Source organism: Elephas maximus, chromosome 4 (genome assembly GCF_024166365.1).
Source record: "Elephas maximus indicus isolate mEleMax1 chromosome 4, mEleMax1 primary haplotype, whole genome shotgun sequence".
NCBI classification, from domain to species: Eukaryota; Metazoa; Chordata; class Mammalia; order Proboscidea; family Elephantidae; genus Elephas; species Elephas maximus.
Genome location: NC_064822.1, coordinates 65,059,033 through 65,126,340, shown reverse-complemented (window position 1 = coordinate 65,126,340; position 67,308 = coordinate 65,059,033). Strand labels below are relative to the sequence as shown.

Below are 67,308 nucleotides of genomic sequence, written 5' to 3'. Positions count from 1 at the left end.
CACAGCCTTTCAAGAAGAAGCAAAGATGGCACACAGAGCCAGGTGTTCAAGAGAAAGGAGGGGGAGGAAATGGAAATGGAAAGAAGCAACTGCAGCTCAGGGGGCTGGGTAGTATGGATGGGGCGAATCCAAGCAGCCTGAGGCCAAAGCAGTTGCCTACTGGCCAAGAGACTGTGGTTGGCGGGAAGCAGAGGAGGCTGAAGGAGGAGGGGAAGAAGGGTGGGAGTTAGGAAAGCATACATGGCTCGTTACAGGGCGCTCTGTCTCCTGCTGGGAACTTTATGAAGCTGCTTTCCCATACTCCCTGTCTGCTGATGTCCTGTGCGGGTGGGGTGAATCCAAGTGGCATGGACACTGCACTTCCTGGCCAGCTGAACCACCGCAGCCAGCCAGGAAGCTCGGAGGTAGAGCAGAGGGGAGAGGATGGGGGTGGGGTGGGAAAGCGTATATTGCTGGTTACCAGGTGCTCTGTACCCTGCTGGGAACTCCGTGAAGCTGTTTTCCTGTGCTCCCTGTTTACCATTCCTAGACAGGAGTCCAAGATGGCTGATCCGTGCTCTGTTAGCTGATAGGGCCCTCCTCACATATCTCTCCTCACTGTCGATCCTCTGTCAGTTTCTTATTCCATTCATCGTTTGGCTGAGTTCTTTATCTCTTCATTTGACACTTCAGGTTCAAGGAATGATGTTTTGTCTCTCTTTTACTTAGTTTTTCAGGTCTTTGCTGTGGAGTGACAGCGTGGTGCTTCTGTCCATGGTGCCATATTGGCTGGAATTCCAGGGGCATATATCTAGAAGTGAATTTGCTGGGTCCTAGAGTGTGTATATTCAACTCTACTACAAACTGCCCAACTATTTTTCAAGTATAGCTATACTAGTCTATACTCTATCAGCAGTTTATAAAAGATTTTATTGTTCCACATCCTCACCATAGTTGGAATTGTCAAGCTTTAAATGATATTGCCTATCTGCTCGTATCTCACTGTGGTTTCAATGTGCATTTTTCTTTTTACTAATAAAACTTTAATTTTTAAGTTTACTGGTCTTTTGTAAAGTGTATATTCAAGCCTCTTACCCATTTTTCTATTGGATTTTCTACTCTTAGTTTACTGTTGGAGTTTAAAAAAATTATACATTCTGGCTATGAGTCCTTTGTTCATTAAAAAAAAAATTTATGTGAGAGTAAACAGTTCTGCCACCCATAACATATTCTTCTATGCTATCTTCGAAAAGTTTTATACTTTTTCCTTTCACATGTAGGTGTATAATGAACTTGAAATTGATTTTTGGATATACTGTGAAGTGTGAGTCTAATTTAATTGTTTTGTTTTTTTCTATATGGAAAATCATTTTTTTCCCAGCACATTTATTGAAAAGACCTTCCTTTTCCTAATGATATGTAGTGCCATCTATGTCAAAATTCAAGCACCTTTATTTGTCTGGGTCTCTTTCTGGATTTTCTATTCCATTCCATTGATCTATTTACCTATCACTACACCAATACCAGTGTGCCTAAATATAGGTTTAAAAAAATCTTGGTTTTTGATAATGCATATTCTTGGCCATTGTACCTCTGTATGACTTCATTTTTAAATTTTTATCTTCTATTATTGTACTTCAGATGAAGGTTTACAAAACAAACTAGCTTCTCATTAAATAATTAATACACATACTGTTTTCTGACACTGGTTACCAACCCCCTGACATGTCAACACTCTCCCCTTCTTGACGTTGGGTTCCCTATTACTAGCTTTCCTGTCCCCTCCTGCCTTTTAGTCCTTGTCCCTGGGCTGGTGTGCCCCTTTAGTCTCGTTTTGTTTTATGGGCCTGTCTAATCCTTGGGTGAAGGGTGAACATCAGGATTGACTTCATTACTGAGCTTAAAGTGTGTCCAGGGCCAAACTCTCGGGTTTTCTTCAGTCTCTATCAGGCCAGTAAACCTGGTCTTTTTTTTTTAATTAGAATTTTGTTCTACATTTTTCTCCAGCTCTGTCTGGAACCCTTTATTGTGGTCCCTGTCAGAGCAATCAGTGGTGGTAGCCAGGCACCATCTAGTTGTGCTGGACTCAGTCTGGTGAAGGCTGTGGTAGTTATGGTCCATTAGTCCTTTGGACTAATCTTTCCCTGTGTCTTTGGTTTTCTTCATTCCCTCTTGCTCCAGATGGGGTAGGACCAGTGGAGTATCTTAGATGGCTGCTCACAAACTTTTAAGACCTCGGACACTGCTCACCAAAGTAGAATATAGAACATTTTCTTTTTAAACTATGTTATGCCAATTGAACTAGTTGTCTGCCGAGACCATAGTCCTCAGCCCTCAGCCCAGTAAATCAGTCCCTCAGTGAGTATGGATGTGTCTATGAAGCGTCCATGGCCTTGCCTTGGTCACATTGTGCTGAATTCTCCAGTATTGTGTACTCTCTTACCCTTCACCAAAGTTACTACTTATCTATTGTCTAGTTAGTGGTTTTCCCTCCCTACCCCTTCCCTACCTCGTAACCATCAAAGATTGTTTCTTTCTGTGAGTCAATCTTTTCATGAATTTTTATAATAGTGGTGTCATACAGTATTTGTCTTTTTGTGATTGACCTATTACACTCAGGATAATGCCCTCCAGAATCATCCATGTTGTAAGATATTTTGCAGATTCATCATTGTTCTTTATTGTTGCATAGTATTCCATTGTGTATGTGTACCATAGTTTGTTTATCCATTCATCTGTTGTTGGCCACTTAGGTTGTTTCTTTTTGCTATTGTGCATAATGCTGCAATGAACATGGGTGTGCATATGTCTATTCGTGTAATGGCTCTTATTTCTCTAGGATATATTCCTAGGAGTGAGATTGCTGGATCTTGTGGTATTTCTATTTCTAGCTTTTTAAGGTAGTGATGTATTGTTTTCCAAAATGATTGTACCATTTTGCATTCCACCAGCAGTGCAGAAGATTCCAATCCCCCCACAGCCTCTCCAGTATTTGTTATTTTCTTTTTAATATTTGTCAGTTATGTGTGGGTGAGATGGCATCTCATTTTAGTTTTTTTTTTTATTGTACTTTAGATGGAGGTTTACAGAACAAACTAGTTTCTCATTAAACAGTTAGCACACATATTGTTTTATGACACTGGTTAACAACCACACAACATGTCAACACTCTCTCTTCTTGACCTTATGTTCCCTATTACCAGCTTTCCTGTACCCATCTGCCTTCTAGTCCTTTACCCTGGGCTGTTGTGTTCCTTTAGTCTCATTTTGTTTTATGGGGCTGTCTAACCTTTGGCTGAAGGGTGAACCTCAGGAATGACTTCATTACTGAGTTTAAAGGGTGTCTGGGGGCCATACTTTCAGGGTTCCTCCAGCCTCTGTCGAGCCAGTAAGTCCAGTCTGTTTTTTGTGAGTTAGAATTTTGTTCTATATTTTTCTCCAGCTCTGTCCGAGACGCTCTATTGTGATCCCTGTCAGAGCAGTCGGTGGTGGTAGCTGGGCACTGTCTAGTTACTAGACTCAGTTTGGTGGTGGCCGTGGTAGATGTGGTCCATTAGTCCTTTGGACTAATCTTTCCCTTGTATGTTTAGTTTTGTTCATTCTTCCTTACTCCCAAAAGGGTGAGACCAGTGGAGCATATTAGATAGCTGATTACAGACTTTTAAGACCCCAGACACTATTCACCAAAGTAGAATGTAGAACATTTCTTTATAAAGTATATTATGCCATTTGAGCTGGATGTTCCCCAAGACCACGGTCCCCACAGCCATCAGCCCAGCAATTCGTTCCTTCAGGGAGTTTGAATGTGTCTATGAAGCTTCCATGGCTTTGCCTTGTATAAGTTGTGCTGGATTCCCCAGTATTGTGTACTGTCTTACCCTTTATCAAAATTACCACTTACATATTGTCTTTTTTAGTATTTTTCTATCCCCACCCCTCCCCTCCCTCAAAACCACCAAAGATTGTTTCTTTTTGTGTATATACCTTTTCATGAGTTTTTACAGTAGTGGTTTCGTATAATATTTGTCCTTTTGTGATTGTCTTATTTCACTCAGCATAATGCCCTCCAGATTCATCTGTGTTATGAGAAGATTTTCAGATTCATCATTGTTCTTTATTGTTGTGTAGTACTCCATTGTGTGTATGTATCATAGTTTATCCATTCATATGTTGATGATCATCTAGGTTGTTTCCATCTTTTTGCTATTGTGAATAATGCTGCAATGAACATGGGTATGCATATGTCTATTTATGTGGCGGCTCTTCTTTCTCTCAGATATATTCTAGGAGTGGGATTGCTGGATCATGTGGCAATTCTATTTCTAGCTTTCTAAGGCAGCACCATATCGTTTTCCAAAATGGTTATATCATTTTGCATTCCCACCAGCAGTGCATAAGAGTTCCAGTCTCCCTGCAGCCTCTCCAACAATTGTTATTTCCTGTCTTATTGATTTGTGCCAGTAATGCCGGGGTGAGATGGTATCTCATTGTGGTTTTGATTTGTATTTCTCTAATAGCTAGTGATCATGAGCATTTCCACAGTGTATCTGTTAGCCGCTTGAATGTCTTCTTTGGTGAAGTGTCTGTTCATTTCTTTTGCCCATTTTTTAAATGGATTATTTGTCTTTTTGTTGAAGAAGTGTTGGATTTTCTTGTAGATTTTAGAGATTAGACCTTTGTCTGATTTCTAATAGCCATTTTTTTTCCCCCAGTCTGTAGGTTGTCTTCTTACTCTTTTGGTGAAGTCTTTTGATGAGCGTGTTTAATTTTTAGAAAATCCCAGTTATCCATCTTATCTTCCAGAGCTTGTGTGTTGTTGGTTGTGGTTTGTATCCTGTTAATGCTGTGTATTAGGGCCTCTACCATTGATCCTATTTTTTCTTCTATGAACTTCATAGTTTTTGGCTTTGTATTTAGGTCTTTGAAACATTTTGAATTAATTTTTGTATGTGGTGTGAGGTATGGGTCCTGTTTCATTTTTTTGCAGATGGACACCCAGTTTTGCCAGTACCATTTGTTAAAAAGACTGTCTTTTCCCCATTTGATGGACTTTGGGCCGTTGTCAAAGATCAGGTGACCATAGGGGGATGGATTTACATCTGGGTTCTCGATTTTGTTCCATTGGTCAATGTATGTGTTGTTGTACCAGTATCAGGTTGTTTTGACTACTGTAGCTGTATAGTAGGTTCTGAGGTCAGGTAGTGCGAGTCCTCCTACTTTATTCTTCTTCTTCAGTAGTGCTTTACTTATCTGGGGCTTCTTCCCTTTTCATATAAAGTTAATGATAAGTTTTCCATCTCTTTAAAGAATGTTGTTGGTATTTGGATCAGGATTGCATTGTATTTGTAAAGCTCTTTGGGTAGAAGTGTCATTTTGACAATGTTAAGTGTACCTATCCATGAGCATGATATGTTTTTTTCATTTATGTAGATCTGTTTTGGTTTCTTGCAGTAGTGCTTTGTAGTTTTCTTTGTATAGGTCTTTTACATCTCTGGTTAAATTTGTTCCCAAGTATTTTATTTTTTTAGGGGCTATTATAAATAGTATTGTTTTCCTGATTTCCTAGTCATCATTTTCATTACTGGTGTATAGGAATCCAACTGATTTTTGTATATTTGTCTTGTACCCTGCTCCTTCACTGAATCTTTCTGTTATCCTTACTAATTTGGATGCCCTTTATTTCTTTTTCTTGCCTTATTGCTTTAGCTAGGACTTCTGGAACAATGTTAAATAGTAACTGTGGTAAAGGGCATCCTTGTCTTGTTCCTGTTCTCAGGGGGATTATTTTCAGTCTCTCTCTCCTTTAAGAATAATGTTGGCTGTTGGTTTTGTATAGGTACCCTTCTATACCTATTTTATTGAGAGTTTTTCTCAGGAATGGATGTTGCAATTCATTGAATGTCTTTTTTGCATCGATTGAGATAATTATGTGATTCTTTTGTTTTATGTGGTGGATTACATTAATTGATTTTCTAATGTTGAACCATCTTTGCATATCTGGTATGAATCCCACTTGTTCGTGGTATATTATTTGTTTGATCTAATGCTAAATTCTGTTGGCTAGAATTTTGTTGAGAATTTTTACATCTATATTCATGAGAGATATTGGTCTGTATTTCTAGTGGCGTCTTTGCCTGGTTTTGGTGTCAGAGTTATGCTGACTTCATACGATGAATTTGTAAGTATCCCTTCCTTTTCTATGTTCTGAAATATTTTGAGTAGTACTGGTACAAACTCTTTTCTGAATGTTTGGTAGAATTCTTGAAGTCATTTGGTCTAGGTCTAGGATCTTTTTTTTTTTCCTTACCTTTTCAGTCTCTTCTCTTGTTATAGGTCTGTTCAGATTTTTAACCTCAGTTTGTGTTAGTTTAGGAAGGTAGTGTGTTTCTAGAAATAATGTCTGTTTCCTCTGAGTTTTCAAACTTGTCAGAATATAGTTTTTCATAGTACTCTGTTATGATCATTTTTATTTCAGTTAGGTCTGTTGTAATGTCCCCATTTGGAATGTCAAGAAAAATGGGTTTATTTTTTTATTTTTTTAATTTTTTTTACTTTTTATTCTACTTGATGATTTTGGATAGATTCCAGGAGGGAAGGGAATACTTTACTGGCAGTTTGTCTTTTCTTATTACTTATGATACAAACTACTGATTACTTTACTAATTTTCATTTAAAAGTGTCCTAGTCATCTAGTGCTGCTATAACAGAAATACCACAAGTGGATGCCTTTAACAAAGAAATTTATTCTCTCACACTCTAGTGAGTTACAAGTCCAAATTCAGGGTGTCAGCTCCAGGGGAAGGCTTTCTCTCTCTGTCGGCTCTGGAGGAAGATTCCTTGTCATCAATCTTCCCCTGGTCTAGGAATTTATCAGGTGCAAGGACCCCAGGTCCAAAAGATGTGCTCTACTCCTGGTGCTGCTTTCTTGTTGGTATGAATTTCCCAACTCTTTGCTTGCTTCCCTTTTCTTTTATCTCTTAGAGATAAAAGGTGGTGCAGGCCAAACCCCAGGGAAACTCCCTTTATCTTGGATCAGGGAGGTGACCTGAGTAAGGGTGGTTTTAAACCCCACCCTAATTCTCTCAACATAAAATTAGGATCACAAAATGGAGGACAAGCACACAATACTGGGAATCAAGGCCTAACCAAGTTGATACACACATTTTTGGGGGGACATAATTCAATCTGTGACATTCCAAGATCATTATGTAAGTGATACTTGATTTTATTTCTTGAAAAAAATCATGATTCAGTTATACCGGGGATTACTGCATATACTTATTATACAGTGTTAATATAGTGCACTAAGTCCTCATTTGCTTTGTTTTCTCTGATCTCATATCTCTTCATTGCTTATTCTGGGGCCAGACATTCTGACAATATCTCTTTCTCACTCATCTTCATCCTGTTGGCACTCTCAAACTTATTTCTTTCAAGGTTTCTTATTTTCCGCCTTAGGTTGGCTGGCACCATACTGCCTCTGTTCTCTTTTCAGTTTGTTACTTTGAGTTGCTCCATAGGAGCAAAATCATCCTGACAATACCTGAGGGCAAGGAAAGAATTTTTCCTTCTCAAAACCGAATAACCAGTCTGTTTACTGCATCCTCTTTCTCTGAAATTGCTGGTTGTCAAAGAACTCTCACCTCTCTTGTGACAACTTAGTGTCACTTATGAAACTCAAGAATCATCCTCACTCCCCCCAGGTCATTTCAGTCTCTGTGTGAAGTAACCCAATGACGGAGGTCTCCATGAGATTTTCTGTGTCCTTTGAGAGTTTGGCTGGTTGGTTAAGAGATTTTCTTCCCACCAGACTGACCATCCTTTGGTACTTAATTCTCTCTTGGGGTGGATGATCTCACGGTAATGAGGAAACATAATAATAACAGTTATGATAACAATGCCTCGCAGCTTATACCCCATCAGTTTTCAAAGTGGTTCTATGCGTTTTATCACTTTTGGTCCTCAGGAAGCAGATAGAGCAGATACTTTTGCTGGGTATAAAATCCTGGGTTGACTTCTTTTCTTTCAGCACTTTGAAAATGTTGTGCCACTTTGTTTTGGTCTCCACGGTTTCTGATGGAAAATCTTCTATCAGTCTAATTGTTTTTCCCCTATAGATAAGGTGTTTTTCTCTAGCTGCATTCAAGGTTTTTTCTTTGTAGTTTGTGGAAGTTTAATTATATTGCATCTTGGCATGGATTTCCTTGAGCTTATTCTGTTCAGAGTTCTCTCAGCTTCTTGAATCTATGGGTTTACATTGATTTCCAAATTTAGGACATTTCAGCCATTATTTCTCCGAGTATTTTTTCATCCCCCATCTTTCATGTCTCCTTTTGAGACTCAGATAACATAAATGTTAGATCTTTTGTTGTAGTCCCACAGGTTCCTGAGGTTCTGTTCTTCTTCTTCTTCTACTTTTCATTCTATTTTCTCTGTTGTTCAGAGAGGGCAATTTCTATTATTTTCTCTTCCATTTCACTGATTCTTTACTAAGTTGCCACCATTTTGCTGTTGAGTCCATCCATTGAATGTTTTTTATTTAGTCATTGTAGTTTTCCATTGTAAAATTTTGTTTGGTCTTTTTATTTTTTTTAATATACATATCTTCTATGTCCTTATTTCTTTGCCAAGTCTTTCTATTTCTTTGGCAAAACTTCCTAATTTTCATTTGTTTCTAGAGTGTTCATACTCTCATTGAAATATTTTTTATCATGACTGCTTATAAATCTTTGTCGCATAATTCTAACATTTTTGTCATCTTGGTGTTGGCACGTGGTATGGATTGAATTCTGTCTACCAAACATATGTGTTGCAAATTGTAACTTCTATGTCTGTGGTAATAATCCTATTTGAGAATGTGTTGTCTCTGTTATGTTAATGAGGCAGGATTAGTATAGAGTGTCCTTTAGTCAATCTCTTTTGAGATAAAAAAGAGATTAAATAAGCAAGAGAAATGAAGAAAGATCAATGCCAAGTTACATGGATAGCTGTAAGGAACCTGGAACAGAAGCTGAAGAGACAAAGACCCACCCCAAGAGCTGACAGAGAGAGAAAGGTTTCCCCTAGAGACAGTGCCCTGAATTCAAACTTCTAGCCTCCTAAACTGTGAGAAACTAAATTTATCTTTGTTAAAGCTATCCACTTATGGTATTTCTCTTAAAGTAGTACGAGATAACGAAGACAGTGTCTATTAATGGCCTTTTTTCATTGAGCTTGAGGAGGTTCTTTGTATGATGAGTACATTTCTATTGAAATCTGGATATTCTAAATTTATATTACGAGACTTTAAATCTTATTTAAACCATCTTCTGTAGCTGGCTTTTTCTGACACCAATCTGACACAGATAAAGAGGCTCTATTTTGTTGCTGCAAGATGGAAGTAGAATTTCAGGTTCTCCACTCAGCCTATGTTGACATCGGAGGAATGGGGGTTCCTTGTTACTGCTGAGTGGGAGTAGGAATTGTGCTCTCCATGTGGTCTCCACAGATAATGTATGGAGGGTGTTATCTTTACTGCTGGGCATGGAAAAAGTTCTGACTCACCAGTAGGATTTCTTTGACACTAACCCAGTGAAAAGCTGGAGGGGTGCCTCATTACTGCCGGGTTGGAATGGAAGTCCAGGCTCTCCACATGATCTCTTACTAATGCTGCAGGGTGGGGAAGTATCCTAACTGACTATGGAATTAAAATTACCATTCCCTACTTGACCTTCTCTGACACCACCCTGTGGAGGTGTGGGGGCACCTTATTACAACCTTGCAAGAGTGGAAGCCTATGTACACATTCATCCTTTGATTGAATGGAGGCCACAGATTCCTCCCCCTCTCCACCCGTTTTCTTTGGTGTTAGTAAAGTGATTTGTGTCCAAAAGTTTTATGTCTTGTTATGCTGCCCGTTTCCTCGTTCTTTGGATAGAGTAAAAAGGTTCTTGTTGGGCCCTCATTTTTTGGTCTGCCACCGTTGATGTTCCTGGGTCACTACATGTCGAATTTCAAGCCTGGGATTATAGGGCAAAGAGAAACCCTGGGAACTCAGCACTGTGTTATTCCTTGGGTCCAACATCCCTAGCAAGTCTGCTACCTTTTAGAGTCTTCTTATGTTTCTTTTATATTTAATGTCAAGAATGTTTAATTGTACTTAGTGAGAGAAATAGGGGAAAGTATGTCTACTCCATCTTCCCATAAGCAGAAGTCTCCTTTGGTGCTTTATTTTAATACTGTGAACACTTTAAAAATTACTTTGCTTTTTTTCCTATGTTGCCCTTATATGTCCCTCTTCCTAACACAGGGAAAGTTTGGGGCTGCTGCCCGGAGAATTGGACAGTATCTAATACCAGCTGCTACTTAATTTCTTCCAAAGCAAAAACTTAGACTGAGAGTAAGAAGACCTGCGCTGGGATGGGAGCTCATCTGTTGGTGATCAACACCGAGGAGGAGCAGGTACTTTCTAATGGACCATGGAGCAGAAGCCCTGCCTGGGGTTTGTTCACTTCCGTTGGCTGAGAGGAGGTTTTATTGTTCTGGGATGTTGGTGCTGTGGCAGAAGGCTTTTAGGAAAGCAAATAGGAGAGTCTCCTAAGGCTTTACATTCTACACCTTCCTTCTGCATTAATAAAACCTCCGCCCTCAAAAAAAAAAAATGGAGCATTTAAAATATAAAGTGGGACTTGAGTGGAAGGATGAGAAAATTTCAGTCTGAAATATCAGTTTGTTCATTCAACATGTAAATGTTTTATACATCATTCACTGTGTAACAAAGAAGGGCTATTAAGTGTAATAGACAAATAAAGTTGAATCTTGAGAATCACAGTTGACAATCAGAAATGAAGTTAAAGTATCTCTGAAGTTATGAAAGCAAAAGTTATGAAATCCGAGAACATTGTCTCATGTACAACTTTGAAGAATACCATTTTTTTAGAGAAGAAAGAGGGAAAGTGAGTATGAGATTAGAATTCAGTCTGATCATATGTTCCCATGTGTTCATAAGTGATCCTGCCCTGCTTAGCCGCGGAAGTCCTGTGATCGTGGTCATGGCCCGTGTGGCTTTCCCTGGTTCCTGTTCTTTTCTTCTCTTTTCTCTAAGACCTTAAGAGGCTCAGTACAACCTAAGTACTCTACAATCTGTGAGTTCTTTCTTTTCTTCTCTCAGCTATTAATATAACTCAGAAGCTGGATAGACAGTCTACTTGCTATGCGAGGCTGTCAGACCCAGAAGGGACACGCCAGTGGCAATGGGTAGATAGATCAGTCACCATACAACAAAAGTGTCACATAAGTATAGAATTTAGTAAAAGAATCCTGGATCCTGCACCATACTGAGCCATTCTAGCTATCAGCTACTAAACAAGAAGAAGAAAAACTACTTTTCTCTTTTTAAGCCCAGGTCCATTTGACACTGAAGTTTGTAATTTTAACATTTATATCTCTAAATAAAAGAAAAATTCATGTCATTCAAGATCATAAGTAATTACTAAGGTTGAGTATTTGTCCTAAAGCAAAAACACTAAATTCTTATAATCTTATTATAACTTCTATTTATATAGTTTTTAAAGGACTTTAAAATACTTTAGAATACATTACCACCTTTGATCCTCATACCAACTGTGTGACATATATGTGGACAGTACTCAATCCCCATTTTTTAGATAGGAAACCTGAGATTCAGGGATATTATGTTACTTGCCCAAGATAACAAGGCATGAGTAGCAGATCCAGAGATCTTAACTAGTTCTGTAGACTTCAAAATCAGTGTGTAAAAAACAAACTGTATTGATGCTTTTGACTAGGGAAAATTCTTTTCATCACATAATCCCTTTCATCACTATGGAATTGGCAGAGCCCTCGCAGCATAGTGGTTAAGAGCTTAGCTTGTAATCAAAAAGTTGGCAGTTTGAAACCACCAGCTGCTCTTGAAAGCACTAAGGGGCAGTTCTACTCAGCCCTACAGGGTCGCTATGAGCCAGAATTGACTCTATGGCAGTGGGTTTGGTTTTATGGAACTGGCAATCCCATGGGAACAGGGAGAAGAATGAACAAGTAGATGAGAGCCTCTGAGATAGCTGATGAGAGGATGTTTAATGTGTCCTGAGTTGCTTGGTAGCAGACTACCAGGTGACATGGGCACAGTTTTCAAGGGAAATGTCAGTGACAGAGATGGAGGAGAAGCTGCTTAAACTTAAGGGTTTTACAAAAGGAGGCAGCATCTTCTATTAAACCCATTGTCTTACAAGGAGTATCTATGTGCCCAAATTTAATGTTTGTCTGTAATTTTAAAACCATTTCTCCAAGATTCTACATATGTGTATAATTATTTAATACTATGCATTAAGTTGACTTTTCCTACATCCTATATCATGTCAGTACATAATGTAGAAAAGAGACATGAATATTTTAGCTAAGCTTGACAGATTGAAAGACAAATGCCATCGTTTTCCAGTAGAAAACAAAAGTTACCACGTTAAGTAAATAAAGGCATTTTAAACATAGAATTGGATGTATCTGACCTGGGCTCCACTCTCTTCGACTCCAGTGCCCCCAGTCTCTAAGCCGTTCAAAGCATAGTTTGATGAAATAGCCTCATCTTTTTTGTTTCTTCTTTCAGATTCTGGCATTCTGGTGAACCCATATAAAGAGTGTTGTTTTTCACAAATTTTTGTAATGGAAATTGGGGCTGGAATGACACACTTTGTGATGTAATTCAAAAGTCAATTTGGGAGATGATGATCTATTTATGAATGGAACATTCTGCATGGACATGTGGTTGATGGCATTCACCGTGAAAGGACTACTTTGCTCTTTTTGTTTCTGTGGAAGTGTTGTGTAAGGGATAACCATAGAATTTTTCAATAGGCCGTCACCTATTCCACTTACGATACCATCAGTTCACACATTCATTCATCCATAAAATGTACATTTGTTGAGCATTTTCCGTGTTTCAGAGGCTGTACTAGAGAGCCCTTTTGTAGACACGTGGAGGGAGCCTGAGCTTCCTTTCCTAATTTCTGCCTGACTGCTAACAGATTAGTTACTGCCATAATTAGGTAGTGTTATAATTTGATGTGATTCCTTCTCCTGTCTTTCTCTTTTTAGGGAATGGTCAAAAGCAAAAAATCTCAATCATTACTTTTAATTTCTCTCAGACAGATTTATTGCTTTTAACTGAAAGCATATTATGCAACAGCAGGCATACAATACACATCAATTTAAGGTAAGTTCCAGCTTTGGCCCAGTAGACTCTTTGGGCTTCTTAACATTTTCCATGCAGTCTTGGCGTTGAACAAAAGGTTCAGACGAAGGGAAATTAGAGATTGAACATTAAGAGATTTAGAATTAGAGAACTAGAGTTCACTCCTGATGAGTTGACCTATAGAATTACATTCTTCTGGTATTTTTATAATTCTTTTCCTTGGTTCAGTTTTGCAGTTTCTTTGCGTGGATTGCCACTAAAAATGGTCCTTGGTTTTTTTTGTTCCCCTTCTTACTAAAGTTCTTACCCATCATTTTCTTTCTACTACAATATAAAATATACTTACAACAAAGCCTCTAATTCTTTGCCTTGTTGTTGTTGTTTTTAGGTGACGTTGAGCTGGTTCTGACTCATAGTGACACTACGTACAACAGAATGAAACACTGCCCAGTCCTGCACTGTCTTCACAATTGTTTTTATGCTTCAGCCTATTGTTGTAGCCACTGTGTCAATCCATCTTATTGAGTGTCTTACTTCTGTTTTGCTGACCCGCTACTTTACCAAGTATGATGTCCTTCTCCAGGGACTGATCCCTCCTGACAACATGTCCAAAGTAGGTGAGATGAAGTCTTGCCTTCCTTGCTTCTAAGGAGCATTGTGGCTGTACTTCCTCCAAGACAGATTTGTTTGTTCTTCTGACAGCCCAGGGCATATTCGATATTCTTTGCCAATACCATAATTCAAAGGCATCAATTCTTTTTCGCCCTTCCTTATTCATTGTCTGGCTTTCACACACTGTCTTAGTTATCTAGTGCTGTTATAACAGAAATACCATAAGTAGATGGTCTAACAAAGAGAAATTTATATTCTCACAGTAAAGTAGGCTAGAAGTCCAAATTCAGGGCATTAGCTCCAGGGGAAGGCTTTCTGTCTCTGTCAGCTCTGGAGACAGGTCCTTCTCATCAGTCTTCCCCTGGATTAGAAGCTTCTCTACACATATTTTTGGGGGACACAATTCAATCCATGACACATGCATATGAGGGGAGTGAAAACGCCATGATTTGGGTCAGGCACACCTTAGTCTTCAAGGTGGCCTCTTTGCTTTTTAACACATTTAAGGGGTCTTTTGCAGCAGATTTGCCCAATGCAATCCATCATTTGATGTCTTGACTGCTACTTCCATGGGTGTTGATTGTGGATCCAAGCAAAATGGAATCCTTGACAACTTCAATCTTTTCTCCATTTATCATGTTGTTGCTTATTGATCCACTTGTGATGATTTGTATTTTCTTTATGTTGAGGTGTAACCATACTGAAGGCTGTGGTCTTTGATCTTCCCCAGGAAGTGCTTCAAGTCCTCTTCACTTTCAGCAAACAAGGTTGTGTTATCTGCATAATGCAGGTTGTTAATGAGTCTCCTTCCAATCTTTATGCTGTGTTCTTCTTATAGTCCAGTGTTTCAGATTATTTGCTCAGCGTACACATTGAATGAATACAGTGAAATGACACAACTCTGACTCACACCTTTCCTGACTTTAAACCATATAGCATCCCCTGGTTCTGTTCGAACAACTGCCTCTTGATCTATGTACAGGTTCCTCATGAGCACAATTAAGTGTTCTGGAATTCCCATTCTTCCCAATGTTATTCATACTTTGTTATAATCCACACAGTCAGTAAAACACAGGTAAACATCTTTCTGGTATTCTCTGCTTTCAGCTATGATCCATGTGATGTCAGCAAAGATATCCCGTGTTCCGTGTCCTCTTCTGAATCTGGGTTTAATTTCTGGCAGTTCCGTATCAATGTATTGCTGCAACTGTTTTTGAATGACTTTCAGCAAAATTTTACCTGTATGTGATATTAACGACATTGTTCAACAATTTTTACATTCTGTTGGATCACGTTTCTTTGGAATGGGTGCAAATATGGATTTTGTCCAGTCATTTGACCAGGTAGTTGTCTTCCAAATTTCTTGGCATAGACAAGTGAGCACCTCCAGCATTTCATCTGTTTGTTGGGACATCTCAATTGGTATCCCGTCATTCTTGTAGCCTTGTTTTCGCCAATGCTTTCTGTGCAGCTTGGACTTCTTCCTTGAATACCATCGATTCTTGATTATTTGCTACCTCCTGTAACATTTGAAGGTTGACTAGTGCTTTTTGGTGCAGTGATTCTTTGTATTCCTTCCATCTGCTTTTGATATTTCCTGCGTCATTCAATATTTTACCCATAGAAGCCTTCAAAATTGCAACTCAAGGCTTGAATTCTTTCTTCAGTTCTTTCAGCTTGAGAAATGTTGAGTATTTTCTTCACTTTTGGTTTTCTAACTCCAGGTCTTTGCACATTTCATTATAATACTCTATTTTGACTTTTTGTGCTGCCTTTTGAAACTTTCTGTTCAGCAATTTTATTACATTATTTCTTCAGTTTGCTTTAGCTACTCTATGTTTAAGAGCAAGTTTCAGAATCTCTTCTGACATCCATTTTGGTCTTTTGTTTCCCAACTTTTTAATGACCTTTTGATTTCTCCATGTATAATATTCTTGTTGTCTTCCCACAACTTGTCTGGTCTTTGGTCATTAGTGTTCAATGTGTCAAATTCATTCTTGAGGTGGTCTCCAAATTCAGGTGGAATATACTCAAGGTCATATTTTGTCTTTTGTGGACTTGTTTTAATTTTCTTCACATTCAACTTGAACTTGCATATGAGCAATTGATTGTCTGTTCCACAGTTGGTTCCTGGCCTTGTTCTGACTGATGATACTGAGGTCCTCCATCATCTCTTTCTATAGATGTAGTCAATTTAATTCCTATGTATTACATCTGATGAGGTCACCATTTATGTTGTTGAAAAAAGGTATTTGTAGTGAAAAGTCACTGGTCTTGCAAAATTCTTTCATGTGATCTCTGGCATTGTTTCTATCACCAAGGCCATATTTTCCAACTACTGATCCTTCTTCTTTGGTTCCAGCTTTCCCATTCCAATCACTATAAACTACCAATGCATCTTGATTGCATGTTTGATGAATTTCAAGCTGCAGAAGTTGGCAAAAATCTTCAATTTTTTCATCTTTAGCATTAGTGGTTGGTGCAAAAATTTGAATAATAGTCATATTAACCGATCTTCCCTGTAGGCATATGTATATTATTCTGTTGCTGACAGTATTATACTTTAAGATATATCTTGAAATTTTCTTTTGATGATGAATGGGATGCCATTGCTCTTCAATTTGTCATTCCCAGCATGGTAGACCATATGATTGTCTGATTCAGAATACCAATATCAGTTCATTCAGCTCATTGATACCTAGGATATTGATCTTTATGAATTCCATTTTGTTTTTGATGACTTCCGATTTTCCTAGATTCATAATTTGTACATTCCATGTTGTGATTATTGATGGATACTTAAAACTGTTTCTTCTCATTTTGAGTCATGCCGCATCAGCAAATGAAGGTCTTGAAAGCTTGACTCCATCCACATCATTAAGGTCGACTCTATTTTGAGGAGGCAGCTCTTCCCCAGTCATATTTTGAGTGCCTTCCAACCTGAGTGGCTCATCTTCCAGCCCTATATCAGATAATGTCCTGCTGCTATTGATAAGGTTTTCAATGGTCAGTTTTCTCAGAAGTAGACAGCCATATCCTTCTTCCTAGACTGTTAGTCTGGAAGCTCTGCTGAAACTTGTCTACCATGGGTGACCCTGCCAGAATTTGACAGACCTGTAGCATAGCTTCCAGCATCACAACACAGCGGCATGCAAGCTACCACAGTACAGCAAACTGACAAAGTGATGGAGGTTACATATGGAACTATATATAAAAAAAATGCTTATTGTTTTATTTGGCAGATACATTTGACCCTATGAATGAGATGTATCTTGGAATTTTAGGCTCTATATTTGTCTTCATATTTGCTATTAAAAGCAAATAACACCCATTAGGATGGCTATTCTCAGAACAATGCGAAGTACCAAGTCTTTGGATACGGAAAATTAGAACCTTCATCCACCACTGGTGGGACTTTAAAATAATGCAAACTTTGTGGAACATAGTTTGTTGATTCCTCAAAAAGTTACATACAGAATTACCGTATAACCCAGAAATCCCCCTCCTAGGTATATACCCAAAAAATTGAAAGAAGGGACTTAAATGGGTATTTGTACACCAGTGTTCATTGTATCATTATTCATAATAGCCAGAAGGTAGAAACATCCATTCATCAACAGCTATATGGTTAAATGAAAATTAAAAAAAAAATATATTTTATCACAATAAAATAATAAACCCCACAAATAAAAATACAAACAAACCTACCAACACTTCAGACACTTTCTGGCCAAGCTACTGCATAGTAAATGGAGAAGGAAGTGACAACTCCATGGAATGTCCAGTACTAGGGGAAATACTTTGCTCATTGGGATTAAAATGATCAATCCGGATGATTTCCTGGAAGGTGGAAATCTGTTGATACCTGACAACCTTTCAGGGCTCTTTTGATATTGATTTTGTTTAGACAATCTTAATATTGAAGCATGGATTAATGGTTCTATCTCTGTCAACACAGAAATCATTAATGAAGCAAAAAAACCCAAAAACAAACAAAAAAACCCGCCAAATCTAAAGCCATTGCCATCAAGTTGATTCTGAATCATAGTGGCCCTATAGGGCAGGGCAGAACTGCCCATGAAGTTTCCAAGGCTATAAATCTTTAGGGAAGCAGCTGCCACATCTTTCTCCCTTTGAGCAGCTAGTAGGTTGGAATTGCTGACCTCTTGGATAGCAGCCCATCACTTAACCACTGCGCCACCAGGGCTTTCTGACAATGGTGCACACCTTGTGAAAGATGAACTCAGAGGAACAATTCAGAAAGGGAGGGTGAGAATGGCTTCACAACTCGAAGAAAGTAATCAATGTCACTGAATAGTACTTATAAAAATTGTTGAATTGGTGTATGTTTTGCTGTGTATATTCTCAACAACAAGAAAAAAATTTGAAAAAAAGACGAACTCAATGACTCAAGGACAGATGAGATAATGTGACACAATTTCAACGGTATTCAATCAAATGTTTAGTATAGGGGTTTGGTTAAATCAATCATAGTATGTCCACATGAATGGTAAAATTGTTGCAAATGTAATTTTATAATGAAGAACCACTGTTTAGGACTGTGGTGTATATTGTTGGTTTATTCAGCCCTTCTTCCTTAGAAACAAAACTTCAGTGTTAGAGTCATTTTTCTTCAGTTAGCTGAGTTGACTTGGAATGCTGACCTCACATTAAGCTCTGTGTGTTGTTATTGTTAGTTGTCCTCAAGTCAGCTCAATTCTGACTCATGTCAACTCCAAGTGTGCAGAGTAGAACTTCTAAATAGGGTTTTCAAGCTGTGCTTTTCAGAAGCAGAGCACCAGACCTGTCTTCCAGGCGCTTGTGTGTGGGTTTGAACTGCCAACCCTTCCCTGTAGTCAAATGCTTAACCATTTGAGTCATCCAGGGGCCCTGATTAATCCAAGGCAATCAAAACAGTCACCTCTCCTATGGATTTGTTTAGGAATAGGCATTAATTGCAATTCATCCAATGAATTTCTTCCTTTTACTAGTTCTCAACCAGAAGGATGTTTACCTGTGTTTTATTGACTATGCACAGGCTTTCGACTGTGTGGATCATAACAAATTATGGATAACATTGTGAAGAATGGGAATTCCAGAACACTTAATTGTGCTCATGAGGAACCTTTACATAGATCAAGAGGCAGTTGTTTGGACAGAAAAAGGGGATACTGATTGGTTTAAAGTCAGGAAAGTTGTGTGCCTGGGGTGTATTCTTTCACCATACCTATTCAATCTGTATGCTGAGCAAATAATCTGAGAAGCTGGACTATATGAAGAAGAATGGGGCATCAGGATTGGAGGAAGACTCATTAACAACCTGCGTTATGCAGATGACACAATCTTGCTGGCTGAAAGCTAAGAGGACTTGAAGCTCTTACTAATGAAGATCAAAGACCACAGCCTTCAGTATGGATTGCACCTCAATATAAAACAAAAATCCTCACAACTGGACCAATGAGCAACATCATGATAAACCGAGAAAAGATTGAAGTTGTCAAGGATTTCATTTTACTTGGATCCACAATTAACAGCCATGCAAGCAGCAGTCAAGAAAGCAAAAGACGCATTGCATTGGGCAAATCTGCTTCAAAGGACCTCTTTAAAGTGTTGAAGAGCAAAGATGTCACCTTGAAGACTAAGGTGCACCTGACCCAAGCCATGGTATCTTCAATCGCATTATATGCATGTGAAAGCTGGACAATGAATAAGGAAGACCGAAGAAGAATTGACGCCTTTGAATTGTGGTATTGGTGAAGAATATTGAATATACCATGGACTGCCAAAAGAACAAACAAATCTGTCTTAGAAGTACAACCAGAATGCTCCTTAGAAGCAAGGATGGTGAGACTGCATCTTACATACTTTGGACATGTTGTCAGGAGGGATCAGTCCCTGGAGAAGGACATCATGCTTGGCAGAGTACAGGGTCAGTGGAAAAGAGGAAGACCCTCAACGAGGTGGATTGACACAGTGGCTGCAACATTGAGCTCAAGCATAACAACGATTGTAAGGATGGCGCAGAACCGGGCAGTGTTTCATTCTGTTGTGCATAGGGCCACTAAGAGTCGGAACCTACTTGACGGCACCTAACAACAACAACAACAACAATAACAACAACAACTCGTTCTCCTTGGAATCTGTGAATGAATCTCTTCCAATGAACATGAACAAAGAAACCTTTAGTCCTGCTTGCTGCTGATAGTCATTCTATGATCATGAGGGGAACCAACTTTAGGATGACATGAGCACCGGCAAACCAGAGTGGAACCCTGGAAAGAGCTGGGTGTTTAAGGGTATCGTTGAGCCACTGGTTCAATTATCTCTGAAGCCTCCTCTACTCTGAATTTTTAATTGTAAGAACTAATACATTTTCTAATTATTTAAGTGTATTTGAATTCTGACTGATACAAGAAAGCATATTATTTTTATTGCACAAACTTTGTTAGGATATCACATATATAGTAAAATTCTCACATTTTTATAGTATAGTTCAATGATTTTAACAAATGTATACAACTCTATAACCACTACACCAGTTAGTATAAAGAACATTGCCATCACTGAAGAATGTTCCCTTGTGCCCCTACCTTTGACAAGCAGTAATCTGATTTCTACCAACATATATTTATTTTGTGAGCTCTAATGTTTCACATAAATGGAGTCATGAAGCATGCTCTTTTGCTTCTACCTTCTTTTACTCAACACGGCTGTGAGACTCATCTTTCTTTTTGCATTATTTCAGCAATACATTTAATTTCATTATGAGCTATATTTTATTGTATGAATGTAATTTGTTTATCTACTCTCCTATTGTTAACCTTTGGATTCTTTCCAATCTGCAAATGGTTAAACGGTTGGCTGTTAACTGAAAGGCTGATATTTATGAACCCTCCCAGTGGCTTTACCTCCTTAGGGAAAAAGACCTGGCAACCTGCTTCTGCAAAGATTACAGCCAAGAAAATCATATGGGGCAGTTCTACACTTTCCCGTGGGGTCACTATGTGTCAAAAATGATTTATCTGCACTTAACAACAACAACGGCATCACAAAATCCATGAAAATTAGAAACCTGGAATTTAGATGAGATTGTGTTCAAGTTGCTTTTGTATGGAATGTTTTGAAGAGCAAAGGTTTTAAATTTTTGGTGATGTGTAGCTTATCATTTTTTCTTTTATGGCGTTTTCTAACAAACCTGCACCTACACCAAGTTCATAAAGATTTTCTATGTTTTCTTCTAGAAGTTTTATATTTTTGCCTTTTGTGTTTGAGTCTACAATGTACTTAATAATTAAATATATAGTTTCCAAATATTTTCTCTTAGTCCCTAGGTTGTCTCTTCACTTTGTTGATAAAGTCCTTTGATGCATAAAAGCTTTTCTCATTGTGGTTTTAATTTACATTTCTCAAATGAGTAATGACATTGAAAGTCTTTTTATATGATTATTAGCCATTTATGTCTTCTTTGGTAAAATGTCAACTCAAATATTTTGCCCATTCTCAAATTATTTCTGAGTCGTATTTTTTTACATATTCTGGATTCAAATCATTTATAATATAAATGATTTGTAAATATTTTCTCACAGTGTGTAGTGTGTTTTTCGCTTTGTGAATTATATATTTTGAAGGGTGAAATTTTGAATTTTAAGGAAATTCAATTTATCAATTTTTTTCTTTTCTGAGTTGTGTTTCTGGTGTCATATCTAAGAAATCTTTGCCTAGCCAAAAGTCTCAACTATTGCTTTTAGAAATAATAATGTGACAAGAACCTGGACTTAGATTTCTAAGTTTTTGAAACATATTAGTTCCGAACTAGTCAGGGATATTTAACCAGTGAGGGAAAGAACTAATGAGGATGACTTATTTAAAGTGATAAAATTAATTAGTACTGTTAATGTTACTCATTTCAAGGCTGCATTTTATTAAAGGCTCTGTAGTTAGATTAAGTATAGAATTCTTTCATTTTTTTCTTAGTCATCTGCACTGACTTATAAGCCTTCTCATGCTACTGGTGTTTACTGACTCCTCAACCAGAGGACATGAGTAATTTCTGAAGTGTAAAGTTATAACTTAAAGGTGGCATCAAAAATATCAAGTACAAATAAAGGTGAATGATTATGCTAATCCATGCTCAGGATCTTACATACATTTTGGTGAAAATTAGTCAGATCTTTATATAACTAGTATCTTCTAGGTGCTCTGGTACTCCAGTGATTAAGAGCTCAGGCAGCAAACCAAAAGGTCAGCCATTCAAATCCACCAGCCTCTCCTTGGAAACCCTATGGCGTAGTTCTACTCTGTCCTATAGGGTCGCTATGAGTTGGAATTGACTTGACATCAATGGGTTTTTAGTATCGTCTAAGGAAAATATAATGTATATATATGTAAAAGTAATGTTTGGACTGGCCTGTGTCTCTAGTGAAAAGATTAACACATTCTTAAAAATGTATTTAAAAAGTTGTTCTCAAAACATTTTGTCTTTACATTTAGTGGTAACCAAATATTTAATTGTGAGTTCAGTTCCCAAAATGTAAGCTATAGCCTACTTAGCTTGCTGTTTGCCAAGGATGTGCTTTACCTCAAGTTACAATACTGAGGGATTCTATGGGGAATATATTAAATGATGTAGGATGCATCAGAAGAAGATGAAAGGAATACACAGAGTCACAATACCAAAAAGAATTGGTAGACATTCAACTATTTCAGGAGGTAGCATATGATCAGGAACCAGTAGTACTGCATTGAAGGCATTGGCAAAAAATAAGGCTTCAGGAATTGATTGAATACCAATTGAGATATTTCAACCAATGAATGTAGCACTGGAAGTGATCGCTTGTCTATGCTAAGAAATTTGGCAAACAGCAACTTGGTCAACCAACTGGAAGAGATCCATATTTATGCCTATTCCCAAGAAAAGTGATCCAACTGAATGTCGAAATTTTCCAATAATATCACTAATATCACATGCGAGTAAAATTTTGCTGAAGATCATTCAAAAGGGAGTGGAGCAGTATATCGACAGATAACTGCCAGAAATTCAAGCCAGATTCAGAGGAGGACATAGAACCAGGGATATCATTGCTGATGTCAAATGGATCCTGGGTAAAAGCAGAGAAATCCGGAAAGATGTTTATCTGTATTTTATTGACTATACAAAGGCATTTGACTATGTGGATTATAACAAATTATGGATAACATTGGGAAGAATGGGAATTCCAGAACACTTAACTGTGCTCATGAGGAACCTGTACGTAGATCAAGAGGCAGTGGTTCCAACTTTCCCATTCCAACTACCAGTAATTATCAATGCATCCTGATTGCATGTTCCATCAATTTCAGACTGCAGAAGTTGGTAAAAATCTTCGATTTCTTCATCTTTGGCTTTACTGGTTGGTGTGTAAATTGAATAATAGTTGTATTAACTGGTCTTCCTTGTAAACGTTTGGCTATTACCCTATCGCTGACAGCATTGTACTTCAGGATAGATCTCGAGATGTTCTTTTTCATGATAAATGCAGCGCCATTTCTTTTCAAGTTGTCATTCTCAGCATAGTAGACCATATGATTGTCTGTTTCAAAATGGCCAATACCAGTCTATTTCAGCTCATCAATGCCTAGGATATTGATGTTTATGCATTTCATATCTGACGATTTCCAATTTTTCTAGAGTCATACTTCGTACATTCCGTGTCCTGATTATTAGTGGATGTTTGCAGCTGTTTCTTCTCATTTTGAGTTGTGCCACGTCAGCAAATGAAGGTCTCGAAAGCTTGATGTCATTAAGATCAACTCTACTTTGAGGAGGCAACTCTTCCCCAGTAGTATTTTGAGTGTCTTCCAACCAGAGGGCTCATCTTGTACTATATCAGACAATGTTTTGCTGCTATTCATAAGGTTTCCACTGGCTAATTCTTTTCAGAAGTAGCCTGCTGGGTCCTTCTTCCTAGTCTGTCTTAGTCTGAAACCTCAGCTGAAACCTGTCCACCACAAATGACCCTGCTGGTGTTTGGATACTTGTGGCATAGCTTCCAGTATCACAGCAACACTCAAGCCATCGCAGTACGACAAACTGACAGACAAGTGGGTTAATTGTATGAGACTCGTGTAAAAAGAATAATCAGTAGTAGTGGGGCTGGGCACCCTCATACGTTTTCATTTGTCACCAGCCACTGCATGAATTCGATTCATTTTTTTGGTAAAAAACCTTTAATATTCTTATAGTTCTAAGGAACCACAGAGTCTTGAATTTGAAAGAGATCTTAATGACAATTTTGCAAAAAATCATCTTTTTTTAGTAACATCCCTAAATGACAATTATATGATATCCTTGAAAATAGACCTTTTATAATATAAAGTTGGGTTTTGGAATCATTAACCCTGAGTTAAAACATAAAAATCTATTTTTACTAGATATGTGACTTTGGCCAAATGAAGAATAACTATACATATTTTTCAGGTTCTCACTGGCCAAATATAAGGCAATTAGAGCATGAAAAATAAATAATGATGGTGGGGGTGGTCTTATACCATTCAATAAAATAGATAACAATCATCCCATAAACTCAAAACCAAACCCATTGCCATCGAGTCAATCCTGACTCATAGTGACCCTATAGGACAGAGTTGAAGTGTCCCATTGGGTTTCCAAGGAGGAGCTAGTGGACTCAAACTGCCAACTTTTGGTTAGCAGCCAAATGCTTAACCACTGGGCCACCAAAGCCCATACTTTATTACAAAATAATGTAAGCCGATGAGGAGTGAGATACATACATAGTTTTAAAGACCCTTCCCACAAAATAGTTTTGATGACAAAAGGGGAAAAATGTAACTTTATAGTGGAGAAGTTTGGCGGATATCACCTTAATTAGCTGATTAAAGGGAAACATCAATAAAGGGAGAAGTTGAAATTGTCTACCATCTGATAGGATGTAATGATAAGAAAATAACATCATTTTGGGGGTATTCCTGCCTATGAAAAACACCAGACAAAACCAATTTCCATGAATTCTGCAAAATAATTGGACTTCACAAGTGTCAGTCATGAAAGTTCAGGGAAGACAGGTATAGTTGCAGTCTGAAGAAGACTAATGGGACATATTATTGAGACAATTGGGAAAACTGGAATAGGGTCTGAGGATTAAATGATAGTAACGTGTCAGCATAGGAACCTTAGTTGCGCAGTGGTTAAGTACTTGGCTGCTAACCAAAAGATGGGCAGTTAAAACCCACCAGCCGCTCCATGAGAGAAAGATGTTGTAATCTGTTTCTGGGAAGATTACAGCATTGTAATCTTTAGTACTGCCCCTGTGGGACAGTTGTACTGTGTCCAATATGGTTGCTATGAGTTGGAATTGACTTGATGGCAATGGGTAATGTATCAATAAGGCGACTGGGTGGTAAAAACTGTTAAATGCTCAACTACTAACCCAAAGATTGGCAGTTCAAACCCATCCAGAGGTGCCCTGGAAGAAAAGCCTGGCAATTTGCTTTCCCAAAATGGTCCATTGAAACCCACATGGAGCACAGTTCTTTGACACACATGCGGTATGCATGAGTTGGAATCAACTCTACAGCAACTGGCTTAATGTATCAGTGTTAATTTCTTGATTTTGAAGATTATATTTTGCTTAAGCAGGAGAAGTTCCTCGAATGAAGAAAATACACGTTAAGTATTTGGAGGTGATGGGGTATCAGATCAGCAACTTATTCTCAAATGGCTCATGAAAAAAGTTTGGTACTTGTAACTTTTCTAAGTTTATGGTTGTTCCAAATAAAGAAACAAACAAACAAAAATTGTGTGAGGTTAAATAGGTGTGCTTGTAACTCACATTGGAAGGAGATCATGAAGGAGTTTCAACCTGGAGTGCTCATGTCCACTGTGGCCCATGCTGGATATCTCAGGCTGGTTTCTCTAGAGAAACAAAATTAGTAAAGTGTATATATATACACAGAGAGAGAGAGAGAGAGAGAGAGAGAGAGAAAGATTTAGATCAAGGAAACGGCACACAAGCTTGTAGAGGCTGGAATGTCCCAAGTCAATGGGTCAGGATAGAGGATTCTTCTGATTCACTTAGCCGCAGAGGCTGGCAAACCAAGATCAGTAGGTCTTGCTCACAGGCTGATAAGTTTGATGAATCCCAAGATCAGTAGGCAAGACCACAGATAAGCTGTTAGCTCACATTCTAAGAACTGGAGGTCAGATGAACAGCAACCACCTGCAGGATCCAGTAGCAGCAGAAAACCCCCATGCCTTGCTAGGCTATCTCCTTATAATCAGTGCAGACCACACACCCAGGGAAACTCCCTTTCAACTCATTGGCTGCTCACCACAGATCCCATCATGGAGGTGATCACATAATATCAAATCTCAACATGGAAGTGGTCACAATATCATAGGACTGCCAAACCACTGAGAATCATGGCCCAGCCAAGTTGACACACAACATTAGCCATCCAACCAGGATATTTTGAATGTCCAGTTTCCCTTGCAACCATGTCCACTATCCAAGGTTTTCTGCTGACTTGGAAAGTCAGCTGCTATCATTGATCTTCTTGTTGAAGTTCCCTCTGCCTTGGGATATTACTTCAGACTGCAAGAGTCAGACTTGGGGAAGTGTATTGGGTGATATTGATGGTGGTGAATTTTCTGACTCTTAACTCATATTGTTGTTGCGTGCTGTTGAGTTTATTTTGACTCATAGCAACCCTATATGACAGAGCAGAGTTGTTCTATAGGGTTTCCTAGGCTGCGGTCTTTAAGGGAGCAGACCATAAGATCTTTTGTCCCACCAAACAGCTGAGTGAGTTCAACCTGCCAAACTTTGGGTTAGCAGCTGAGAGCTTAACCATTGTGCCACCAGTGGGCTATTTGAACCCATATGCACCCACATGCAAACATAATTATTTGAATTTCATTCTTCCTGGTGAATTCAGAGAACGTAGTTCTCAGGGAAGATTCTCTAACCACTTGGTTCCTCTTTTTTTTTTTTCTTCCTATTTCAATTGGGTCGCTGTGGGTCGGAATCGACTCCATGGCAACTGTTTTTATTTTTTTCCCCACCCTATGATTTCCCACTTTTTACATTTGCTAGAGTATGTGTAAAGACTGTGGTTCTCAGGGTACTGCTCCTGGGGATTGGGCCTCTGTGGACTGTCTTCATATTGATGTTTTTAGTTTTCACGGGATACTTCTCAGGGGTACTTGCCCATTTGGGACCTCTTCCCTCATGTAGTTGAGTGATAGAAAGTATCGCAATTTAGCATCATGTTTGTTCTCATTTTTAAGATATTTTAAGGAAGGGATGAAACAAATTTTCTGAAGAAAGCAAAAGACTTCTTCTCAATATGGCTTCGGAGAGCACTTTTACTAACATCACTTATGCTGAAGTGAAGTTCAAAAATGAATCCAACACCTCAGGTGCCAACACAGAGCGTCCTGCAGGTAAGAAATGTTTTCTGGTGGTCAGAGTTGGTGATGAGATGAAGAATGAAGAGAAGGTATTATAAATGAGACATAGACGATTGTTATGGTTTGAATTGTGTCCCAAAATGTGTGTTAAATTGGCTGTGCCATGATTCCCAATACATGTGATTGTCCAACATTTTGTCATCTGATGCGATTTTCCTATGTGTTGTTAATGATACCTCTATGATGTTAATGAGGCAGGATTAGAGGTAGTTATGTTAATGAGGCAGAACTTAATCTACAAGATTAGATTGTATTTTAAGTCAATCTCTTTTAAGATATAAAAGAGAGAAGCAAACAGAGAGCCCTCCTACCACCAAGAAAGCAGAGCTGGCAGCAGGGCATGTCTTTTGGACCTGGGGTCCCTGCACTGAGAAGCTCCTAGAGCATTGGAAGATTGATGACAAGGATCTTTACCCAGAGCCAACAGAGAAAGCCTACACCTGGAGCTGTCAACTTGAATTCAGTCTTGTAACTGCCGGGACTGTGAAAGAATAAATTATTCTTCATTAAAGCCATCCACTTGTGGTATTTCTATTATAGCAGCACTAGGTAGGTAACTAAGACAGTGATGTTAATTGCTGGTTCTGTGACTGGCCATGACTGGAAACACTGAGGATTCCTATAAGACTGAATTGCCTCTAGGTAAGTCGTTAAGGAGTTGTGCAGTAAAATGATGGGGGAAAAAAGATAAGATGACCCTGTCTTTAGCCTTAACTCTGGTAACTATGAGAAAACTAAGGTGTCAGAAATCAACTACAGTCCCATGCTAATGAAAGCACTAATGATTCTGAGGAATTGTGCTTCTGTGCCTTCCAAGGCTCAGTGGCGCTGGGGTCCAATCACTGGGTCCAGCTCATGAACCGTGTCCGGCCTACACAGGAGTTATTGATGTATTAGTGCACTTTGGGTGAAGAATGTTGAGGGTGTGCTTTTTAATTCTGGACTGAAGGGAAACAAAGAACATTGTAGATGAACGACTAGAAAGCCTAACAAAGAAATCAAGTGCGTTAAATCTGCAGGGAAAATTTTCTTAAATCAGAAAATCCATTGCATATTGTATCTCCAAGACAGACTCAATTAATTAGACTTGGGAGTTGATAAAATGTAATTTGAGTGGCAAGTATATTTTTTTAGATACAGAGCAAAAGAGATTTAAAAAAAATGCATAGATACTACAAGAAATTATGGGAGAGGGTCAGGATTGCTCAGGCTTTTCAAAAACATTTCCCTGGAGATATGAGCAAGTGTGAAGGGATACTCTTTTTCCCTCTTTAAAGACTTTTTATCATTTTTTTATTTTGTTATTATTGTTATTGTTAGGTGCCATGGAGTCAGTTCCAACTCATACCAACCCTATGCACAACAGAAAGAAAAATTTCCAGGTTGCACCATCTTTACAATTATTCCTATGTTTGAGCCCATTGTTACAGCCACTGTGTCAATACATCTTGAGAGTCTTCTTTTTTTTGGCTGACCTTCTATTTTAGCAATGTGATGTCCTTCTCTAGGGACTGGTCCCTCCTGATAACATGTCCGAAGAATACGAAGATGAAGTCTCGCCATACTTCTTCCAGTGCACATTCTGGCTGTACTTCTTCCAAGACAGATTTGTTCTTCTGTTGGTCCATTCTGTATTATACATTTAATAATGTTCACTATAGAAAAAATTATCAGCTAGAGGTACACAAAAATTTAAATTATACTTAATCTTACCATCCAGAAATAAACATTTACATTTTCGTGTATATCCTTTCAGGCATAAATATACATAAATACGTATATGTATTTTTTTCTAAATATGAGATCACATTATACAATACTGAGGTCCTCCTCTCCCAACTTGACAATATAACTTTCAGAAAGTAATTCTTAACTATGAAGTGAGACCTAAAACAAACTGACCTTATCGTAAGGAAATGATCAGGAATGATTATAAAGATTTATCTCCTGTAGCATTACTCAGAGTCCCTGGGTGGTGTAAATAGTTAAGTGATTGACTATTAGGCAAGAGGTTTTCAGTTTGAGTCCACCCAGTGGCACCTTGGAAGACAGGCCTGGCAATCTGTTTCTGAAAGGTCACAGCCATGACAACCCTATGGAGCAGTTCTGCTCTGCATGCATGGGGTCCTCAGGAGTTGGAATCTACTCAACAGCAACTAACAACAACAACAGCATTATTTAAGGTGGTTAAAAATGTAAACAGTTTAGAGCGTTATTTAAATATATAACAAAATATCATGTGACCATAATAGTGTTAAAGAAGAAAATGTGGTGGTAAAAATGTTCATGGTATAGTGTAAAGGAAAACAGTGGACTTGATATCAGTATTTATGGTGTGTCAATTATGTGGGAAAATGTGCATATAGGTACATATGCTTTAAAAATTGCTGGAAGGATGGAGAGCAAAGTATAATAGTTATCTGTCAATAATAGGAATTTGGGCTTTTATGTATTTTCTAAAGTTTCTACAGTGAAGATTATTATTTCCTTCACATTCCTTTTTATATTATTATTATTTCAAATGTCATATTGTTAGTAACTGTGTGTCATCCAAGAAAAGGAAGAAAAGGGAGCAGGAACAGAATTTATAACTGATGGATCTAATTTGATTTTTCCTGCAGCTCCCAAAGAGAAAACCAGCCCTCAGCAAAGTAATCCTGGTTTTCCCAAGCAGCTTCTTGCCTCATTGTTGATACTTCTGCTGCTATTGGCAATCTCATCCTTTACTGCTTTTATCAGTAAGTGTGCCGCCTGAATCAGTAAGGAATGTCTGCCTTACACGAACAGAGGGTGTCGATTAGATACTGACATTTAACAATGGGTTTATCCAAAACTGTGGAGAAGTTTTCTCTGGGGGATACATAATTAGTGGGAGTTTACTGGGAATTTTAAGGAGCCCTGGTGGTGCAGTGGTTACAATGGAAAGGTGCTAACTGAAAGGTCAGTGGTTTGAATCCCCATTGCATTTTCAGCCTATTTATTTTTTTGTGAGTTCTAAAAGATAATTTAGCAAATAGGTGAATTTCTGCATATCTTTGGCTATAAGAGTTTATCTAATTTTTTAAAAGATATAATAGCCAGTATATTTTGTCATTCAATAAGCAGTGATAGGCAGCTACTGTATGTCACGCATTATGCCAGCCAGAGAGGCCAGCCATAGCCATAGCCCTGGGTCTCAAGAACTGCAGGGAATGGTGCTAGAGGTAGTCAAATGAACCAGTGGTTATAATGTTATATGGTAAGTGTTTACTGGAAGTAATTACAGGAGGCTGGGCTAGGCTTCCTAAAGGAGTTGACATCTGGGCTTAGTTAAGAAGGGAGTGTAGAGCACATTATAAAAGAAGCTGTGTGTATATTTTTGGGAATATAAATATGGGTGGAAGAAACATATAGTGCTAAGGGAGGAACTATTAGAGGTGAAGTTGTAGATGGGAGAAATAAGTAAGCTCAGAAAATGTAGAGTGTTGTGCACCATTCTAAGAAGTCTGGATTTTTTCCTGAAGGTTATTATATCATTTATGTTTTATTGCCTAATAAACCAATCTAAATCTTAGTGGACTAAAACAACAACTCTTTAAGTCATGATTTTGTGGGTTGACAATTAGGGCTGGGCTCAGCTTGGAGGCTCTTCTGGGCTGGGCTGAGTTCACTCATGCATACATTGTCAGGTGCCAGTCACCTAGGCAACTCAGCTTCTGAGGCTTAGCTAGATGTTGGCTGCAATAGCAGGGCAATTATTCACCAGGCTGGCCTGGGCTTCTTCACATAGCAACTTTCAGGCTCCCAAGAATGAAAGTAAAAGTAAACTAAGCCTCTTAAAGTCTAGGCTTGGAACTGGCACATTTTTATTTCTATGTTCTATTGGCCAAAGGAAGTCATAATGCCAGCCCAGATCCAAGTTGTGAAGAAATAAACATCATTTCTTGACGGGAAAAGCTGTGAAGTCACATTGCAAAGTGATGTGGCTACAAGGAAGGATAGAGAATTGTAGCAATTCTTGCGGTGTGTCACAGCCATGTAGATCCAGTGAAGAATTTTAAGGAACGAAGTGATATAATCAGACATGACTTATAGAAATAAGCTTTTGGCAGAAGAAAATGAATACATGGATAAAATTGGAGGCAAAGAGAACAAGTATAATGCTAATTCATCAATCCAATGGAGAAATAGTGAGAGCTTTTTTTCTTTTTGACCTAAGGCTAGTACCAGTGAAGAGAAAGAAGAGGATCTTAGTGAAGAAAAAGATGACTGGGGTGAGAAGGAAGTAGAGGCTTGATGAATATTTAGATTTGGAGAATAAGTGATCCAGAGAAGTAAAGTGTAACTCGCAGCTTCTGCTTTGGTCAACATAGAAATCATGATGTTATTGAAAGACGTAGACAGTATAGATTGAGTAGCAGGTTTGAGGTGGAAGATAGTGACTTAAGTTTAGGGCATGTTGAGTTTTATATGACTGTGGGAACCTCAAATGGGCATTTCTAGTGGGAGACATATTTGTCTGAATTTCAGGAGAGAGACATGAGCTTAGAAGTCATTTACATATAGTTAGCAGTTGAAGCAACATTAATACATGACATCACTCAAGAAGAGGATTTAGAATGAGTAGAGGGATAAGGTTGGAAGTCTGGGGAGTGCTACATTTTAATGGAGGTGAATAGATGAAGAGGAGCTTTTAAAAGAATGTAAGAAGCAACAGCAAGAGAGATAAACCTGCCAGAAAAGAGTCGTGCGCCAAGAGATAAGGGGGAAGTGAACTGGGATCAAGTATTCAGGGAGGTCAAGTAGGAAGAAGACTAGTAAGTGGCCTTTGGACACATCCTCTAAGGGATTACTGACAAACCATTGCAAGGGTGATTTTAGTAGAATGCTGGAAGCAGAAGTCAGAATTTGGTGGGTCAAAGAGCAAATGGAAGGTTAGGAGGGTTGGAAGAGAGAAAAGTCAGTTTCTAGAGGGGGAGGTAATTGAGTTTTTAATTGGAGAGACTTGAGCATGTTGGTATGCTGGGGAATAAGAGCCTGTTGGGATGGCGAGAGGAAAGGAGAGGAAGAGGGTAATGTTCTTCTGATCAGTGTTGATGTATCCTTTTCTGATTCCCCATTCTTCAAGCTAACTCAAAATTCCTCAGAATTAGATGAATTGTTCCCCTCAAAGACTCATGGAGTTTGTATCCTCAAATAGGTATATTTTTTGAGCATTTTCTCTTTGCCTCCTTTCCCTCCCATCCCCAGGCTTAGCCTTTGCCTGTATTGTACTCTTAGTATTAAAATGTAATCAGATCCATTCTCATAAAACAGTCATGTGCTCTTTCAACTATGGATCATTCAGCTATTCCTGGAGGAATCCATGGCTTTAAAATCAGTAGGATTAGGATTATGTTGATGGTAGAGTGAGGGGAAATTTTTTCCACAGCCAGGGTTCCTCTGCTCAAGTAACTGGGCCTTTGTAGGTTTTGATTTCTATACAGAATTTAAGAAAGTAACAATTAGGAGCAAAGTCATGATACTACCACGAAAGTGAATGGTCTTTATTCTCTTTTCCAGTTTTCTTTCAAAGGTATTCTCAGTTTTTTAAAGAAATAAAGAATCTAAAAGAAGTGTTTCCTGAAAATTCGATATGTGAGAAAACAAATTTGAATGTGGAAGGTAAAAATTAATGTGTATAATTTATTTGCTTTCTTTACTGTTTAAGTATCCTTAATCAGATAGATGACCCTAAGAAGTTGAGTCTCATGATCATTTTAAGCTACAAGTATAAAAATATATGGGACTTAAAATTTGTGTATGTATAACTTTAATTTGTGTAATAAAATACAGCCTCAGTGTGAAAGATTGCAATATTTCTGAATTTCTTCAGCCTTCTCTTCCTTCTGAAATTTCTGTTTACACCTGCTGTCCTGCACACATCAGTTAAAACAATACTCTCTCCTAAAATATCTGATCTGTTTCTACTTTAAGGAAACTTATTGAATGCTCACAAAACATTTATGGAAGAATGCATAAAATGGCTTTTATAGGGTTTTACCGCTGGTAACTGGAATTGAATACATTGAGAAGAGAGAGACACTTCTCATTTTTACCAATTTAGTTTTGCTTTATGATGAGGATAATGATTTTATTAAGGACGTGAATTATTTTTTTTAACACCTTAAGCTTTATAAAAAAAGAGCAGATCATTATATTTTTTGGTGTAGCCGACATGAATTTCAAGCCATTATTACCTCATATTTTAACTTAACTTTAACTGGGGGAATTGAATCTGTCTTGGGATTCTTTTTTTTTTTTTTTAACTTTATTGTGTTTTAGGTGAAAGTTTACTACACAAATTACTTTCTCATTAAAAAATGTATTCACAAATTGTTTTGTGACATTGGTTGCAGTCCCCACAATGTGTCAGCACTCTTCCCCTTTCCCTTTCCACCGTTGGTTCTCCATGTTCGTATGTCCAGTTTTCCTGTCCCTTCCAGCTTTCTTGTCTTTGCTTTTGAGCAGGTGTTTCCCGTTTGGTCTCACATACTTGATTGAATTAAGAAGCACATTTCTCACGTGTGTTATTTGTTTTATAGGTCTATCTAATCTTTGGCTGAAAGGTGGAGACTTTGGGTGTAACTTCAGCTCTGAGTTATAGGGTATCTGGGGGCTATAGTCTCAGTGGTTCTTTCAGTCACTGTCAGATCAGTAAGCTGGTCTTCTTTTGTGTGTGTGCGAATCTGAATTTTCTTCTACATTTTTCTCCAGCTCTGTCTAGGACCCTCTAATGTGATCTCTGTCAGAATAGTCAGTGGTGGTAGCCAGGCACCATCTATTTCTTTTGGGCTCAGGTTGATGTAGGCTGTAGTTCATGTGGTCCATTGGTCCTTTGGATTAATATTTTCCTTGTGTCTTCGTTTTTTTTTTTTCATTCTCCTTTGCTCCGAATATGATGGGACCAATAGATGTATGTTAGATGGCCACTTACAGGCTTTTAAGACCCCAGACGCTACTTACCAAAGTAGAATGTAGAACATTTTTTAATAAAGTATGTTACGCGAATTGACCTAGATATCCCTTGAAATCGTGGTCCCCAGCCTGAGCCTCAGTAACTCAGTCTCTCAAGGTGTTTGGATGTGTCTAGGAGGCTTCTATGACTTTGCCTTGGCCAAGTTTTACTGCCTTCCCGTATATTGTTTGTTTTCCTTCCCTTCATCTAACTTAACTTGTCTACTATGTAGTTAGTGATTTCTCCTCTCCACCCTTCCCCTCCCTCATAACCATCAAAGATTTTTTTCTGTGTGTAATCCTTTTCTTGGGTTTTTGTAATAGTGGTCTCATACAATATCTGTCTGGGATTGACTTATTTCACTCAGCGTAATGCCCTCCAGATTCATCCATGTTGTGAGATGTTTCACAGATTCATCATTGTTCTTTATCATTAGGTGGTACTCCATTGTGTGTAAGTACCATAATTGTTTATCCATTCATCTGTTGATGGGCACTTAGGTTGTTTACATCCTTTTGCCATTGTGAGTAATGTGCAAAGAACATGGGTGCGCATATGTTTGTTTGAGTGAGGGCTCTGGTTTCTGTAGGATACATACCTAGGAGTGGAATTGCTGGATCTTATGATATTTCTATTTCTAGCTTTATAAGGAGGTACCATATTGTTTTCCATAGTGGTTACATCATTTTCCATTCCTATCAGTAGTGCATAGGAGTTCCAATCTCCTGGCAACCTCTCCAACCTTTGTTATTTTCTGTTTTTTTTTTTTTTTTTTTATTAGTGTCAGTAATGTCAGGGTGAGATGATATGCCATTGTTGTTTTGATTTGCATTTCTCTAATGGCTAATGATCACCAGCATTTCCTCTTGTGTCTTTTAGCTGCCTGAATGTTTTCTGTGGTGAAGTGTCTGTTCATATCCTTTGCCCATTTTTTAATTAGATTATTTGGCTTTTTTGTTGTTGTTGTTGAGGTGCTGAAGTATCCTATACATTTTAGAGATCAATCCTTGTAGGATGTATTGTAGCCACGTTTTTTTTTCCCCAGTCTGTAGGTTCTCATTTTACAGCTTTGGTGAAGTTCTTTGATGACCGTGTCAATTTTAAGGAGTTCCCTGTTGTCTAGTTTATCTTCCGGTGTTTGTGCATGGTTAGTTATGGTTTTCATTGTATTAATGCCATGTATTAAAACCTGTAGCATTGTTTCTATTTTTTTTCTATGATCTTTATCATTTTATGTTTTATACTTAGGTCTTTATCCATTTTCAGTTAGCTTCATTGTCTGGTGTGAGGTATGGGTCCTGTTTCATTTTTTTTTTTTTTTTCACAGATCGACATCCTGTTTTGCCAGGGCTTTTTGCTGAAAAGACTGTCTTTTCCCCATTTAATGGACTTTAGTCCTTTGTCAAAGATCAGCTGACCATACGTGGATGAATTTACATTTGGGTTTTTGATTCTGTTCCATTGGTTTATGTGTCCGTTGTAACAGTACTAGGGTGTTTTCACTACTGTGGCTGTAGAATAGGTTGTGAGATCAGGTAGTGTGTGGCCTCCTATTTTGTTCTTTATCTTCAACACTGCTTTGCTTATCTGGGGTCTCTTTCCTTTCCATGTAAAGTTGGTGATTAGTTTTTCTGTCTTGTTAAAGACTGCTGTGGGTATTTAGATCGAGATTGCATTATTTCCGTAGATTGCTGTGGTTAGGATTGACATTTTCACAATATTGAGTCTTCCTATCTATAAGTATCGTGTGTTTTCCCATTTATGCAGGTATCTTTTGGTTTCTTGTAATAGTGTGTATTTTTTAAAATAATTTTTATTGTGCTTTAAGTGAAAGCTTACAGATCAAGTCAGTCTCTCCCATAAAAAATTATGTACACCATGCTACATACTCCCAATTGCTCTCCCCCTAATGAGACAGCCCCCTAATAAGACAGCCCACTCTCTCCCTCCACTCTGTCTTTTTGTGTTCATTTTGCCAGCTTCTAACCCCCTCTACCCTCTCAGCACCTCTCCAGGCAGGAGATGCCAACATAGTCTCAAATGTCCACCTGATCCAAGAAGCTCACTCCCCACCAGCATCCCTCTCCAACCCATTGTCCAGTCCAATCCATGTCTGAAGAGTTGGCTTTGGGAATGATTCCTGTCCTGGGCCAACAGAAGGCCTGGAGGCCATGACCACCGGGGTCCTTCCAGTCTCAGTCAGACCATTAAGTCTGGTCTTATGAGAATTTGGGGTCTGCATCCCACTACTCTCCTGCTCCCTCAGGGGTTCTCTGTTGTGTTCCCTGTCAGGGCAGTCATTGGTTGTAGCCAAGCACCATCTAGTTCTTCTGGTCTCAGGATGATGTAGTCTCTGGTTCATGTGGCCCTTTCTGTCTCTTGGGCTCATAATTACCTTGTGACCTTGGTGTTCTCCATTCTCCTTTGATCCAGGTGGGTTGAGACCAATTGATGCATCTTAGATGGCTGCTTGCTAGTGTTTAAGACCCCAGACGCCACTCACCAAAGTGGGATGGAGAATGTTTTCTTAATAGATTTTATTATGCCAATTGACTTAGATGTCCCCTGAAATCATGGTCCCCAAGCCCCTTCCCCTGCTACACTGGCCTTCAAAGCATTCAGTTTATTCAGGAACCTTCTTTACTTTTGGTTTAGCCCAGTTGTGCTGACCTCCCCTGTATTGTGTGTTGTCTTTCCCTTCATCTAAAGTAGTTCTTATCTACTATTTAATTAGTGAGTACCCCTTTCCCACCTCCCTCCCTCCCCCCTCTCGTAACCACAAAAGAATGTTTTCTTCTCAGTTTAAACTATTTCTCAAGTTCTTATAATAGTGGTCTTATACAATATTTGTCCTTTTGTAACTGACTAATTTCACTCAGCAAAATGCCTTCAAGATTCCTCCATGTTATGAAATGTTTCACAGATTCCTCACTGTTCTTTATCGATGGGTAGTATTCCATTGTGTGGATATACCATAATGTATCCATTCATCTGTTGATGGGCACCTTGGTTGCTTCCATGTTTTTGGTATTGTAAACAGTGCTGCAATAAACATGGGTGTGCATGTATCTGTTCGTGTAAAGGCTCTCATTTCTCTAGGATATATTACAAGGATTGGGATTTGCTGGATCGTATGGTAGTTCTATTTCTAGCTCTTTAAAAAAGCGACAAATCGATTTTGAAAGTGGTTGTACCATTGTACATTCCCACCAGCAATGTGTAAGTGTTCCAATCTCTCCACAGCCTCCCCAACATTTATTATTTTGTGTTTTTTGGATTAATGCCAGCCTTGTTGGAGTAAGATGAAATCTCATTGTAGTTTTGATCTGCATTTCTCTAATGGCTAATGATCGTGAACATTTCCTCATATATCTGTTAGCTACCTGAATGTCTTTTTTAGTGAAGTGTCTTTTGCCCATTTTTTAATTGGGTTATTTGTCTTTTTGTAGTTGAGTTTTTGCAGTATCATGTAGATTTTAGAGATCAGGCACTGATCAGAAATGTCATACCTAAAAACTTTTTCCCAGTCTGTAGGTAGTCTTTTTACTCTTTTGGTGAAGTCTTTGGATGAGCATAGGTGTTTGATTTTTAGGAGCTCCCAGTTATCTAGTTTTTTTTTCTGCATTCTTAATAATGTTTTGTATACTGTTTATGTCATGTGTTAGGGCTCCTAACATTCCTATTTTTTCTTCCGTGATCTTTATCATTTTAGATTTTATATTTAGGTCTTTGATCCATTTTGAGTTAGTTTTTGTGCATGGAATGAGGTATGGGTCTTTTTTCATTTTTTTGCAGATGGATATCCAGTTATGCCTTTTGTTAAAAAGACTGTCTTTTCCCCATTTAACTGTTTTGGGGCCTTTGCCAAATATCAACTGCTCATATGTAGATTAATTTATGTCTGGATTCTCAATTCTGTTCCATTTGTCTAGGTATCTGTTGTTGTACCAGTACCAGGCTGTTTTCACTACTGTGGCAGTATAATAGGTTCTAAAATCGGGTAATTAAGGCCTCCCACTTTGTTCTTCTTTTTCAGTAATGCCTTATTTATCCAGGGCCTCTTTCCCTTCCATATGAAGTTGGTGATTTGTTTCTCCATCTCATTAAAGAATGTCATTGGTATTTGGATCGGAATTGCATGAAATGTATAGATTGCTTTTGATAGAATAGACATTTTATAACGTTAAGTCTTCCTTTCCACAAGCAAGGTATGCTTTTCCACTTATGTAAGTCTGTTTTGGTTTCTTGCAGAAGTGTACTGTAGTTTTCTTTGTATAAGTCTTTTACATTTCTGGTAAGATTTATTCCTAAGTATTTTATCTTCTCGGGGGCTACTGAAAATGGGATTGATTTGGTGATTTCCTCTTCTTCATATGTTTATCTTGTATCCCGATACTCTGCTGAACTCTTGTATTAGTTTCGATAGTTTTCTTGAGGATTCCTTAGGGTTTTCTGTGCATAAGATCATGTCAGCTGCAAATAGAGATACTTTTACTTCTTCCTTGCCAATCTGGATGCCCTTTATTTCTTTATCTAGCCTAATTGTTCTGGGTAGGACCTCCAAAACAATGTTGAATAAGAGCGGTGATAAAAGGCATCCTTGTCTGGTTCCCAATCTCAACGGGAATGTTTTTAGGCTCTCTCCATTTAGGATGATGTTGGCTGTTGGCTTTGTATAAATGCCCTTTATTATGTTGAGGAATTTTCCTTCTATTCCTATTTTGCTTAGGGTTTTTATTATGAATGGTTGTTGAACTTTGTCAAATGCCTTTTCTGCATCAATTGATAAAACCATGTGATTATTGTCTTTTGTTCTATTTATGTGGTGGATTGCATTAATTGTTTTTCTAATGTTGAACCATCCCTGCATAAAAAAAATTTTTTTTATGCATACCTGGTATGAATCCCACTTGGTCATGGTGAATAATTTTTTTGATATGTTGTTGAGTTCTATTGGCTAGAATTTTGTTGAGGATTTTTGCATCTACATTCATGAGGAATAGGTCTATAATTTTCTTTTCTTGAGGTGTCTTTACCTGGTTTTGGTATCAGGGATATGGTGGCTTCATAGAATGAGTTTGGTAGTATTCCGTCCTTTTCTATGCTCTGAAATACCTTTAGTAGCAGTGGTGTTAAGTGTTCCCTGAAAGTTTGGTAGAACTCTGCAGTCAAGCCGTCCGGACCAGGGCTGTTTTTGTTGGGAGTTTTTTGATTACCTTTTCAATCTCTTCTTTTGTTATGGGTCTATTTAGTTGTTCTACCTCTGTTTGTGTTAGTTTAGGTAGGTAGTGTGTTTCTAGGAATTCATCCATTTCTTCTAGGTTTTCAAATTTGTTTGAGTACAGTTTTTCATAGTAATCTGATATGATTCTTTTTATTTCAGTTGGATCTGTTGTAATATTGCCCATCTCATTTCTTTTTGGGTTATTTGCTTCCTCTCCTGTTTTTCTTTTGTCAGTTTGGCTAGTGGTTTATCAATTTTGTTGATTTTTTCAAAAAACCAGCTTTTGGTCTTGTTAATTCTTTCAATTGTTTTTCTGTGTTCTATTTCATTTAGTTCAGCTCTAATTTTTATTATTCGTTTTCTTCTGGTGCCTGTGGGTTTCTTTTGTTGCTCTATTTGTTCTAGTTGTAGGGATAGTTCTTTGATTTTGGCCCTTTCTTCTTTTTGGATGTGTGCATTTATTGATATAAATTGGCCTCTGAGCACTGCTTTTGCTGTGTCCCAAAGGCTCTGATAGGAAGTGTTTTCATTCTCATTGGATACTCTGAATTTCTTTATTCTATGCTTTATGCCTTCTATAATCCAGTCTTTTTTTGAGCAGGGTATTGTTCAGCTTCCAAGTGTTTGATTTCTTTTCCCTGCTTTTCCTGATATTGATTTTCACTTTTATGGCCCTATGGGCAGAGAAGATGCTTTGTAATATTTCTATGCTTTGGATTCTGCTAAGGCTTGCTGTATGACCTAATATGTGGTCTATTCTAGAGAATGTTCCATGTGCACTAGAAAAGAAAGTATACTTGGTTGCTGTTGGGTGGAGTGTTCTGTATATGTCTATGAGGTCAAGTTGGTTGATTGTGGCATTTAGATCTTCCATGTCTTTATTGAGCTTCTTTCTGGATGTCCTGTCCTTTACCGAAAATGGTGTGTTGAAGTCTCCTGCTATTATTGTGGAGCTGTGTATCTCACTTTTCAATGCTGATAGAGTTTGTTTTATGTATCTTGCAGCCCTGTCATTGGGTGCATAAATATTTCATATGGTTATATCTTCTTGGTGTATTGTCCCTTTAGTCATTATATAGTGTCCTTCCTTTTCTTTTCTGATGCATTTAACTTTAAAGTCTATTTGTCAGAAATTAATATTGCCACTCCTGCGTTTTTTCATTGTTGTTTGCTTGATATATTTTTTTCCATCCTTTGAGTTTTAGTTTGTTTGTGTCTCTAAGTCTAAGGTGTGTCTCTTGTAGGCAGCATATAGACAGATGTTGTTTTTTAATTCATTCTGCCACTCTCTGTTTATTGGTGCATTTCGTCCATTTACATTCAGGGTAATTATGGATAGGTATGAATTTAGTGCTATCATTTTGATGTCTTTTTTTGTGTGTTGTTGACAGCTTCTTTTTCCCACTTAATTTTATTTGCTGAGTAGATTATCTTTGTATAGTGTCCTTTCCACATATTTGTTGTTTTTGATTTTGTTTCTGCTGAGTCTTTATTTTTTTTCTTGTATTTTATTTTGATGAGTAGGTAGTTTGTTTCCTTTGTGGTTACCTTATTATTCACCCGTATTTTTCTAATTTTAAACGTAACTTTTATTTCTTTGTATGCCGTATCTTCCTCTCCATATGGAAGGTGTATGATTATATTTCTTAGTCCCTCTTTATTATTCTAATGTTGTCTTCTTTTATGTAATAACATCGCTGTTACCCTGTTTTGAGCTTTTTTTTTTTTTAATATAATCTTGCTTTGTTTTTTTGGATTTCTCTGTTTGGTTTGAGTTCTGGTTGCTCTACCCAGTGTTCTAGCCTTGGGTTGATACCTGATGTTATTGATTTTCTAACCAAAGATCTCCCTTTAGTATTTCTTGTAGTTTTGGTTTGGTTTTTATGAATTCCCTAAACTTGTGTTTATCTGGAAATGTCTTAATTTCACTTTCATATTTAAGAGACAGGGTTGCTGGATATATGATTCTTGGCAAGCAATTTTTTTCCTTCAATTTTTTAAATATGTCATTCCATTGCCTTCTTGCCTGCATGGTTTCTGCCGAGTAGTCCAAGCTTATTCTTATTGGCTCTCCTTTTTAAAAATTCTTTTATCTGATTTTTCTTGAAATATATTAGTGCCAAGTGATTTATCTTCGAGTTCCAAAATTCTAGCTTCTACTTGCTCAATTCTGCTCCTCTGGCTTTCTATTGAGTTGTCTATTTCTGTAATTTTATTGTTAATCTTCTGAATTTCTGATTTCTGCCTGTTTGTGGATTTTTCCAGTTTATTAAACTTTTCATTACGTTCCTAAATAATCTTTCTAATTTCTTCAATTGCTTTATCTGTGTGTTCCTTTGCTTGTTCTGTGTATTGTCTCATTTCCTTCCTGATGTCTTGAAGGGTTCTGTATATTAAAGTTTTGTATTCTGCATCTGGTAATTCCAGGAATGTACTTTCATCAAAAGATCCCTGGATTCTTTGTTTTGAGAGCCTGCTGAGGTGATCATGGTCTGCTTCTTTATGTGACTTGATACTGACTGTTGTCTCTGAGCCATCTATAAGTTATTGTATTCATTTATGCTTGCTTGCTGTGTCATAGCTTCTTGCTTTTTTTTTTGTTTTGATATACCCCTATGGATTGCTTGAGTGAGCTAGCTTGATTATTTTCACCTTTGGAGCTCTGGTATCCTGTCCCCAGATGGCTGGAGCTGTTATCAGGTGTATAAGTCTAGGAGTCCCTTCAGTTTTCTTGTATGAATTCAGCTCAGGTTTCCAGGTAGCTGATCATCAAGTGTGTGGTACAGGCTCTGTCCTACAGTCTCAGAGGGGCAGGGGTGATTGATTTATATACCAGTATCTGATTGCAGCAGGGGGTCATGCTCTGAACAATGTAGGGGGCTGAAAACCAACCCCCGAGTGTCTCTGAAGAAAGCGTGTCCCTGTTCCCTAGAGTGTACAGGTGGGCAGGTTCTGCAGATGGACCATGGGCACCCAATGTTTTTGGTTGTAAGGACTGGGAGGTACTAGTTATCTTTGAACTCGTGACGTGGGTGGCTGGGTGACCTGAGTGGAGCTACCAGCACTCAGGTCCCTTATGTCGGTAGGTGGGGACCTTGTTTAACAGGCAAAGCAATGTCAAACATCAAACACCCACCTCTCCACCACATAGCTGAAATGGTTGGAGTCTGCTAATGAGGGCCTATTCTCCTGAAATAGGCCCACACATGTCCATGCAGAAGGGAAAGGTCCTCAATGTCCATGGACGGTTTATGCCTGGACAGTATGTGCTTCTGTCCTGAGCTCCCCTGGATAGTGGAGCTAGCAAATTATCTTTTCCCCCAAATGCAAATTTTTTCCTTTCCTAAGGCCAGGAGGATGGCTCTAGGTGCTCAACAGGGCCTATCTCAGGCTCAGGGAATTCAGCCGCTGAAGCCGATTTGTGGGTGGGGGGGGGTGGCGCGTTAAAATATACGCAAGTACTTAGCTTTTGCCGAGAGAGCCATTCTTCTCAGGTTCTGTAGGTGTCAGTGGAGTGTGTGGCGGGCTGCTTCTCCCTGAGGAAACTGCGGTCGAACGCTAGTACCAGCCAGCCACCTCCGCCACCACCGCCCCTCCGGGAATGGTGCCTCAGGGCTCCCCACGATTCAGGTCCAGTAACTCCTCTCCACTTCTGAGCAGTCTCTTCCTCCCCTTACCCCTCAGTTCATTGTCATGCTTGCCTTTGAAGCTCAGGGCTCCCAGCCTGTCACAAATATACTCATTTCACTTGTTTTTTTCGGGTCTTTGTTGTAAAGAGGGCTCGCCGGAAGTGTCTGTCCATTCCTCCATCTTGGCTCTGCCTCTGTAATATGTTTTGTTGTTTTTTTTGTATAGGTCTTTTACATCCCTGGTTAAGTTTATTTTTAAATATTTTGTGTTTTTAGGGGCTAGCATAAATGATATTGTTTCCCTGATATCCTTTTTGAAGTTCCCTTTGTTGATGTATAGGAATCTGACTTGAGCGTCCAACCTTTCAGATAGCAGCCAAACACATTAACCATTTGCACCACCCAGAGATTCCAGAACCTTCAGTACAATGTTAAATTGATATGGAAATAATAGCAGGCACCCTCATGTTGTTCCTGATTTCCAAAGAAAAGCTTCAATATTTTATCATTAATAACAATGATTGGTGTAGATCTTTTGGAAATGCATTTTATCATATTAATGAAGTTCCCCTATTGCTGGTTAACCAGTTTCCATGAGTTGATTCTGACTCATAGCAACTTCATATTGTGTCAAAGTAGAACTGTGCTCCATAGGGTTTTCAGTAGCTAATTTTATGGAAGTAGGTCAACAGGCCTTTATTTGAGGTGCCTCTGTGTGGGTTGGAACCTCCGACTTTTGGTTAGCAGCTGACCATGTTAACCACTTGCACCACTCAGGGACTCTTAAGAGTCTATTTTTTAATTTAACTCATGAATGAATGTTGGATTTTAAACAAGTGCTCCTCTGCATTCGTTGAGTGCAAACATAAGACATTTGTTATTTTAAACTATAGTCAACTTTCTTTGAAATTGATCCATATAGTTATCATTTTCTTTGACCTTTGTTTGTTCATTGGCTTCTTCCTTCCTTTCTTTTTTCTTCCTTCCTTTCTTCTTTCCATCTCATGCCTTTCAACTGAGTTCATTTTCTTTTTGCCAAAAGTAAATCCTTTATGTCTCCTTTTGGAAACTCTATTTTGTTCATCTGATAATATCTTCAGTTTGACCTCTTCTCGAGTGGCATTGTCCCCTAGGATTTAATTCTAGATTGGTATTTATTTTCTTTCAGTGTATTGAAGATAACGTTCTACTTTCTTCTGGCTTTTTCTAGTTTTTGAGAAGTCAGCTGCCAATCTATTTGTTGTTCAAGTCTGTATGCCTTTTTCTTTGTTTGCTTTTAAGATTATCTCTTTGTTTTTGTTTTTCTGCCACTTCTAGACAATTTATTGAGATGTAGTTTCTTTTATTCTTTTTTTTGGAGTCCATTTAATGTTTTTCAATCTGTAGATGAATGTTGTTCATCATTTCGGAAAAAAATTTCAGCTAATTATCTCTTCAAATATTGCCTTAGCATCCTTTATTGTGTTTTTTCATAGTGCTTCTTTTCACCATTGTGCTTCTTTCAATTTGATCTTCATTTCTGTCATGGTTTTGTTTTGCTTTTACTTCTTTCCTGAGTTGTGTCTGTTCACATTTTTTTCCCTGGGGGCATGATGGTTAAGAGTTCAGTTGGTAACCAAAAGTTGGCAGTTCAAATCTACCAGGTGCTACTTGGAAACCCTATGAGGTAGTTCTACTCTGTCCTATAGGGTTGTTATGAGTTGGAATCGACTTGACAGCAATGGGTTTGGTTTTTGGTTTTATTGTCTTATTATATCTCCCCTAGTTCTATTTCTATGTTGTGACCTTCATAGACGCGATAGCCTCAAGCCTCAATAAGTTGCTTGTTTTAAAAATCATAATGAAATTGTTGTTCCCATTTACCATCGGCTCCATGGCAGTATCTTTCTGGTGAGTTTTTTAATCTGTTGAGAAATCTTGCTGCTCTTCCTGTTATTGTTTTGCCATAGAGTTCTTCCTACAAATTTGATTTATCTACATGGTTATTTTCTGAGCTGACTTATGTCAAGAGAGTGAGTGCTTTTGCTGCTTCTTATCCTCTTTCTCTGGAATTTCTGGTTGTCAAAGGACTCTCACCCCTCTTGTGACAACTTAGTGCCACTTATGAAGCTCAAGAATCATCCTTCACACAAAAGTCTCTGTGTGAAGCAGCCCAATTACTGGTTTCCTTATGGCATTTTCTGTGTCCTCTGAGAGTCTGGTTACTTAGTTAAGAGATTTTTTCCCACCATTCTGGACATCCTTTGGGACTGAATTCTCTCCCTGTGCAGATGATCTCATGGTGAGGAGGAAACATAATAATAACAGTTATGGTAACTGTTTCTCACATTTTATATCACATCAGTTTTCAAAGTGCTTGTATATATTACTTTGATCCTCAGGAAGCAGACTCAGGGCAGATATTTTTGCTAGGTGTAGAATACTGGATTTTCTTCTTTTCTTTAGCCCTTGGAGAATATTGTGCGACTTTGTTCTGGCCTCCATAGTTTCTGATGGGAAATCTTCTATCATTCTAATTGTTTTTTCCCTATAGATAAAGTGTTGTTTTTCTCTGGCTGCTTTCAAAGTTTTTTTCACAGGGCTCTTGTGCAAAACTTGGTTAATTTAGAAAGCCTTTAAAAATAATTTGGAATTTCAACAAAAATGCTTTTATTTTTAATTCTACTTGATGATTCTGGATAGATTCCAGGAAGAGAAGTGAATACTGGAAGTTGGACTTGCCAATGAGCATATAAAGGAAACCCCAGGGTTAATTGCATGACTATGGCTTTAATAGGGTTCAAGTGTTTTGCTAGATATTCAATAGTTTACCTCATGTTCTTTTTGGTAGAAGATAGGCTACTGATAAATTAAATGGTTGCTATAAGTTTCAGAAGTTTAAATATGGTGATCTTGGCATGGAGTTCTTTGGGCTTATTCTCTCTGGGGTTCTCTCAGCATCTTGAATCTGCAGGCCTATGTTGATTTCCAAATTTAGGACATTTTCAGCCATTATATCTTTGAGTGTTTTTCAGCCCCATCTTCTTTCTCCTCTCCTTTTGAGGCTCAGATAGTGTGAATGTTAGATCTTTTGTTAGTCCTACAGGTCCCTGAGATTCTGTTCTTTTCATTCCATTTCCTCTCTGCTGTTTGGATAGAAAATTTCTATACTTTTGTCCTCCATTTCACCAATGCTTTCCTGTGTTGTCTCCATTCTGTTGTTGAGCCCAACCACTGAATTTTTTTTTCTTATTTAGGTTACTGTATTTTTTCATTCTAAAATTTCATTTAGGCCTTTTTTATATCGTCTATGTCTTTATTTCTTTGCTGAGTCTTTCTGTTTCTTTCATACTCTGTTATTGAAAAAAAATTTTTTTTTAATCATGATTGCATTTAAATCTTTGCCAGATAATTCTACATTTTTGTCATCTTGGTCTTTGCATCTATTATGGATTCAATTGTGTCTCTGAAAAATATGTGTTATAAATCATAATCTCTATGCCTGTGGTTATAATCCAATTTGGGCATGAGTTGTCTTTGTTATGTTAATGAGGCAGGATTAGCGTAGATTGTTCTTAAGTCAATATCTTTTGAAATATAAAAGAGATTAAACAAGCAAGCAGAGATGGGGAAAGATTGATGCCAAGCTGCAAGGATAGCTGGAAGGAACCAGGAAACAGAAGCTGAAGATAGAAGACCTTCCCCCAGAACTGACAGAGAGAGAAAGCCTTGCCCTAGAAATGATGCCCTGAATTGACAATTCTGGCCTGTGAGAAAATAAATTTTTGTTTGTTAAAGTCACTCACTTGTGGTATTTCTGTTATAGCAGCACTGGATAACTAAGAAGACATCTATTGATTATCTTTTTTCATTTAGCTTGAGATCTTCTTGGTCTTGGTTTGATGAGCACTTTTCTATTGAAATCTGGATATTTTAAGTTTATGTTATGAATCTGTAAATCTTATTTAAACTGTCTTTTTTAGCTGACTTTTTCTGACACTACCTGACAGGGATAAAGGGCCTCTACCTTGTTGTTGCCAGATGGTGGTAGAATTTCAGGTTCCCCACTCAGCCTGTGTTGACATCTAAGGAGTGAGGGATCCTTATTACTGCTGGGTGAGAGTGGAAATTCTGCTCTCCATGTGGTCTCCACTGATATTGCTGTGAGCGTATTCACTTTACTGCTGGGCATGGCAAAAGTCCTGACTCTTCCCTAGGCCTTCTTTGACACCAACTCAGTGAGTAACTGGAGGGGTGCCTCATTACTGCCAGGTTGTAGTGGAAGTCCAGGTTCCCCACATGATCTGAAGTGACAGTGCAGGGTAGGGAGGTCTCCTAACTGACTATGGAAATAAATATCTCACTCCCTACTTGACCTTCTCTGACACCACCTTGGTGGGGGTCTGGGGGCACCTTATTACAGCCTCACAAGGGTGGAAGGCTGGCTTCACATTTATCCTTCACTGAAATGGAGGTCACAGTCCTCCTCCCCCTCCCCCACCTGCTCCTCTGTGATCTTTGGTGGTAATAGAGTGGTTATTGTCTAGAAGTTTTATGTCTTGCTAGACTGCCCCTTTCATAGTTCTTTGGATACAGTAAGAAGGCACTTTTTGTGCCCTGCTTTTTTTTTGTCTGCCCCTGTTGATGTTCCTGGGTCACTGCATGTTCAGCTCAAAGTCTGGGATTATGCGGCAAAGAGAAACTGCTGGGAACTCACCAGTGTGTCATTCCTCAGGTCCCAAGGTCCCTAGCAAGTCTGCTGTCTTTTACAGACTTTTTTAAAATTTTATGTCAAGAATGTTTAGTTGTACTTAGTGAGAAGAGTAGGGAAAATTATGTCTACTCCATTTTCCCAAAAGCAGCAGTCTCCTTTGGTGCTTTATTTTAATACTACGAACACTTTAAAAATTACTTTGCTTACATTGCACTTGTATGTCCCTCTTCCCAATACAGGGAACGGTTGGGGTTGCTGCCCAGAGAATTGGATGGTATCTAATACCAGCTGCTACTTCATTTCTTCTGAAGCAAAAACTTGGGCTGAGAGTGAGAAGAGCTGCACTGGGATGGGAGCTCATCTCCTGGTGATCAACATCGAGGAGGAACAGGTACTTTCTAATGGACCATGAAGCAGGAGCCCTGCCTGGGGTTTGTCCATTTCTGTTGGCTGAGAGGAGGTTTTATTGTTCTGGGATGTTGGTGCTGTGGCAGAAGGCTTTTAGGAAAGCAAATAGGAGAGTCTCCTAAGCCGTTATGCTCTACAGCTTCTTCCTGCTTTAATAAAACCTTCCTCAAAAGAAATTGGGGCATTTAAGATGTAACATGTGGGAGGTGAGTGGAAGGATGAGAAAATTTCAGTCTGAAATATCAGTTTGTTCTTTCAACAAGTAGATGTCTTATACTTCATTCACTATTTAACAAAGAAGGGGTATTAAGTGGAATAGAGAAATAAAGTTGAACCTTGAGAATCACAATTGACAGAAATGAAGTTAAAGCATCTCTGAAGTTATGAAAGAAAAAGTTATTAAATCTGTGAACATTGTCTCATGCACAACTTTGAAGAACACCATTTCTTAGAGAAGAAAAGCATGAAAGTGGGTATGAGATAGAATTCAGTCTGATCATGGTTAGGACTCTCCCTTGGGTTTATAAGTGATGTATTTGATCCTGCCCTGCTCAGTCACAGAAGTCCTGTGTTCATGGTCAGAGGCCATATGATTTTTCCTGGTTTCTGTTCTTTTCTTCTCTTTTCTCAAAGGCCGTGAGAAACTCAGTACAGCGTAAGTACTCTACAGTCTCTGAGTCCTTTCTTTTCTTCTCTCAGCTATTCATAACTCAGAAGCTGGATAGAAAGTCTGCTTACTACATGGGGCTGTCAGAACCCAAATGGATGTACCAGTGGCAATGGGTAGATCAGTCATCATACAAAATAAATATCACGTGAGTATAGAATTCAATAAAGAACCCTGAATCCTGAGCCATACTGAGCTATTCCATCTCTCAGCTACTATTAAACAGCAACAGCAACAAAAAACAACTTTATTTTTTTTCTAAACCAAGGTCCATTTGATACCGATATCTGTGCTTTTAACCACTTTATATGTCTAAATAAAACAGAAAATTCATGTCATTTAAGATCATAATTAATTAATAAGATTTAATATTTGTCATAAAGCAAAAATATTAAATTCTGATAATCTTATTACAACTATTTATGTAGTTTTTTAAAGAATTTTAAAGTACATTAGAATATATTACCACCTTTGGTCTTCATATCACCTGTGTAAAATACATATGCACGGTACTCAATCTCCATTTTTTAGATAGGAAACCTGAGACTCAGGGAAATTAAATTACTTGTCCATGATAATCGGGAGGAAGGAACAGATACAGAGATCTTAACTAGTTCTGCAGACTTCAAAAGCAGTGCATAAAGAACAAAGTGTATTGATACTTGGAACCAGAGGGAAATCTTTTAATTACTTAAGGAAGCCCTATGGGACTGGTAGACCCACGGGAACAGGACAGAAGGATAAACAAGTAGATGAGAGCCTCTGGGATAGCTGGTAGAAGGATGTTTAACGTGTTCTGAATTGCTTAAGGTGGCAGAATACTGGGTGATGTGAGCACAGTTTTCAAGAGCAATATCAGTGACATAGATGAAGCAGAAGTTGCTTAAACTTGAGGGTTTTGCAAAAGGAGGCAGCATCTTCTATTAAACCCATTGTCTTACACGGAATATCTATGTGCCCACATTTATTGTTCATCTATATTTTTAACCATATCTCTAAGATTCTACACATGTGTGTAATTATTTAATAATGTCTATTAAATTGACTTCCTATATCCTATATCATGTCAGTACATGATACAGAAAAGAGACATGAATTTTTTAGCTAAGTTTGACAGATTGAAAGACAAATGTCATTGTTTTCCAGTAGAAAACAATGTTTACCATATAAGTGAATAAAGGCATTTTAAATGTGAGATTGGATGTATCTGACTTGAACCTCACACTATTCCACCCTAGCCCCTTTAGTCTCTAAGCCATTCAAAGCATAGTTTGAAGAAGTAGCCTCATTGTTTTTCTCTCTTTCAGATTCTGGCATCCTGGTGAATCCAATAATCATAAAGAGCATTGTGTTTTTATAAGTTTTCTTAATGGAAAATGGGGCTGGAATGCTGCCTCTTGTGATATGCCTCAAAAGTCAATTTGTGAGATGATGAAGATCTACTTATGAATGGAACATTCTCCATGGACATGTGGTTGGATTGGCATCTACCATGAGAGGAATATCTAATTTTCTCTTTTTGTTCATACGTGTGTAAATCTTGTGTGAGGGATGTCCACAGGATTTTTCAGAAGGCTGTCACCTATTCCACTTAAGCTAGAATCAGTTCACACATTCATTCATCCATAAAACACCCATCTATTGAGCATTTTCCATGTTTCAGAGGCTTTACTAGAGACCCCTTTTATGGACACGTGGAGGGAGCATGAGCTTCCTTTCCTAATTTCTGTCTGACTGCTAAGGGATTAGTTACTGATATAATTTGATCTGATTCCTCTTCCTGGGTAGCTTTTTTTTTTTTAATGAACTGGTCAAAAGCAAAAGAAAACTAGTCATTACTTTTAGCTTCTCTCGGGCAGATTTATTGCTTTTAACTATAAGCATATTATGTAACAGGAGGAATACAATACACATCAATTTAGGGTAAGTTTCAGCTTTGGCCCAGGAGACTCTTTGGGCTTCTTAACATTCTCTATTCGGTCTTGGCATTTAACATCAAGCGCAGACAAAGGAAAATTAGAGATTGAACATTAGAGAACTATAGGTCACTGCTGATGAGTTGATCTATAGAATTACATTCTTCCAATATTCTGGTAATTCTTAGGTTCAGTTCTATACTTTCTGTCCATGGATTCCCACTCAAAATGGCCCTTAGTTTTTTTTGTTCCCCTTTTTACTAAAGTTCTTACCTATCATTTTCTTACTCCTAAAATATAAAATTTATGTACAACATAGCCTGTAATTTATTGTCTTTGTCCAGCGATTATAATTGATTATGACAAAGTTGGTCCCAACCATGGCTGTACTTGTATACCCATATACAGTTCCTAAAGTGACCTCCTGAGATTATGCCCTGGTCATGTTGATGCAACTGAGTCTTTCATTTGCCACTTTCCCCCTAAGTGTACTGGATGATAGTTATTTTTATAGAGGTCTGATCTTACTCATTATATGTAGAATTTATCAGTTTAACTCTCGGAGAGCAACTTACAGATTTCTGGGGGAATTTCATTTTACTTTTAATGAAATTTTCTCACTATTATTTCAATAATATGGGGGTGGATGTTGGAGATGGGCAAAAAGCACTTTTTTTTCTACATACCTTTGACTGACAGAACACAAGGTATACTTGAACTTGAGTGTCATGGAGAATGGTGATATCAATCAGTGCTAGCTCTTTGCTTCCCTCTATCTCACATTTTATGAATGCATTTCAAAGCCTCTTTAATTTCTCTTCCAGAACCATTATGTCAAAGTTGTGTGTAACAGGTGTTATGTAAGATTTGTGTTTATAGAGTGAAATGAAAGTGATGAATCATTAAACTGAGCCGTAATCAATGAACAGAATTGTGAGAAACAATAAAATAATTTTTTTTTTAAGTCACTAAATTTTCAGATATGTATGGATTGCGTTCTAAAGGAGCCCTGGTGGTGCAGTGGTTAAGAGGTCTGTGGTTTAAACCCATCAGTCGCTCTGGGGGAGAAAGGTGTGGCAGTGTTTTTCTGTAAAGAGTACAGCCTAGGAAACCCTGGTGGGCAGTTCTTCTCTGCTACATAGGGCCACCATGAGTTAGAATGTACTCAACAACACCTAACAACAACAACAACAACATTGATTTCTAGGTCTGCTGTAACAAAGTACCAAAAGCTGGGTGGTTTAAAACAATAGAGATTTATTTTCTCACAGTTATGGTGGCTAGAGCCCAAAATCAAGATGCCGGCAGGGCCATGCTCTGGCTGAAGGTCTTAGGCAAGAATGAATGCTTCATTGCCTCTTCCTAGCTTATGGGGATTGCTGGAAATCGCTCATGTTCCTTGGCTTGCAGCTGCATCACTGCAATCTCTGTCTCTGTCTTCACGTGGCCTCTTCCCTGTGTATCTGTCTTCTGTGTCTTCTCTCCTCTTCTCATTGGATTTAGGGCTCACCCTAATTTGGTATGAACTCAACTAATTACATCTACAAGGACTTTATTTCCATTTAAGACCTGGGGGAATTAGGGTTAAACATATCTTTTGGAGGCACACAATTCATTCCGTAACAGTGTGGTTTATTAAGCAACAATATATAACCGATATCTTTGGAACCAATATTCTGCAAAATAAGGAAGCACTATTATGAGAGTATCTTAGAATTTTAGGCTCTATATTCACCTGTATAGTGTCTATTAAAAGCAAATAACATCCATTAGGATAGCTGTTATCAGAAAAATGGAAAATACCAAGTCTTGGAAAGGATATGGAAAATTAGAATCTTCTTCCATTCCTGGTAGGAAAGTAAAATAATGCAATCTTTGTGAAAACAGTTTGATGGTTCCTCAAAAAGCAACACGTAGAATTACCATATAACCCAGGAATTCCACTCCTAGGTATATTCCCAAAAGAATTGAAAGAAGAGACTTAAGATATTTGTATACCAATGTTCATTGCATCATTATTCATAATATCCAAAAGGTGGAAATATCTATCCATCAACAGATACATGGATAAACAAAATGTGGTATATCCATACAATGGAATATCATTCGGCCTTAAAGAGAAATGAAGTTCTCATACCTGCTACAATATGGATGAACCTTGAAACATTAAGGTGAGTAAAATATGTGAGACACAAAAGGACAAATATTATATGGTCCCATTTATGTGAAATGTCTGAAATGTCTAGAAAAGGCAAATGCGTAGAGACCAATGTTTATTAGTGTTTGCCAGGGAATGAGGGGAGGGGAAAATGGGTGTTATTAAGTGGTACTGAGTTTCTGTTGGAAACCCTAGTGGCGTAGTGGTTAAGAGCTATAGCTACTCAGGGTGATGTAAAACATTTGGAAATGGATAGTGACAGTGGTTGCACAGCATGGAAACTAATACAATTAATGTCACTGAACTTTACACTTAAAAATGGCTAAATGGCAATTAAAAATGTATTTTATCACAATAGAATAATAAATCCCACAAATGAACATAGAAACAAATAAACATACCAACACTTCTTCAGACACTTCTGGCCTAGCTGCTGCTTAGTAAATGGAGAAGGAGGCAGACAATTCCGTGGAATGTCCAGTACTAGGGGAAATACTTTTGCTCGTTGGGATAAAACTGACCAATCTTGATGATTTCTCTGAAGGTGGGGATCTGCTGGTACCTGAAAACATTTCAGGGCTCTTTTTTAAAATTAATTAATTTTTTTTTTTTGTACTTTAGATGAAGGTTACAGAAGAAACTAGCTTCTCATTAAACAATTAGTACACATATTGTTTTGTGATGTTGATTACCAACCCCACAACACACCAACATTCTCACTTCTTGACCTTGGGTTCCTCATTACCAGCTTTCCTGTTCAGCTCCTGCATTCTAGTCCTTGCCCCTGGGCCGGTATGCCCATTTTGTCTCATTTTGTTTTATGGGCCTGTCTAATCTTTGGCTGAAGGGTGAACCTCGGGAGTGACTTCATTACTGAGCTAAAGGGTGTCCGGGAGCCATACTCACAGGGTTTCATCAGTCTCTGTCCAGCCAGTAAAAGTCTTTTTTTGTGAGTTAGAATTTTGTTGTATATTTTTCTCCAGCTCTGTCCAGGACCCTCTATTGTGGTTTCTGTGAGAGCAGTCAGTGGTGGTAGCCGGGAACCATCTAGTTGTGCTGGACTCAGTCTGGTGGAGGCTGTGGTAGTTGTGGTCCAATTAGACTTTTGGACTAATGTTTCCATTTTGTCTTTGGTTTTCTTCATTCTCCCTTGCTGCAGACAAGGTGGAACCAGTATCTTAGATGGCTACCGACAAGCTTTTAAGACCCCAGATACTACTTAACAAAGTAGGATGTAGAACAGTTTCTTTATAACTATGTTATGGTAGTTGAGTTAGTTGTCCCCCGAGATCATGGTCCCCAGCCTTCAGCCCAGTAAATCGGTCCCTCTGTGCGTTTGGATGGGTCCATGAAGCTTCCATGACCTTGTCTTGGTCAAGTTGTGCTGACTTCTCCAGTATTGTGTACTGTCTTACCCTTCACCAAAGTTACTACTTATCTCTTGTCTAGTTAATGGTTTTCCCTGCCCACTCCTCCCCTCCCTTGTAATCATGAAAGATTATTTCTTTTGTGGGTAAAACTTTTCATGAGTTTTTATAATAGTGGTGTCATACAGTAATTGTCCTTTTGTGATTTACATATTACACTCAGCATAATGCCCTCCAGATGTTGTGACATGTTTCACAGATTCCTCATTGTTCTTTATTGTTGCATAGTATTCCATTGCATGTATGGACCATAGTTTATCTACTTATCTGTTGATGGGCATTTAGATTGTTTCCAGTTTTTTGCTATTGTGAATAGTACTGCAGTGAACACGGGTTTGCATCTGTCTATTCATGTGATGGCTCTTATTTCTCTAGGATATATTCCTAGAAGTGGGATTGCTGGATCATATGGTATTTCTATTTCTAGCTTTTTTAAAAAAAAAAAAAAAGTTTTTAAGGAAGCACTATGTTGTTTTCCAAAATGGTTGCACCATTTTACATTTCCACCAGCAATGCATAAGAATTTCAATCTCCCCATGGCCTTTCCAACATTTATTATTTTTTTCTTTTTTTTAAATTTATGCCAGTAATGTCTGGATGAGATGGTATTTCATTGTAGTTTTGATTTGCATTTCTCTAATAGATAGTCATCTCAAGCATTTCCTCATATGTCTGTTAGCTGCCTGAATGTCTTCTTTGGTGAAGTGTCTGTTCATATCCTTTGCCCATTTTTTAATTGGATTATTTGTCTTTTTGTTGTAGAGGTGTTGGATTTTCCTATGACTTTAGAGATTAGACCTTTGTTGGATTTGTCATGATCAATTTTTTTTCCCCCAGTCTGTAGGTTCTGTTTTTACTCTTTTGGTGAAGTCTTTTGATAAGTATAAATGTTTAATGTTTAGAAGATTCCAGTTATCTCGCTTATCTTCTGGTGTTTGTGTGTTTGGTTATGGTTTATATGCTATTCATGTCCTGTGTTATGGCCCCTAGTGTCGACCCTAGTTTTCTTCTATGATCTTTGTAGTTTTTGGTTTCATACCTAAGTCTTTCATCCATTTTGAATGAGTTTTTTTGTATAGTGTGGGTATATGCCCTGTTTAATTTTTTTTTTTTTTTTGCAGATGGACATTCAGTTTTGCCAGTACCATTTGTTAAAAATACTGTCTTTTTCCCATTTGATGGACTTTGGTCTTTTGTCAAAGATCAGATGACTGTAGGTGGATGGATTTACATCTGGTTTCTCGATTCTGTTCCTTTGGTCAATGTGTCTGTCATTCCAATACCAGGCTGTTTTGACTACCATAACTGTATAACAGGTTCTGAGATCAGGTAGTGTGAATCCCCCTTCATTCCTTTTCTTCACTAGTGCTTTGCTTGCTCAGGTCCTCTTTCTTTCCATGTAAAGTTAATGATTAATTTTTCCATCTTGTTAAAGAATGCTGTTGGTGTTGGGATTGGGATTGAGTTGTATTTTTAGATTGCTTAGGGTAGAATTGATATTTTCACAATGTTGGGTCTACCTATCTAGGAGCATGGTATGTTTTTCCATTTATGTAGGTGTCTTGTTTTCTTGCAGTACTGTTTTTTAGTTTTCTTTGATAGGTCTTTTACATCCCTGGTTAGATTTATTCCTAAGTATTTTATTTTTTTTAGGGGCTATTATAAATGTCACTGCTTTCCTGATTTGCTTTTCATAGTTCTCTTTATTGGTGTATAGGAACCCGACAGATTTTTGTATGCTTAGCTTGAATCCTGCTAATCTGCTGAATCTGTTAGTTACAGTAGTTTTCTTGTAGAGTCCTTTGGGTTCTCTATGCACTATCATATCATCTGTAAATAAGGATGGTTTTCCTTATTCCTTTCAAATTTGTATGCCTTTTATTTCCTTTTCTTGCCTTATTGCTTTAGCTAGGACTTCTAGTACAATGTTAAATAGGAATGGTGATAAAGGGCATCCTTGTCTTGTTCCTGTTCTCAGGGGGATTGTTTTCAGCCTCTCTCCACTAAGAAGGATGTTGGCTGTTGGTATTATATAAAAAAAAAAAAAAATTATATAGGTGCCCTTTATTATGTTGAGGAATTTCCCTTCTATACCTATTTTATTGAGAGTTCTTGTCAGGAATTTGTGCTGGAATTCATCAAGTGCTTTTTCTGCATCAGTTGAGATGATCATATGATTCTTTTGTTTTGTGTGGTGGATTACATTAATTGATTTTCTAATGATGAACCATCTTTGCATAACTATTATGAGTCCCACTTGGTTGTGGTGTATTATTTTTTTGATATGATGCTGAATTCTATTGGCTAGAATATTGTTAAAAATTTTTACATCTATATTCATGAGAAATATTGGTCTGTAAATTTTATTTGTTTCTGGTGTCTTTGCCTGGTTTTGGTATCAGGGTTATGCTGGCTTCGTAAAATGAATTTTTAAGTGTCCCTTCCTTTTCTATGTTCTGAAGTATTTTGAGTAGTATTGGTGCCAACTCTTTTCTGAATGTTTGGTAGAATTCTCCATAAAACCATCTGGTGCAGGACTTTTTTTGCATTGGGAGTTTTTTTTAATTGCCTTTTCAATCTCTTATCTTGTTATGGGTCTGTTCAGATTTTCAACCTCAGTTTGTGTTGATTTAGTAAGGTTGTGAGTTTCTAGAAATAATGTCCATTTTCTTTAGGTTTTTTGACTTGTCAGAGTATTGTTTTTCATAGTACTCTGTTATGACAATTTTTATTTCACGTGGGTCTGTTGTAATGTCCCCCATTTCTTGTGTTATTTGCTTCCACTCTTGTTTTTCTTTTGTCAGTTTGGCCAGTGGTTTGTCAGCCCTTCAAAGAACCAACTTTTGGTTTTGTTGATTCTTTCTATTGTTTTTCTAGTCTCTATTTCATTTATTCTGCTCTGATCTATACTATTTCCTTTCTTCTGGTGGCTGTGGGCTTCTTTTGCTTTTCCATTTCTATTTGTTCAGTTTTTATAGCTAATGTTTTGATGTTGTCCTTTCTAATTTTTTGATGTGGGTATCTATTGCTATAAATTGACCTCTGAGCACTGCCTTTGCTGCGTCCCAGAGGTTTTATTATGATGTGTTTTTATTCTTGTCTGATTCTAGGAATTTTCTGATTCCACCTTTGATTTCTTTTATTACCCAGTGGTTTTTAAGCAAGGTGTTATTCAGTTTCCATGTATTTGACTTTTTTCCTTGCTATTCCTGTTATTAATTTCTATTTTATGGTGCTGTGATCAGAGAATGTGCTTTGTATTATCTCGATATTTTGGATTTTGTTGAGGGTTGCTTTGTGGCCTAAGATGTAGTCTATTTTGGAGAACATTCCAGGTACATTGGGAAAGATTGTGTACTTTGCTACTGACGGGTAGAGTGTTCTATGTAGGTTTATGACGTCAAGTTGGTTGACTGTGACCTTGAAATCTTCTGTGTCTTTGCTGAGTTTCTTTAGATGTTCTGTCCTTTACTGAGAGTGGTGTGTTGAAGTCTCCTGCTATTATTGTGGAACTGTTGATTTTTCTTTTCAGTGCTGTTAGAGTTTATGTATTTTAGAGCCCTATCATTGGGTGTCTATATATTTTTATAGTTATATCTTCATGATGGATTGTCAATGTAATCATTATAAAGTGTCCAACTTTGTTTCTATGGTGGATGTTTTCTTCAATCTATTTTATCTGACATTAGTATTGCCACTCCTGCTCTTTTTTGGTTGCTGTTTGCTTGATACCTTTTTTTTCATCTTTGATTTTTAATATATTTATGTGTTTGTTCCTAAAGTGTGTCTCTTGTAGACAGCATATTGATGGGTCTTGTTTTTTATCCATTCTGTCACTCTCTGTCTATGGGTGCATTTAAGCAATTTACATTCTGTGTGATTATTGATAAGTGTGAGTTTATTGCTGTTATTTTATACTGCTTTTTTGTGGTGCTGACATTTTCGTTGTTCCTCTTACTCTTCTGTGCTGAATTCATTTATTTGTGGATTTTTAAAAATTGTTTCTTTTATTTTCGTAGATTTTGTGTTTACTGAGACTCTACGCTTTTCTTCTTTGTTTTGATGAACAGGTTTGGTAATTTTCTTTGTGTTTTCCTTGAAATTTACCAGTATCTTCCTTATTTTAAACCAGTCTTTTATTACGTGACTTTGCCTTGATTTCCTCTCTATTTGAAATTTCTGTACTCATACCATTTATTTCCTCTTTTATTGTTCTGACATTGTTTTCATTTACAGATTGACTTCTCTGGTTTCTTGTTGTAAAATTTTTAACTTGTTTTATCCTTGAGAGTTCATTATCTAGGTTGGTATCTGGCTGATGCTGTCTTATGTCCAGATTCAGATTGTAGTCTGATGTTTTTTGTTCTCTAACCAATTTTTTTAACCAAAGGACTCCTTTTAATAATTCTTGTAAGTTTGGTTTGTTTTTTACATATTCCCTTAATTTTTGTGTATCTGGAAATATCCTCATTTTGCTATCATATTTGAGTGAGAGTTTTGCAGGATGTATTATTCTTGGTTGGCATCTTCTTTCAAGATTTTATATATGTATTCCCATTACCTTTTTTGCCTACATGGTTTCTGCTGAGTAATCAGAGCTTAGTCTTAATGTTTCTGCTTTATGTGACTTTTTGTTTTTCTTGAGCTGCTCTCAGGATTCGTTCTTTGTCTTTGGTTTTAGCAAGTGTGGTTATGATAAGCCTTGGTGATTTTCTTTTGGGGTCTATCCAGTACAGGTTTCGTTGAGCTTCTTGAATGACTGGCTTTTTGTCTTTCATGGTATGGAAGTTTTCTCTCAGCAAATCTTCAATGATCCTGCCCGTGTTTTCTGCTTTCTCCCGTTCTGGAATTCTGATCACAAGCACTTTTTTTGCTTTTGATTGTATGCCACATCGTTCTCAGAGTTTCTTTATTTTTCTTCATTCTTTTCTCTGACTTTTCCTCAAAGAAAGTGGTATCCAAGGATTTGTCTTCAATTTCACTGAGTCTATTTCCCTTGTTTCAAACTTGCTCCTAAAACCTTCTATTGCACTGTTCACTTTTGAAACTTTGTTTTTTATTTTCATTTTCTATTTGCTGTTTTTGTATGATTTCTAGTTTTTCATTTTGGCATTTTGTTCCTGTATTATTTTCCTTACCCTTCCATTACTTTGTGTTTTCCCTGATTTTGTCTATGTTTGCCTTATATTTGTCTGCATTATCCTTCATCTGTTGGAGAACCCAGAATATTAGTGTTTCAAATTGCCTATCAGGTAGTTCAAGTGACTTTTCTTATACTAGAAGTTCTATGTTTTATTTTGGTTGCTTTCTGAAGCCATCCTTTCCTGTTTTCCTATTGTCTACTGTCTCCAGGACATTCAGGAATTATTTTCTTTGTTTACTGATTGTAGATTTGATTGTTTCATCCTGCTTTTTTGTTTTATTTGGTTATGTGTGGGCAGGCAGGCTGGATCTGTTTTGTTGCTTGCTCACCTGTGGGCATGATACTTCTCACCACCTTGTCCACTTCGACAGGGCAGTTAGTCTGCTAAGGTGCCACAGGGCAGGTCCAGCAGGGGTGGAGGTGCAGGGAGGTGGGGTTTGCAGCACAAACTGGGGCTTGTGGCATGGAGCAAAGGGGCAGTTCAACCTCAGTTTTCAACACAAACTGAGGTTGAAAATCTTGGAACTGGGGACCACATCTTGCACCTGAAGGCATGGCACTCAGTGCATAGTGCAGATAGGCAGGAGGGAAAGGACAGGATGTTATATGTGGAGCTATGTGGGTGAGTGAAAGAAGAGAAAGAAGACAGAGAAACAATAAAAATAGCAAAGATGAATTAAAAAAAGTAAATAAATAAAATTTGGTGAGTGGTGGTGTGGCAGACTTGGTGAGGCCATGTGCTGGTGGCAGTAGTCCAAGATGGTGAATCTGTGCCACATTAGCTTGTAGGGGACCTCCACTCTGTAGGTCTCCTTGTTCTCTGTTCTCTGTCAGTTTCTTATTCCATTTTGTGCTTGACTGAGTTCTTTAATCCTTCATGTGATGCTTAGGATTCCAAGATTGATGTTTGTATCTGTTTAACTTAGTTTTTCAGGTCTTTGCTGCATGATGCTTCTGTGTATAGTGTCATGCTGGCTGTCCTCCTATAAATCTTTAGGGAAGCAGACTGCCACATCTTTCTCCCACTGAGTGGCTAGTAGGTTGGAAGTGATGACCTTTTGGATAGCAGCCCTGCACTTAACCACTGCACCAGCATGGCTCATTTAACAATGGTGCACACCTTGTGAAAGATGGGCTCAGAGGAACAACTCAGAAAGGAAGGTACGAAGGGTTGCAGAACTCAAAGAATGTAATCAGTGTCACTAAATAGTACATGCAGAATCTGTTGAATTGGTGAATGCTTTGCTGTGTATATTCTCAACAACAAGAAATAAAATTTAGAAGAATAAAAAGATGAACTCAGTGACTCATGGACAGATGAAATAATGTGACAGAATTGTATTCAACCAAATGTTTAGTATAGGGGTTCGATTAAATCAGTCATAGTATGTCCACATGATGAAAGGCTCTGCAAAATGTTAAAATTTTTGTAAATGTAATTTTATAATGAAGAGCCATTGTTTGGGACAGTGGTGTATATTGTTGGTCTATTCAACCCTTCTTCCTTAGGAACAAAACTCCAATGTTTTTTGTCACCTTTCTTTTATCAGCCCAGGTGACTTGAGATGCTGAACTCACATTAAGCTCTGTGGGTTACTATTGTTAGTTGTGGTCAAGTCAAGTAAATTTGGACTCATGGCGATCCCATGTGTGCAGAGTAGAACTTCTTTCACCATAGGGTTTTCAACGCTCTTCCTTTTCAGAAGCAGATCACTAGACCTGTCTTCCAAGGTGCTTGTGGGTGGGCTTGAATTACCAACCTTTCCCTGTAGTCAAATACTTAACCATTTGAGCAACACAATGATCCTGACTTGGTCAAAGCAATTGAAACAATCACCTCCCCAGGAGATGGTTTAGGAATAGGCATTAACTGCAAGTCATCCAATGATTTTCTTCTCCCTTCTTATTCTCAGCAGGATCTGTGAGTGAATACCAATGAACAGGAACAAAGAAACATGTAGTCCTTCTTGTTATTGATGGTCTTTCTAAGATCATGAGGAGAACCAAATTTAGGATGAAATGAACACCATGGATAGCAAGAGTAGAGCCCTGGAAAGAACCTGGTATTTAAGGGTATTGTTGAGCCACTAGTTCAACTATCTCTGAAGCGCACTCTATTCTGAATTTTTAATTGTAAGACATAATACATTTTCTCCCTCATATGTCTGTCAGTTTGTCGTACAGTGGGGACTTGCATGTTGCTGTGATGCTGGAAGCTATGCTACCAGTATTCAAACACTAGAAGGGTCACCCATGATGGGCAGGTTTCAGCTGAGCTTTCAGACTAAGACCGATGAGGAAGAAGGATCTGGCAGTCTACTTCTGAAGAGATTTAGGCAGTGAAAACCTTATGAATAGCAGAGGAAGATTATTTGATATAGTGTGGGAAGATGATCCCCTCAGGTTGGAAGGCTCTCAAGAGATGACTTGGGAAGAGCTGCCTCCTCAAAGTAGAGTCGACCTTAATAACAAGGATGGAGTCAAGTTTTTGAGACCTTCATTTGCTGATGTGGCAAGGCTCAAAATAAGAAGAAACTGCTGCAAACATACATTAATAATTGGGATGTGGAGTGTATGAAGCATGAATCTAGGAAAATTGGAAGTCATCAAAATTAAAAGGAACACATAGGGCTGATATCCTGGGCATTAAAAAAAAATTTTTTTTTCTTTAGTAACCTGAAATTGATTGATAATGGCCTTTTTGAATCGGATAATCATATGGTCTACTATGTTGGGAATGACAACTTGATGAGGAATGGCATCACATTCATTATCGAAAAGAGTGTTTCAAAATCTATCCTGGAGTACAAAGCTGCCAGTGATAGGATAATATCCACATGCCTACAAGGAAGACCAGTTAATACAGCTATTATTCAAATTTACACGCCAACTAGTAAGGCCAAAGATGAAGAAATTGAAGATTTTTACCGACTTCTGCAGCTTGAAATTGATCGAACATGCAACCAGGATGCATTGATAATTACTGGAGATTGGAATGTGGAAGTTGGAAACGAAGAAGGATCAGTAGTTGGGAAATATCGCCTTGGTGATAGAAAGGATGCTGGACATCTCATGATAGAACTTTGCAAGACCAACAGTTCTTCATTGCAAATACTATTTTTCACCAACATAAACGGTGACTTTACACGCGGGCGTCACCAGATGGAATACGTAGGAATCAAATCGACTACATCTGTAGAAAGACAAAATAGAGAACCTCAATAATATCAGTCAGAACAAGGCCGGGGGCCAATTGAGGAGGAGAACATCAATTGCTCATATGCAAATTCAAGTTGAAATTGAAGAAAATCAGAACAAGTCCAGCAGAGCTGAAGTATGAGGTTGAGTGTATCCCACCTGAATTTAGAGACCACCTCAAGAATAGATTTGACCCTTTGAACACTAATGACCGAAGACGAGATGAGTTGTGTAATGACATCAAGCATATGATACATTAAGAAAGCAAGAGGTCATTAAAAAGACCGGAAAGAAAAGGCCAAAATGGACGTCAGAAGAGACTCTGAAACTTGCTATTGAATGTGAAGTAGCTAAAGCAAAAGGAAAAATGGTAAAGTAAAAGAGTTGAACAGACCATTTCAAAGAGCAGCTTGAGGAGAAACAGTATTATAATGACGTGCAAAGAGCTGGTGATAGAAAATGAAAAGGGAAGAACACTCTTGGCATTTTTCAAGCTGAAAGAACTGAAGAAAAAATTCAAGCCTCAAGTTGCAATAGTTAAGGCTTCTACAGGAAAAGTATTAAATGACATAGGAGGCATCAAAAGAAGTTGGAAGGAATACACAGAGCCACTATACCAAAAAGAATTGGTCAAAGTACAACCATTTTCGGAGGTAGCATATGAACAGGAACTGATGGTACTGAAGGAAGAAGGTCAAGCTGCACTAAAGTCATTGGTGAAAAAAAAAGGCTCCAGGAATTGAAGGAATATCAATTGAGATGTTTCAACAAATGGATGCAGCTCTGGAAGTGCTTACTTGTCTATGCCAAGAAATTTGGAAGACAGCTACCTGGCCAAGCGACTGAAAGAGATCCATATTTATGACTATTCCCAAGAAAGTTGATCCAACTGAATGTGGAAATTATCCAATAATATCATTAATATCACAAGCAAATAAAATTTTGCTGAAGATCATTCGAAAGCAGCTGCAGCGGTATGTTGACAGGGAACTGCTAGAAATTCAAGGCAGATTCAGAAGAGGACTTGAAACCAGAGATATCATTGCTGATGTCAGATGGATCTGGCTGAAAGCAAAGAATACCAGAAAGATGTTTACCTGTGTTTGATTGACTATGCATTTGGCTGTGTGGATCATAACAAATTATGGATACTTTGTGAATAATGAGAATTCCAGAACACTTAATTGTGCTCATGTGGCACCTCTAAGTATATCAAGAGGCAGCCATTTGAACAGAAAAGGTGATACTGCGTGGTTTAAAGTCAGGAAAGGTGTGTGTCAGGGTTGTATGCTTTCACCATACCTATCCAATCTGTATGCTGAGTAAATAAGCCAAGAAGATGGATTATATGAAGAAAAACGGCATCAAGATTAGAGAAGGCATTAACAACCTGAGTTATGCAGAGGACACAACCTTCCATGCTGAAAGTGAGGAGGACTTGAAATACTTACTGATAAGATCAAAGATCACAGCCTTCAGTATGGGCTGTACCTCAACATCAAGAAAACAAAAATGCTCACAACTGGACCAATGAGCAACATCACGATAAACGGAGAAAAGATTGAAGTTGTCAAGGATTTCATTTTACTTGTATCCACAATCAACACCCATGGAAATAAAAGCCAAGAAATCAAAAGACGTATGGCATTGGGCAAATCTGCTGCAAAAGATCTCTTTAAAGTGTTGAAAAGCAAAGATGCCACCTTGAAGGCTAAGATGTGCCTGACCCAATCCATGATACACATGTGAAAGCTGGATGATGAATAAAGAAGGTCGAAGAAGAATTGACGCCTTTGAATTGTGGCGTTGGTGAAGAGTATTGAATATACCATGGGCTGCCAAAAGAATGAACAAATCTGTCTTGGCAGAAGTACAACCAGAATACTCTTTAGAAGCAAGAATGAGAAGATTTCATCTCATGTGCTTTGGACATGTAATCAGGAGCGATCAGTCCCTGGAGAAGGATATCATGCTTGGTAAGGTAAAGGGTCATCGAAAAATAGGAAGACTCTCGGTGAGATGGATTGACACAGTGGCTGCAACAATGAGCTGAAGCATAACAATGATTGTGAGCATTGTTAAGGCCCAGGTAGCATTTTGTTCTGTTGTACATAGGGTTGCTATGAGTCAGAACCAACTCAATGGCACCTAACAATGGCAAAATTTAATGCAAATGGAGTCATAAAGCATGATTTTTTGTTTCTATCTTCTTTCACTCAAACACGGGTGTGAGATTCATCTTTGTTTTTCCATTATTTCAGGAATACTTTTAATTTTATTTTGAGCTGTGTCCTGTTGAATGAATATATTCTAATTTGTTTATCTACTCTCCTATTGGTTCTTTCCAATTTGCAAATGGTTAAGCACTTGGCTGTTAACCAAAAGGTTGACAGTTTGAACCTGCCCAGTGGCTCTAGCTCCTCAGGAAAAAGACCCGGCAACTTGCTACTGCAAAGATTACAGCCACGGAAATCCTATGGGGCAGTTCTATTCTGTTGCACGGGGTCACTGTCAAAAATGATTTATCTGGACTTAACAGCAACAACATCATGCAAAATCCATGAGAATTAGATATGTGGGTTTTAGGTGAGGTTGTGTTCAAGCTGCTTTTGTGTAGTATGTTTTGAAGAGCAAAGATTTTCAATTTTTGGTAAGGCGTAGCTTATCACTTTTTCTTTTATGGCCTGTCTAAGAAAATTTCACCTACACCAAGCCCATTAATATTTTCTTTTATGTTTTCTTCTAGAAGTTTTATATTTTTGCCTTTTGTGTTAAGGTCTACAATGTGTTTAATAATTAAATTTTGTACATAGTGTGAGATAGCAGTTGAGGTTTATATTTCCCACATGAATATCCAGTTACAACAGGACCTAGTTTTTGAAACGACTATGAACTCCCCACTGAATTACCTTCATACCTCTATAAAATAGCAGTTGAGCTTGTCAGTATGAGTCTGTTTCTGGACTCATGACTTTGTTCCATTGATCTATTCGTATATTCTTATAGATCATTTTCTGGATTATTGTAGTTTTGTATACAGTAAACTTTGTAATCAGGTGGTGAAGGTTCTCAAACTTTGTTCTGTCTTTTTCATGATTGTTTTGCTATTTTCAGTTGTTTAATGTTCCATATACATTTAAGGATCAAGTCATCAATTTTACAAAAAGTTCTGGGATTTTGATTGGGGTTGAATTCAATGTACAGAACAATTTAGGAGATAAGTGACCTCTTTAAAAATTTTTGTTATTGTGGTGAAGCATTTCAACAAATATTTCAAGCATTTTTATGTGTACTATTCAGTGATATCAACTACATTCACCATGCTGTGCAATAATCACCAGTACCCATTTCCAAATTTTTTCACCACCCTTAATGAAAGCTCTGTGCCCCTTAAGGAATGCTCTCCCTTTCCCCCCTCCCACATGCCCGAGTAACCACTAATAAACTTCGGTATCTGTGCATTGACTATTCTGGGTATCTCATGTAAGTGGGATCATACCATAGTTGTCCTTTTGTGTCTGACTTAGTTCTCTCAGCATAATGTTTTCAAAGTTCATCCATACCAAAGCATGTATCAGAAGTTTGTTTTTCTTTTTGTGTAAATGTCATCATATTTATATACTATGTTTTATTAATCCATTCTTCTGTTGATGGACACTTGGGTTGTTTCTATTTTTTGGCTGAATAATATTCCATTGTGTGATACACCCAAAAAAACAAACCAGTTGCCATCAAGTCAATTCTGACTCATAGCAGTTGTATAAGACAGAGTAGAACTGCCCCATAGGGTTTCCAAGGAGTGGCTGGTAGATTTGAACTGCCGATCTTTTGATTAGCAACCTTAGTTCTATACCAGTGTGTCACCACATTTTATTTATCCATTCATCTTTTTCACCTTTTGGCTATTGTGAATAATGTTGCAGTGAACATTGGTGCTCAAGTATCTGTTTGTTCTTTTAATTTTGGGGGGTATATACCTAGTGGAAACACTGGTGTTGTAGTGGTATTCCTTGGTCTTAAGGCAGTTTTATGTTTAAATTTTTAGAGGTATTGTCAATCGGTTTTCCATTGTGGTTGCACCATTTTACAAGCCCGCCAACAGTGGGTGTGGGTTCCAATTTCTCCACATCCTTGCTAAAACTAGTTATTTTCTGTTTTTATGATAATAGCCATTATAGTGGGTTCTAAGTGGTATCTCATTTTTGTCATTTTGATTTGCATTTCCCTAATTGGAAACCCTGGTGGCTTAGTGGTTAAAAGCTACAGCTGCTAACCAAGAGGTCAGCAGTTCAAATCCACCAGGAACTCCTTGGAAACTGTATGGGGTAGCTCTACTCTGTCCTATAGGGTTGCTATGAGCCGGAATCAATTTGACGGCAATGGGTTTGGTTTTGGGTTTAATGACTAATACTACCATCTGTCTGTCAGTTTGTCATACTATGGTGGCTTGTGTGTTGCTTTGATGCTGAAAGCTATGCTGCCAGTATTTCAAATACTAGTAGGTTCACCCAGGGTGGACAGGTTTCTACAGAGCATCCAGACTAAGATAGAGTAGGAAGAAAGGCCTGGTAATCTACCTCCAAGAATTTGCCAGTGAAAACCTTACATTGCCCAATTCTTTTGC

The 67,308-nt window shown here is 38.0% G+C and overlaps 1 protein-coding gene across 1 annotated transcript; it reads left to right on the top strand.

Annotated features, from left to right (window-relative positions):
• The first annotated feature begins 27,121 nt into the window (after positions 1-27,121).
• On the top strand, positions 27,122-50,291 carry LOC126076237 (C-type lectin domain family 4 member A-like). The gene is made up of 6 exons (XM_049884815.1): positions 27,122-27,218; positions 29,867-29,983; positions 32,787-32,888; positions 48,007-48,158; positions 48,875-48,990; positions 50,150-50,291. The coding sequence occupies exons 1-6, from the start codon at positions 27,122-27,124 to the stop codon at positions 50,289-50,291; spliced, it is 726 nt and encodes a 241-aa protein (XP_049740772.1).
• Positions 50,292-67,308: the final 17,017 nt, after the last annotated feature.

Coding starts and splice junctions, on each gene's coding strand:
- LOC126076237 (XM_049884815.1), top strand. CDS start 27,122: ATGGCTTCGGAGAGCACTTTTACTAACATCACTTATGCTGAAGTGAAG. Junction 27,219..29,866: donor CAACACAGAGCGTCCTGCAG/GTAAGAAATGTT, acceptor TTTTTCCTGCAG/CTCCCAAAGAGAAAACCAGC. Junction 32,889..48,006: donor AACAAATTTGAATGTGGAAG/GTAAAAATTAAT, acceptor TTCCCAATACAG/GGAACGGTTGGGGTTGCTGC.